This window comes from Crocodylus siamensis, chromosome 3, assembly GCF_052110815.1.
Source record: "Crocodylus siamensis isolate JL-2025a chromosome 3, ASM5211081v1, whole genome shotgun sequence".
Lineage (NCBI taxonomy): Eukaryota > Metazoa > Chordata > Crocodylia > Crocodylidae > Crocodylus > Crocodylus siamensis.
In genome coordinates, this window is record NC_143397.1 from 100,868,931 (window position 1) to 100,941,019 (window position 72,089).

Sequence of the window (72,089 nt, forward strand, 5' to 3'; positions counted from 1 at the left end):
GGATGAGGTGCTGTTACCCAGTGGCACTCTGTCTGCTGGTGCTGGGATGTCTGCTGTGGATGCTCCAGGTCCTGCCATGATCAGATGATGCCCAACTGCCAGCACCAGGTAGCCCAATGCCAGCAGGCAGAGCATGTGCTGCTGCTCCAGCTCCCTCTGGCTCTGGGCTGCCTGCTGCTTGTGCTCAGGTGGCCTCTGGCTGCTGGGGAAGCTGGAGCAGGACAGTGGGGAGGAGAAGGAAGAGCAGCAGCAGCAGCAATGGTAGTGCTTCTCCTTCAGACAGGGCTGCCATCTTTACAGCCACCTTTTGTGGACCCCCTAGACATGCTCCATGGGTTGAAAACCCCTGTTCTGGACTGTTTGTCTCCTGCCTTCTCTTTGCTGCCAACTGCATTTATCATCTAGTAGCTGTGTCTATTGTGAAAACTGAAGTGAAAGAAAGTATTACATAATGCAGCCTTTTCTGTGTCATCTGTAACTTGATTTCCCTCTGCATTCCTTAAGGGATCTATAATTTCTTTCATCTTCCTCTTATTACTGTTATTTATTACTGCCCTCAGATAGCATATAACATAAGCTGGCTTGATTTCTCCTTTAAACTGAAAGGCCTTTTTATGCTAAGCAGGGACCTTACTCCACATGTAATGGGGAAGGGCAGCCCATGTAGAAATAACCAAGTTACTTTTAATTTAGCTCACATGGATATGAAAAGCAAAGCAAAACTACAGCAGCATATGCTTTAATCTGAGCTACATAAACCCACCTGGGACTCTGGAAACTTACTCAGCAACTGAGCCCTTGTAGCTGAAGCTGCATTTTTGATGTATCCAAGCTACCTACAGAAAGTTAGCTTGCATGTGCATGTATCTGGACATGCTGCAATCACACCTATGACTGCAACCAAAGATGAGAAACATGCACATAAAGTCTCCAAAAAAAATGAATTGCATACTACAACATCAGACCTGGGGTCCAGCAAGCTCTTGGTTGTTTTTTTTTCCCACCATTAGCCAAAGTCACATATTTCAGACAAAAGGATGAGAACTCTGCAATAGACAGATGTAGGATTATCTCCTCCTCATTAGTTCTCATCTTGAACCTTAACCCTCAGACATTCTTGAACCTTAACCCTCAGGCATAAGACTTGAAACAGCAGGTTTAATATTTCTTCCAGCAGGTTCCCTAAAATTAGATACTCTACCTTTAGATTTTGTTTTCACATGTGTGGCCAGTCCCTTTTTAAGTCTTGTTAAGTTTTGGTTTCAGTGGCTTCCTTTGCCTATGAGTTTTAGTAAAATAATCTAAGGCAGGGGTGGCCTATCCACAGCACACATGCCATAAGGGGCATAGGCTGCTACTGCTTCATGTTACGTGTGAGCCCGAGGTACTCAGTAAAGAAGAGGCAAGGATGGAGGTCAAGCCCCCAGTCACAGTGGAGAAGAGGGGGGAGGACAGGATACCATGCTGGAGGTCGTGTTAGGTGTCATAGCCAAGAGCCCGATTAACCCTTCCCTGGACCTGCAGCTGCCATTAAACTCAGGGCTTTATATCCTCATTTACTATGTGAAATTGGGGCTGCTGGGAGGCCAGGTAATAGTTAACCTGGCTTTTGGTAGTGGCGCCTCTTTTTGCAGTAGCATCCAGCCCCTACTCTACTCTGCACAGCCAAAAGATCAAGTCATCCTCCCCTCCCCCCACAACTCACCAGTTTCCATTCCAGAACCCCAGGATGTGCCTGCTATCAGGTATGCTCCTGGGGGTGGGATCAGAGTGGTACTTGGGGAAGGATTTGGTCTTGATTTGGGCATACCTGCCAAAGATGATTGACCACCATTGATCTAAATTCTACAATATAAATAGTTTTTTAGGGATTATGAAGAGCCATGTTGATCTCTGATAGAATTCCAATACAATCAGTGGAATTCTACCATGTTCAAGATTCCTCTTTGAAGGTCATGGTAATTAGAATTAATAGACTGATAGCAACAGAATGAAGTGTCAGATATACCTCATTCACACTGTCTTAAAATATTATGCTAGTGTAAGTGTGGTGGTGTACCATGATGGTCCAGCCCACTGCATGTGACAGAGTTTGCTATCTTCCATGCTATGGTAGACCATTTTATGTCAATATTTGTTTCTTTTACCCTAAGGGTTCTTCATATAACATCCAGGAAAAAAAGATAATGGCTAAAATTTCCAAAAATGGCCCTTAAGTTATTTAGAAACATGGAGCATTTCTACACATGCCCCAGGAGTGGGGCTTTAAGTAGTGCGGCTCTGAAAGCTGCTCTAATTAAAGTGCCTGGAGCATCTCTTGTCTCAGTGTCCCTGTGCTTCGAAATGGCAGCTGTCAAATGAGCTTTAGATATAGTCCTCCTCCCCTCCCCCGCCCCATTTTGAAGTGCAGGGACATCAATTCCCAAGATGCGGGAGGCTGCTGGAATGCAGTAATAGTCACGCTGAAGCAGATTCAAGTAGTCAAGTCTGCTCTGGCAAGCTGGAATTACAGCACATCAGAGCAGCCTCCCTGCTCGTGTATAGGTACCCTTAGGTACCTAAACAACTGTTCTAATTTTCAAAAGCGTGGAGTTCTCCTTCATTTCAATAGACTCAAACTGCCTTAAGTAAAAAGTGATTTCAATGCAAAGAATAAAATGTCCATTCCCAGTAAAGTCAGTGGGAGTATAACCATTTATTTCAGCATGGCTAGGCTCTTGCTCCATTGGATTCACTGTTAAATATTGAAAGGAAAGAAATCAATCACTCTGCCATGACCCCATTCATCTATATACGGTGCTATTTTTTGTTTTTGAAATGTTATCATGTGCAGAAGAGACTAAAAATAAACTCATCAGAAATTGAAGCGTTTCCAATGCTGTTGAACATCCTAAATTGAACACTTAAGCCAGTAGGATTTGTTATTATTGTTTACTGAGTTATATTTTGAAACTATTGAGATATCTAAAACTTTTCTTGCTCTAGAACTAATGCTACTAATTTTTTTGAGTTTCTTGCTGGGATGAAACAGTCTCATTTTGTGAAGCCCAAGTTGCATCACCATGGTTTCCTCCTTTCAAACATTTAATTTCCTTTCCTTCATCTGATTAAATAAGCAAATACCAAAGTGGATTCATATCTGACTTTCCCAGGGTATTAGCAGAGCAGAGACCATAGAATTACCTGACTTGCTGGAAGAAACCCAATGGAAAGTGTAGCAAATTGTACACTTACAGCAACCAAGGTGTGTATTGTTTTCCCATAAGTTCTTGTTCCTTAGAAAGTAAATTTTCTTATGTTCTGAATATTTTGTGGCCCCTGATCAAATTCCCACTCTGTGCACAGATTTTCATGTTTTTAACACTATTTAGAAATAACCTCCCTGATATAAGCATTGCCATTTTTGTCTTCCAATCATTATGTGACATTCATTTCCAAACAGGAAAACCCCCCAAATTGTGTGAGTTCTTCTGTAAGGATGTTAGCATTTAATTCCAAAACTAGCTGTAAAATGCAACTTACATTCCATTGTTTTTCTTGAAAGTTTTCCATTTGAGAAAAAAAAATAAACTGTCCTTTTCTCTCTTTTGTCTTTTTGGTTTCTGAAATGATTTGTGATTAAAAACTCTAAAGTTTTAATCAAGCTCTCATTTTTTTTCCACTAAGAAATCAGTGGTTTGATTTTTTTCTTTGAAAAACCAGACAAATTTCAATCAAAATGATTTTCTCTCTAAAAACTGTCATTTTACTTTTAAATTTGATTTTTTGTCAAGCAAATGATACAATGACCATCTGTAATTAATTCATCAAAATTAACATGCCACCTCTAGGAATTTCTGTCATAAATACAAGGATTCAAAATAGCAATAACGTATTTACTCTAATACAGAGGAAGTCCCCCCCCATTAGCATGGGGGGAAAAGCCCCTATTTTATTTTTGTATACTAGAAAACCATATTACGTACACTGCCTATCTTTTTCTTTTAACTGCTGCTACAGCAACTGTATGAAATTGATTAAATGGAGCCAACACTGAGCATGACTATAAAGTACATGGCCCATATTGGGCAAGCATGCTTATGGGAGCCTACCACAAGAATAGGTTAGTGAAAACCAGTTGGACTTCCTTTTCACTCCCACTGTTGAGCTGCACATTCTTTCCCATTTCCAATGATTCTTGTTTCTTCATCAGCCTTAAATGTCTGGCAAACATCACAAAGCTGGACCCAAGCAGTTCACCCAGAATCCCTCTGTTGGCCCCTCTCTCAGCTGCTCACGTATTAGTGTGGCCCTGCCCTCCATGAGATGAAGGTGGACCAGGTTGCCTCATCTGCAATACATTTTTGAGGATCCCAGGGCTTATGACAAGAATACCCGGGTCCAGTCATGAGTTGCATCCACTAGCACGTGGATCCTATGTAGGGTATATCTGGAGTACAAATATACTGAGCAGTGCTGAGCTGTGGGGTCACCATGACTTAAAATGCTGTTGACGATTGGGGCTCAGCTCAGTGAGCTATATGGTATATTATGGGCCCTTAGGCTTTGGACTAATGTTATGCAGTTTGTACTTTATAGAAGTAGGTTATCTGGCAGAGGTTCCACTGGCACAAACTATTCAAAGGCTTCCCCCCCGCCATTCAAGAAAGAAGGGGAGGACAGTGAAGAATAAACCAGGTTGAGCAACAACAACAGCAGCAACATGAATTAAAGACAAGACTAGAGGAAACAAAGAGAGGAACAGCATATTTCTAATGGTAAGTGAATACGATTGGGCTTGAAGACTGGGAAGGTTGTAGTGTATATCTTTACTATCTATTGATCTAGTAATATACTTCGGCAAAAGATAAAAATAAAAATATAGTAGCATGTATCCATCTAGCTATATAGAAATAATAGATTTTTTTTGCCAAAGTATGTGTGCGTGCATCTACACATACACATACGCAGACACACATTTTTTGCCAAAGTATATTTCCATATAGACAGCCTTACCAGTCTTCAGGCATGTAGTTACAGACTCACATATCCATGACAGTAAATGCTCGCATGCACCTGTTCCAAATCTCACAACTGTGCACCTGATTTCATTCAGTTTACTGCTACTAATATCCTACTCCTCTGTTCATTTCCTTAGTCTCTAGCCTGGTCTTTGCTTCATATTGTTGTCACTGTCCCTGCATAAATATACAAGTAGTTACAAAAGTACTACTTAAAAGTTTGTTTATGAAGTACCGGTACTAAAAGTTGTAGTAGTTTCAAATAGGTAAAATGTATCAATTTATGTTGAACCAAGTATAAAGGTACTATATGCAAATTGCTACACTGATGTTAATTTCAAGGTCAGGTTTTTTTTCAGATTTGCTCCTCACTTCCATGTGCTGACAGTAAGGAGGGCTGGAGAATGGCTGCAGGGAAAAAAAAGTTGGAGGTGGGGGATGGCAGAGAGCAAAGGGGTTACCCGACCCCCCAGATTTTCGCTCCCTCCCCTACTGTAGCAGTGGGAGGGGGATAAATTCAAGCCACACCTCCAATAATTAGACTGTATACCTGGAAAATTATACAAGATAATTGCCTCTATCACACTGACTGTTTTTACTTTTAGACCAACATGGCTACAGCCTTTATCCCTGGAAAATTATATCAAATTTATAAATTTTCCATCTATGGCATTCTAATTATTGGGGCGGGGGGTGATTTATAATCAGGGTAATCGTGTATTTAAGTAAATATGCTATAATTTTGGGCTTGATCTTACATTCCTTAGAGTTTTCCCATTGACATAACTGAGAACAGATTCAGTTTTTGTTTTATAATGCAATATATGTTTAAGCTGGGTTTCAGTATCATCAACCTTAAGCATTCAAAATCATAAGCCAAGTTCTTAAAAATCATGATATTTAAACCCAAACAAACCACCTCAAAATAGTAAGGTTTCCACTAAGCCATATTTACTACCCACCTGGGGCTTCTTATTCTACATATATTCATTAAAAAGTGAACAAAGGTCCCACTGATTTTAATGATTCAGGATTCACAATGCTGGAAGGCATTCAGTAAAAGCTACATATTTTAAAACCTATGTACTTTTCTAGGATCTTTACAAACAAAATAGTTTACATCATAAGCTCAGCCTAAAGGATTTTCACACTATTATACGTTCCAAAGCTTCCATTATTACCATATCCAAATAGGCAATAACAAGTTTTAAATGCAATACCTTAAAAAATCATTCTAGATGAATATTTTAAAGCAGTCAGAAGGTACTGAGTAGTTTATGGCAAACTGGTGACAGTCCACTTCAGTGAGTTCATCTCTTCACACAACTTAATTTATGTTTAAACAAGTTTGGGTTTTTGCTATTTTTTCCCCTTCTGTTACATTTAAGTTAATTTGTCAAGGGCAGATAGTACACTGAGTTTAATGATAAGAAGTCAAGTAATTAGAACTTTCTAAAGGATTTATTAGTAGTTTTACTATGTTTAAAAATATCTATTTACTTCAAGGGGAATCTGCTAGTTTGATAGCAACTAGGGCTGTGCAAAACACCATCATTTCATTTCCACGTCCGTTTTGAAGGGACAAGTGTTTCATTTCATCATTTAGTTTTGAAGCACTGTCCCATTTTGTTTCACCAAAACTGTTTCACTGTTTTGACGTTTTGCCCATAGGCTATAATGGGGAATCATGAAAATGCCTAAAACATGGTAATTTCTTGCCTGATTTGGATTAAAACAACAGGGATGCTAGCCCCTTCGGAAGGCATGAAGCCTGCCAGGTTTCAAGAAGATAGGTGCAGGTTTTTCTCAGAAACTGCACCTCAAATGCTTCAAAACACAACTCCTGACACCTGCTGGCAGCGGCAGTGGCAGCAGCCTCTTATCCAGCATGCAGATCTGGGGGCCTGCACTCTCGAGAGGGCTGACGGGCTGTGCCGGACTCCTTCCAGGGGTGCGAGCCCCCAGATCTGTGCACCAGATGAGAGGAAGCTGCTGCTGGTGCCTGGGACCAGTGCTGGGTGCAGCCTGCACCTAGTGTCGGGGAAGATTACTGATGCCACTGATCCCAGGTGGCAACGGCAGCCTCCTCTTATCTGACGCACAAATCCAGGGACTCACACCCTGGGAGGAGTCTAGCACAGCCCCAGAGCCCTCCCATGGGTGCAGGACCCCAGATCTGCATGCCGGATGAGAGGCTGCTGCTGCTGCCACTGAAGACAAGTAAGCCTGGCTTCAAAACCTGAAAAGTTTTGAGTGCCCTTGTTTCATTTCAAAGCTATTGCAAAGCCTTTTGTTTCATTTTGATTCTGCTGTTTTGAGCTTGAAACACGTCGAAACAGCTATAAAAACCAAAAACACCTAGTGAAATTTTGCACAGCCCTAACAGCAACCAGATACTAAACCCTGTATCTTCCCATTTACATGAGTACCAAATGGATATAAAATGCTACTGTTCTATTTGGTAGCATTTTAAAATTTCATTGCGGTGATGAAAGTAGCACACAACATGCACAGTTAATAGGAACAGTTAACTGAATCCATTTTACCCAGTTCTGAAGCATATGGGATTCTTTTAATGAGGGAAGACTACAAGATCAAGCCAATACAAATTAAAACAATTCACAAACAAAACTAAACCTCTAGTTTAAAATATAGTTAAGGCTGAGAGTACATCTTCATGGAATCCAGCTCATATGCCAAAAGGTTGATTTCTTGTAAAAGTATTATTTAAACCAGAGCCAGCCTCAGAGAAAATTGCGCATTGGGCGTATGGGGGAGGTGTGTGTAGTGTGTGTACGTGTGTGTGTGCATGTACGAAGGGCACACATGCCCCAGTGGCTGCAGGTAGCAAAGGAACCCATGGGCTATAACAAGGCAGCACGTGTGTCTGCTTACCCAAGATGCTGGCCTGGTGTCAGGTGGTGGAGGCTCAGCAGGGGATGGCAGGAGGGTAAGTAGGTAGGCAGCAGGCAGGACTGCCCACATAGGAAGCCTTGCCTTCTATGATGAAATGACTGGCTCTGTGGATGTGGGGTGACCAGTGGATGTGCGATACCTCAATTTTTAGCAAGGATTTTGATACAGTCTCCCACAGCATTCTTACAGGCAAACTAAGGATGTATTGCCTGGATGAATGGATTGTAAGGTGGAGATAAAACTGACTGGAGCTTCAGGTTCAGAGGGTAGTAATCAATGGCTCAATGTCTAGTTGGCAGCCGGTATCAAGTGGAGCACCCCAGGGGTCAGTCATCGGGCTGGTTTTATTCAATGTTTTTGTCAATGACCTGGAAGATGGGATGGAGTGCATCTGCAAGCTTGCTGAGGGTGACATCAAGCTGCGGGGGAGTAGTAGATATGCTGGCGGGTGGAGCTAGGATTCAGAGTGACCTAGACATATTGGAGGATTGGGCCAACAGAAATCTCATAAGGTTCAACAAGGACAAGTGCAAAGTCCTGTGTGTAGAACGGTACAATCCCATGTACCAATATAGTCTGGGGGCTGAGTGGCTGGGCAGTAGCTCTGCAGAAAAAGGACCTGGGGGGATATAGTGGACAATATACTGAGTATGAGCCAGCAGTGTGCCCTTGTTGCCAAGAAGGCTAATGGCATACTGGGCTGCATTGGTAGATAGCCAGTAGGTAAAGGGAAGCGATTATTACCCTCTATTCAGCACTGGTGAGGCCACATCTGGAGTACTGTGTCCAGTTTTGGGCCCCCCACTAAGGAAAGGATGTGGACAAATTAGAGAGAGTCCAATGGAGGACAACAAAAATGGTGAGTCGCCTGGGGGACATGACTTATGAGGAGACAGTGAGGGAACTGAGCTTATTTAGTCTAAAGAAGGGAAGACAGAGAGGGGATTTAATAGCAGCCTTCAACTCCCTGAAGCGGGGGTTCAAAAGAGGATGGAGCTAGACTGTTCTCAGTGGTGGCAGGTGACAGAAGGAACAGTGGTCTCAAGTTGCAGCAAGGGAAGTTTAGGTTAGATATTAGGAAGAATTTTCTAACTAGGAGGGTAGTAAAACACTGCAACAGGTTACCCAGAGATGTGGTGGAATCTCCCATCCTTGGAGGTTTTTAAGACCCCATTAGACAAAGCTTTTGCTGGGATGATCTAGCTGGGGGTGGCCCTCTTTGGGCAGAAAAATGGAATAGATGACCTTCTGAGGTTCCAACCCTCATTTTCTATGTCTCTATGATCCTAATGCTCCTGGAGCAGGAGGCAGAAAATGCCAGGGTGGTGGGAAAACGGAAGGCTTCCTGACTGCAAAAGCAATGAAGCTGTTTGCAAAGGCAATTGGCATACAAGTGGTGGAGGGGGTGGAGTCAACTATGGTGAGCAACAGCACTGAACAGCTTTAAAGGGCCAGGTGCACTCAGTGAAAGCAAGCACAAGAGCACTGATAATAGCATCAATTAATGTCAGGAATCTCTTTAACAAGGAAAAGATGGGAAAAGAGTGCACCAGTGTTAAAACATGTAGGGGCAGACAATCTGCCTACAAGAGTGGGGTAATACTGGAGGAAAGGGAGTATAAATGCCTCGAGAAAAGGTGGAGATAGGGATTGTCTTAGTGGTCAGGGATAAATAACAACAAACCAGCAGGTACAGCAATATTTTTCAAAAATCCAGAGTTGAGCGCAAAGCAGGTAGATATTATCAGGCAGACTACAGTGAAAGATACTGTCAGTCAGGGGAACATAATTAGACATTTTAAATGTATATGCACCACCAGAGCAGGAGATGAAGGCTATACAGTTTGAAGGGAGACTCTGGATAATAGCAGGGGACTTCAATTGTATAACAGAAATGGGTGACATGGCAGGGGAAGGAGCAGACAGAACATTAGACAGTACATCCAGCTTGTTAAAACACAAATAATAAAATAAAAGTCACTAATAGATATGTGGGCAGAGGAGAAAGCCTTCACTAGAGCAGACCCCAGTGGAAAGAAGCAAAGAACAACTGACTTCCTGTTTGTACCCAAAGAAAGAAATAAGGAAAAAACACCCCTAATATGCATGGCATTTAGTGATCATCATATGCTGAAGGCAGGAATGAGTCTTGGTAAGAGTTCCATAAAAGGAAATGGAGTATGAAAATTCAATGTACAACCATTATGAAATTCAGAGTTGCGTCCAGCGTACACAAAACAGTATGAGGGCTGGAAAACACTGAAGAAATATTTTAAAAGTACAAAAGATAAGACAAGGGTGCCCATTGTCACCAATATTGTTCATATGTGTAATGGGACTGCTCGTGCAAAGAATAAGGAAAGTTAAAATCGTAAGTGGGATAACAATAGTGGGAGATGGAAAGGTAAAGGTAAAGTGAGTACTCTATATGGACAACATCGATGTAATGGCAAGAGACAAATTATTGATAGAAAGGGTACTAAAACATACAACGGAATATGGTGAATCAACTGAGGCTAAATTAAACTAATGAAAAGCACTATACATAGATTGGAAGACTGGAGGGACCTAGAGAAGCTAGGACTACAAGAACTGGAAGGAGAGATCAAAGTTTTAGGGATCCTAACAGAAGGGAAAGGAAATAAGTGTGGGAAAAGGTGACAGGGAAGGCACTACAAGTATTTTGGTCATGGATGGGAAAGACACCATCTTTTGCTGGAAAAGTGGCAGCAGTTGACGTGGTGCTACTACTACTAATTTTGTACACCAGAATTGTGTTTCCATCATCATGGTGGCAGTTAATGAAAATGCAGAGGGAAATTTGAGTGTTCTTTTGGAAAGCAAAAGGAGAAAGTCTTGCCAGAATGGAACTGTATAAGGCAAAAGAGATGGAGGAGTGGGCGATGTTGGGCACCGAGTTGTTCATTTACACAAACTACATAAGTGCACTGCATAAAGCAGTGGCAGAGGGTAAAGGGAAAGCAGCATGTGTTGGATGATTTTTGGCAGGTACTGTCTTGCGAAGATGAGGAACGTATGGAGGTCCTGGAAGAAGCTATGGGTGTGGCAACCTCCCATTCATTACATCAGAATGGAAAGTTTTATTAAGACATACAAAATAGGGGAAGTGGGGTGAGACAGAGAATAGCATCAATGGGGGATCTTATAGAAGGGCAAGTGAAAAAGGTGTGGAGGGAGGTGGCTGATGAATGACAGAAAGGGGACCATGCTGATCTATCATGGCTAATCATATGAAATATTTTGCCAGTGAGGAAGGTATACATAGATGGAGCTTGGCGAGAGCAACAAAGTATCCCCGGGAGAGGTGTAGGGATGAAGAAATGGTAGGACATGCATTTTGGGAGTGTACATGTGCAAGGGTTGTGCGAGAAAGGATACATCAGTTTTTGAGTGTCCCAAAAATATACCAGTCCTTAATATAAGAGATGGCATTGTATGGACTCATACCAAAGGGGACTGAGGAAACAATATTAAGGGTATTGTTAACAAGTGTTAAAACCAGTACCTGGAAAGTAAGAAATCTCTGGGTTTAAGGGGTTGGCTTTCACTGAAAGACTGCCTGAAGCTGGGGTTGCGTGAATGGAAATATTATATTGATTGGGACCAGGAAGAGATCGGAGAAGAGGGCAGAGAACAAGTGGAGGAAAAAGACTGGACACACTTGTTTTACTGAAACAACAGTGAGGACTGATGGAAGGGGTGGAGAGTTTCAGGTGGTTACAAAAGTAATAGGTTGGTTGTTTTTAAGAGGGATGTTAATCGATATTCATGAGGTTTTGTATGAAAAAACAAACAGAGTTCTGTAAGGAGTGTGTGTGGGAAGTTGATGCATGTTGTTTAAAGGTTTAATATAAGTAGTTTATGTTTTTGCTATGCAGTTGTTTTGCAATATGAAGCCTTGGTAAAACAAAGATACTTAGTGTGTGAAGCTTTGTAAGTGAAAAGTGTGTTTTTAATAAAATTTGTAATAAAAAAAAGTTTTCCATCAGCATGTTTATCCATTATGGGCTGTGTGTTTTCATGCTCAGTGTTGCCTGCATTTAATTGACTTCAAAGTTGGTTTGCATTACTGAGCACATGCTGCTTTTAGCAGGAGCTTAATGATGGACAGTATATTTAATGAGGTTTCCTTTTATGTGAATGTAAGTTGAGGGGCTTTCCCCCCCACACACATATTGTGGGAAACACCTTGTCTTGTATTTAAATAAATATGTTAATTTGTATTATTGAAGAACGTATGAGCCCCAGTCCTGGGTCAGGATTCTGCTGTGCTCAGTGCTGGACAAACCCAAAGCAAAAACAGTTTCTGCACCAGCTACCTTACAATACAAGTACCTTTCAGGTGGTTACAAACAGATGAAGCAGCACAACAAAAAGAAGATGCAACACTGGTCAGTTTGATAGGCAATAGTCATAACCATCCACAGACTAATTTGTCAAGTTTTTTATATGCATCGTAGCAAAAGAGAGTTTGAAAGAACTTGGCTTATTTCTAAGGTTTCAACTGCTAGGGCCTTTGTACACACCACAAAATTGGCTTTTAAAGCAGCTTAAATGCCCTTTTGCGCTGCTCTAATGGTTTTCCTTTTTGCACTTTTGGCAGCATATTCCATTTTAATGGCATTGCTGTTTGCACACTTGGTGGGATATTCTGCTTTAAATGACCTCAGTATGTAGCAAGATAAAACACCTCCGAGGTGTTTTTGTTTGCTACCTAACGAAGTGCAACAATGCACAGGGTGCTGGAAGCTGACATGCTCAGGGCTTGGTGGGCCCTGCACAGCTCAGGGTCTGTGGGACGCAGCGGTAGTCTGTGCAGCCAGGCGAATGTGATCTTTTTCCCCCCCACACTTTCCCAGAGCCTACCTGCCTGCCTGAGCCATGCAGGGGCCTGGTGCTTCCCTCCGTGGCTGGAGGTGGGTGGGCAGGGCTTCCCTCCATGGCTGCAGTGCCCCCTGGGACTGCCCAACTGAGTGCCAGTGGGCAGGTACCACCTAGGTGGCCCCAGGGCAGCTCGGGCACCACTTGGCCTGGTGGCAGCTTGCCCCCTTTGCCACTGAAGAGGCAGATAAGGATTGGACCCCCACCCTCGCATACACACCACAGGGGTTTAATTCACTTTAATTTTCCCTAAAATGAAGCAGTGTTTTTAAAAACCCACTGTTTTGATTTAGAGAGAACTAAACCAAATTAAACCCATGGCGTGTACAAGCAGCTTTAGTCCCTGTCCCTAGAGAGATCCTCAACACCTCTATTTACTGAGATGGAGTTAGTAAGATCCACCTGTCTTCTTGATTGTACATGGGAAAACTGACTGTTAATATTCAGCCATAATAGTGCTGCACCAGTGTAAAGCCTTAATATAGATAAAGTGTTTTTTTTTTTTTACCAGTAAGTTGGGAAAACAAATCACTTTCCAGGCCACAGTTGTAAAATTATCTCATGTCTGTTTATGCTTGCCTTCAAACTGCTGCTGCCACTGGAACAGCTGCAGCACGGCTGGCCACTGCTAGAATAAAGGTCTGAGAATCTGGAGTTACCTTTACCTTCATGCTAGGTTCTAGCACCTGATGTGTGATAATGAAAAATACTACATATCCCCATGCAAGGTCCTCGATCCAACCTCTTCACTGTAAATACATACAGAAACAGGTCAGCAGTCCTTTCCCCTCATCACTGCAAAGATCATAGTAAAAGTCATCATATAGATACATGTCCTGTTCTGCTGGAACTTAAGGAAAGAATAATGTACTCCAAAACTGAGCAGGATGGGGCATTTATTGGTGTTTAATAATTCTGGGACCCATTACAGTAAAGGACTTGGGTGCCTGGGGGAAATGCGTAGGCTCCTTATACCATGTCATGGGAGACTTTAACTACCCAGATATCTCATGGGAGGAGCGCTTGGCCAAATCCGAGTGGTCGCAAAGCTCTCTCTCATGTGTGGACAACCTCTATCTGATGCAGGAAGTCTACGGGCCGACAACAGGTAAAGCACTGCTTGACCTCGTACTGGCAACCGGGGGTGAGAATTCCTCTCAGGTGGAGGTAGGAAATTAACATCCCACTTCCTTCAGAAGTGCTCTAACCATTAGCTTATTAGCAAAGATGGGGACATCTCCACACCTACTGCTTTAAGAGAAAGCAGCAGCCAATGCTGCACTGTGAGAAGACCACGTTCATTGTGCTCTGAAACTAGAAATACATGTCACCAAATCAAGTGAATCAGCTGTTTTGTTTTGGGTTGTCACAGATGATCTGCTTGCTGGTGTGGGACAAGGGGCAACGCAATCCCCCTGCTTTACCCGCTCAGTTAGGCTCATTCCTATGACACAGGGGATGGGTCTGGTTAAGCAGGGAAACCCAACTTCCTCACTTATGGAGAGGCATCCCATGATTCCCTGGGATACCTTTGTAAGTGGGGAAAGCAGACAGGAGCTCTGAGGACTTGCAGGGCCCTCAAGCTCCCAGAGCACTTCCCTGGGGTGACTGGAGAGTAGGAGCACCTCAGGCTGCCTGTATTCTCTTGGCACAGAGCTAACAGATGTCTGTCACAACTGGCATCTATATACATGCTCCAGGGTGGAGCTTTAATTAGAACATTTCTGAGAGCCTCCCCAATTAAAGCACCTGCAGTGTCACATGTATTCAGCATCCTGCACTTCAAAATGGCAGCAGGGGCACTTTAACTAAAGTTCATTCGACAAGCTTTATTGACAGTGCCCCCACTGCCATTTTGAAATGCAGGGACGCTGAATACATGCAATGCAGTGGCTGCTGGAGTGCACTAATTAGCATGCTCCTGCAGACTCAGTTGATCAAGTTTGCTCTTATTAGCTATGATGCTAACCAGCTCCCTGAGTACCCTGGGGTGTAAACTGTCATGGCTGGCTGACTTGAAGGATCCAGCTTCTCAAGGTGTTCCTTCACAAGGTCAGCATTGATGAAGGAGAAGGGATCTCCCTCACCCAGACTTCCCTGTCCTGTAGTGGGCAGGGACATCCCATGGGACTGGTGAAAAACTGATGCAAAGTACCCATTTAGCAAGTTTGCTTTTTCCTGGGCATCGCTTGTCAGTTGTCCCATCTGGTTTAGAAGAGGTCCAGTGTTGCCCTTGCTTTTCCTCTGGCTCCCCCCATATCTAAAAAAGTTATTGTCCTTGATATTTGTAGCCAGCTGGAGTTCCATCGCAGCCTTGGCTTTCCTGATTTGCTCTCTGCAAGTCTGGACTAATGCGGAGTATTCTTCCTTGGTGGCAGTTCCAGTCCTCCATCCTTTATAGGTCCTCCTTTTAAGACGCAGGAGGTTCGCCAGTTCCCTGGAGAGCCAAGGGGGCTGCTGTGCCTTCCTGCTGCCTTTCCTCCGAGACGGGATGGACTTTGCTTGCGCATCCAGGATTGCTCCCTTGAGGAGCATCCACGCATCCTGAACTCCCCTCTCCATTGGGTTATGGCCTTTTAGGGCCTCTCTGACAAGCCTTCTTAGGTTGTCAAAGTCAGCTTTCCTGAAGTCAAGGACTTCTGTACAACTGATGGACTTGCCAGCCTGTGGGCCATATTTTGCCTGCCTCTGCCTTAGACACATGCAAGATACATCAGAGTGGGTGAGGCTTTTTATCCCAGTAGCAGTCCCTGGCTCAGGAGGGAGACGGCACAGACATCTTTTTAAGAGTTCAGGCATCTTCAGGGTTAAGCATCACCCAAGCTTTCAAGATCTGCACTTCAGACATGGGTATATAAATTTCACTTCATTTCCACTCCATTTAGGTAAAACAGGCCAGAGATTGGATCCCACTGTTGCATTTGCCCTTAACTATGCATTTTCTCATGTGTATGAGCAGGGGTGGATCCAAGATTTTGTAAAAGGGAGGTGTGGGAGCAGTGATTGGCACTGCAGAGGTGGCTACATCCCTGCTTCCAGCCTCCCACACTGGGACAGACAGACTGCACTGGGGGAACAGTAGCTGGGGATGTTTTTAAAATCCCTCAATCAGGTAACAATCTTCCCTCCCCTCTCCTTTGCCCTGCATGCACACAGGAACATCCCCTCCGCTCCCCTCCCATTCTCCCCCTCCCCTCCCCACTGCTGCTTCTATCACTGCAGTCCCCAGCTGAGGCTGCGGTGGTGGGGGGGTTGGTTTGCAGGGCTCCAGAGCTGTTCCTGCCTGGCTGCATGTGGAGCCAAGCTTGGCCAGAGGCATCCGCAGTGGCAGTGGCAGCAGTTGTGTACACACACTTATGTTAGTTGCAGTTTTGTTCCTGATTATTTTTTTAAGGAGGGGATAAGTGATTTGCACAGAGTTTGGGTTTAATTAATCACCCTTTTTTTTTTTTTTGCAGCTGTAAAATGTGTAATGCTCACAAAAGCACCTTGCTAAATACATACTGTATTCCAAGGATAGTTCAATTTAAAAAACAGATTTTTCTTCCTACTTAAATAAAAACCTGTGTTATGCATTAGAGATTTAAAAAAAAAACCCTTTCCCTATCTGCATATTCTTGCCAAATCCAGACTGGTACAAGCAGTTAGTTTTTGTAGACTCAAGGCAAATATTGAGTTATTTTTTATGCACTGGGCTATTTCTCACTGCCTGAGTCAGTAAATCACTTAGGCTTGCTCTTGTACACCATATTGGAGTGACTGCCGGCTTGGCAGAGGAGGTGCAGTTATAGTTAGAGTAGTTTTAGATACATTTTCCTCTTACCTTAGAATGAGGATAGATGAGAGAGAAAGCACACATAAGCACATGCACACAGACACATGTGTGAGCACACACATCTGGAATATTGATGCAGCTTATACCTTTAGGTTACCTTGTTTCAAAGTTATAATAGACCATTGAGAATAAAAACCCCACCAACTTGTGCATGGTCTGACAACTGAAGTGTGGAGCCAGGAACCAGAAATCCTAAGCTTTTATCTAGCTCGGACATTGACTTTCCCTGACAGCTTACGGTATATCATACCTTTTACTGTCATCCACAGTTTATCCATCTGTGATGCTGGGATGACAATACTGAACTACCTCAATATCTGTAATATGTATTGATAAATATTTGCAATATTTTCAAATATTTTTGTAACCAGTAGGACCCTGTGGGAAAGTTCATATTAAATGAAATATTTTGAAGATTAAAGCACTTTGAAAGGTTAAAAAAAATCAAATAAACCCTAGCTACAGTTACTGAGCCAGCTTCCTCTACAGATATTTTCCTTCATTTTAAGATGATTGTATACCAGTGAGTATTGACAAACAGCTGCTTTAAATACACTTTCCACTTCTCAAGCACACCCATAGAAGAATGAACATTAGTGTTAAATGTGGTTCGTCTAGGCAAATGTGTACAAAACATGCAGATTCATTAGGTGTTACAACATGGTCAACATGCAAAAAAACAAACAAACCCCAAAACAGCAGACAGACAAACACCAGCTGTAGATTCCAATTTTACTTCTTACTGTACTGCTACTTTTTGTAGCAAAAACCAGAGGCTTTGTTGTGCTGTTTTTATCAATCAACATCAGTCTCACTTCACTGCATGAAGGGGATTCATATGCAATAGGCTCACTGTTGTTAATTAATAAGAATTACATGATTCATGTTTTTATAGATGGATAGCCCTTCAGTTCTAGAAATTCAACACTGGAAATCCTGCAGCTTAAGTAATATCAAAGCAGACTGGGCAATATATTCAGGAACACTTTGTTGTTCTGAAGGTGCTGTTCTGCATCCAAGGACCTAATAAATCTTTACACTTCTGATTTCCATTAAAATGTTTCATTATTCCATTAGATGAAATTACTTCAAGAAAAAACAACATCATCATCACCACCACCACTACCACCACCTAGTTAGAACCTAAAATCTGCATGTCAAAATTAACTTGACAAAGTTTTGTCTTCAAACTCTGGAGATTCCTCTTGTATATTTAAAGATTTTGTTTATCAGCTAAACAAATCTCTTTTCTGCTTACAGAAGAGAGACATGATAAAGAATGTCTTGCATTAAAAAGCTTGTCTAACTTTATCTCAACTACACAGTTAATCCAATAAAAGATATCACCCTACAGACTACTTGCCTGTCACTGGAAAATAGAAAGTACCCTCATATTTAGAAGAATAAGTGTGCAGTACACAGAAAAACAGAAACCTATACATAATCATAAATCCATTATGACTATGTTCTCAATGGACTGAATATTCTTGAAGTATCTGTGGCTTACACTTTTAAATGCTTTTTAAATTAAATAAAACAACCTCAAAAGGATTTTTAAAGAGAATTTGAGCCATTCCCCCTAGCCTTCTTTATAGACCTGAAAGGTTTTTCTTAGGGTTTTAATTTTTGTTCCACCCTTAATGAAGAATATCAGTTCTGAGCTTTCCTGATTTTGCTGGAGACCTTTTTAAGTCTCAGACATATTTGTTACGAGTCTTACAGCTTAATGGAAGAGGTGGAAATGTAAATGTTTAACAAATTCTTCCTTCACTCAAATGATTGCTAGACACCAGAAGCAAATAAACATAAAACAACAAACTTGAAATGGTTTGACCAAAAAAGAAGAAAAACAAAAAAACAAAACAACCCCCCCAGCTTCTACTGTCTTGAGCTTTATGTTATCATGTTTTCAATAATTTTCCATTTATGATAGAAGCTTTTATGATAAATAGGACCAGATTTTCTAATATGAAAATAAAAACGCAAAAAAAACCCCAACCCTTACATTTTTTCCAAGGTCTTACTGGCTCCATGTATAAATCATAAAGAAACATAAAAAGCAAACAATCTCAAGAATTCCTTCTCTTTGAAATTCCCCTTCAAAGTCTGCTCTAGAAGGTAAAGCAATTTCCATAATGGACTGGGAGCTCAGAAACATTTTTTTGTCTTTAGCAATCTACGTACTTTCAAACATCTCTGGTCTGTGATTTTTGTGGGGGTGTGATATTCATTCAGATGTGTGCAGAAGAAAACATTACAGAACTTCAGAGTACTCACCAACTGGAAGAGAATGAAATACAAAAAGTTGCAACCATGTATATAATGGCTACTTTAGGGCTGCTGCTGTGTTTCTCTGCCTAATTTAAAGGGGCAGCCTTGGAAAGGTATGCTGCAGAACAGAACAACCTTAAATCAGGTTGTATCAATTCCACACAGTTGCTAAGGCCATGATTCATATTGATTTCATTGGGACTTTATATAGCCACAAGTATCACCTACAAGACAGGCAGGTGGGCTGCATCAAGAGAAGCATTAGGTACAAGACAGGAGCTGATAGTGCCTCTTTACTTAGCACTTGTTAGGTTTTGTCTAGAATATTTATTGAATGCAGCTTGGAGCTCACCATTCAAAAAGTGGAGCCCCAACATAGGGAAGATCTAGAGATAGATGACAAAAAACAATAAAGGTTGCTTGGAAGGCAATCTGAGGAAATACTGAAGGAAACAGGCATGCTCAGCATGTGAAAGTAGCAACTAAGAGGGGACATGACATCAGTCTTTAAATACTTGAAAGGGCTGCCGTAAGAAAAGGGAGAATAGCATTTTTTCCATTTATGCAAAGAGCAGGATGGTATCAATTTCTTTAAGCTGAAGCAAAGCAAGTTAGACTGGATATCAGGAAAAACTTCTTCACTGTTAGAAGAGTGAGCCAGTGGAATAGACTACTTAGGGAAGTTCCAAACCTCTATCACCAATGTTTTTCAAGAAGAGGTTGGAGAAGCATTAGTCAGGGAAGATATAGGAGTAGCTATGCCTGCAAGCGAATGGTAAAGAGCTGTAACCTGGGGGAAGCTGAGGAGCACCCCAACCCCTTGCCATATATAGGTCTTTGAGAGATAACAAGAAGAGCTCTAAAGCCTAGAGCAGGTGGATATTGTAATGAGAAGAGCTCTGTAGAGGTATGTAGGTATTGAAGAGGACCACATTCAGCAAAAGAATGAACCAGAACTCTACAACTGACATAGTTATGAAACATACAGCATCTAGGGTAAGATTCTAGGGGGTATACAGAAAGGTGATTTCTGGTTGTCCAGCAGGAGGCTGTGATCTGTGGAGTTACACTTGATATGCCCAGGTTGCAAAGCAAAATATAGGGTGTTTGGCTTCCCCATGCATCTGGGAATTGCCTATTGCCACATGGGGCTGGGAAGGATTTTTCTCCCTCTCTTGTTGCCACAGGTGTCAAGGGTTTTCAAACCTTTTTTTGAAGCATTGGGTGTTGGTTGCAGCCAATGGTGGGGACTTTGAGTGAAGTGTTCCATTGCTCCTCCTGGGACTAAACCCCAGAGGTGCCTGGCTAGAAAATCTTCCTCCTCTGTTCAAGGTCAGATTAATTGCCATATTTGAGGTCAGGAAGGACTTGGTACTGACTGTGGGGGTTTTTGCTTTCCTCTATAGAAGAAGTTCCCTCGAGTGCATTTTACCAAGCCATGCAACAGTGAGACACTGCCTGTCTTCCTCCCCCTGCTTTACTTGTGGTATCAGCACCTAAACAGTCAAATGGGTCACTAACTGGCTGGAGGGCCGCACCCAGAGTGGTGGTGGATGGGTCACTTTCAACCTGGAGGGATGTGGACAGTGGGATCCCCCAGGTCTCGGTCCTTGGGCCTGCACTATTCAACATCTTCATCAGTGACTTGGATGAGGGGGTAAAAAGCATCCTGTTCAAATTTGCTGACAACACTAAGATGTGGGGGAATGTGGGCAGAAGAACAGAATAGGTCAGAAGGGAAGAAAAGGCTGCAATCGGACCTAGACAGGTTACAGGGGTGGGCAAATGAGAACAGGATGGTTTTCAACACTGACAAGTGCAAGGTGCTGCACCTGGGGAGGATGAACCAGCACCATACCTACAGCCTGGGGAACTCCCTTCTTGTCAGTGCTGAGGCAGAAAAGGATCTTGGAGTCATCACTGATGCCAAAATGAACATGGGCCGGCAACGTGGGAATGCAGTCAGGAAGGCCAACTGTACCTTCTCGTGCATCCACAGATGCATCTCAAGCAGGTCCAAGGAGATGATCCTCCCCCACTACGCAACAATGGTCAGGCTGCAGCTGGAGTACTGCATCCAGTTCTGGGCGCCGCACTTCAGGAGGGAAGTGGACAAGATGGAGAGGGTCCAGAGGAGGGCCACTCACATGATCGGGGGGCAGCAGGGCAGGCCCTACGAGGAGAGGCTAAGGGACCGGAACCTGTTCAGCCTCCACAAGAGAAGGCTCAGGGAGGGATTTAGTGGCCTGTTACAAACTAGTCAAAGGGGACCAGCAGGCACTGGGGGAGTCCCTGTTCCCCTGAGCACTACCAGGAGTGACAAGAAATAATGGTCACAAGCTGGCAGAGGGTAAATTCAGGCTAGACATCAGGAGGCGCTACTTCACTGTCAGGGTGGCTAGGGTCTGGAACCAACTTCCAAGAGAGGTGGTGGAGGCTCCTACCCTGGGGGTCTTTAAGAGGAGGCTAGATGAACACCATTCTGGGGTTGTTTGACCCCAGTACTTTTTCCTGTCATGGCAGGGGATCAGGCTTGATGATTTGCTCAGGTCCCTTCTGACTCTACCAACTATGAAACTATGAAACCTGTGCTAGAATAGTGTGCTTTGGCTGTCTTTAGGCAATATGCCTTATAGCTGTGCAGCAGATTTAATTGTGTAACTTTAGAAATCTGTTAGACAAGGAGTTATATGAGATGGTTTGGAAGGGATGACACTGTCTCAGGTAGCAGGTTGAGATAGATGACATTCAGAGGTCCTTTCTAATGCTTTTCTATAATTCAAAAAAATGAAAACAAAGTGGATTGCCTAGGGAAGTTATGGAATTTATGTGGTTAAAGGGCAAGCTTAGCCTGAATAATTATTTGTGACTTGAGTATCTATGTTTCACCTAAATTCAATTTTAGGCCACTAATTACTGACCTAGAGATCACCTTTAGCCTCTGTAGCTTGGGACAAAAATTACACACTGGTATACGTGACTGGAAACTGGGCCAAATCTGTAACACAACAGAAGTTCAGTTCACATAAACCATTTTCAAAATGGCCAGAACCAGTTTAAGATTAACCTGGATGGATGTAGTATCTGACTTAACCGATTTAGGTCACTGAACCTAATTAGTTTATTGAACTTCTGTCCCAGATCCCCTCCAGATTCAAGTTAACTCACAGTCTACTGGCATCCCAGGATGTTTGAACCTTCTCCACAAGCCCCTTCACGCCCTTGCAGGGTGGGCAAGCTAGTCTTGTCCCAAGCTGTCTGCTGTCATTCAGCAAGAAGGCATGCCCTAGTGCCGTTTGGCTTCTGGCCTGGGCCACTGCAGGATGTGGCTGCATTTCCAGTATCAAAAGAGAATGTCTGTTCACTTGCTTATTGGTTCAGTCTATGCAGCTTAGATTAATTTACGAAGATTGAATTGATTCAACCTTGGGCTTTTGACTGTCTTTACCTAGCCTGTGTGCCTTGCTTCCCCACCCATACAATAGAAAAAGACAACAATTACCTGACAAGGGTATTGAGAGGATAAGCACATTGAAGATGGTAAGATGTTAAAATACTGTAGTAACTGGAGCAATAGAAGCATCTGAGATTGACAGAAATCAAGTCAGCAGAGATGCTGAAGAATACTTCTTATGTTTTAAAGTGACACCACCAATTTAAAAATCACCATACATTTTCAATGTTGTGCCTGTTATGATTATGAGGAAATCTGGGATTACTATTTTCCTTCATTTTAGTGGACAAAATCTCCCCCCTCCCCCTTCTTTATTTTCACTGAGTTAATATAACAAAATACCCCTCTATAATAGACTCTTGTCTGAGGGTGTCTTTTGCACAAAAAATGTGTAAGAAAAACATTGGGAAAAAAAACAAGGGAGTATGTGGCAGAAAAACATGCATGAAAAATTAAGGACAAAGAGGTAGGTGTAAGAGCTACTGCTGCCTTTAAATTATATTGATTTTCTATTTAATCTACATAGTTAAATGGAAAAAATCCTATCGAAGGTGGCTTAACACATCATTGTTAATATAAGAAAAATCCAAGCAGCATTAAAATGAACCTTCCAAAAGGAACTGGACCAACCATTATAACAAAACTCCATTTTATCCCTTTGCTATTTATGGAATCAAAGTCTCAGCCCTCTCTAAAACCTTTCCATCACAAATAGACATAGCGTGTTACCAAATTCAGACACACTGAAGACCTTTGCACCAAGTTCCAGAATATCAGAACCTTCCCAGAGAAAGCCCTGCCAGTTATGCCCTCTTTTTTCATAATCAGAGGTTCCAGAGCCAGCTCCTCTATCAGCTGCCAATCTGTAGTTACTGCACTGGGAGAGAAACGCTTCTTTCAGTAGGCTCGTCCTGGAGCATTTGTCTGAATGGATGCAATCCTGCAAACACCTACAGAAAGGTCCCTTCCAGCCCCTAACAACTATCAAACTATGTGAGCTGTCCCACTGATTTCACAGGACAATATGCATTTTGAAATGTAAAAGTTAGTATCAGCAAGTGAAAGATCAAAGCTCAGATTTCAAGTGGGCAGTAGAGCTGTGCAAAATATTCCCAGCAGTTTTGTTTCAACTCATTTTGAGCTTGAAACACTGAAATCGAAATGAAACAGAGAGCTTTGAAACAGCCTCAAAACGAAACAAGGCAAGTCAAAACGTTTCAAAATTTTCAAAATGTTTTCAGTTTCAAAGCTCAAGCTGCAGGGAAACAGAAACTAAAGTAAGGAGAGGGAGGGGGAAGGAGTGCTCTCATTATTGACCATGTAGCTGGCCAGTGACTGTCATCCTTCCCTGAGGTCTCTTCCAATCCCAGTGCTGTAGGGGAGGGATGGAAAAACTGCATAAAAGGCAGCATTGTTTGAACTGCCCTGCATTCTGCCTTGGTGTCACTTGAGTGAGGGCGCACCTTAACACACACATGGTGTCACTTACCCATGTCGTGAGTTTTGCCTGTCAGCAGCCAGAGGTGCAGGGCCCCAGAACCCAGACTCCCCCATCACCGATCTCCTTGACAGCTGGCAGGCTTCGTGGCCCCAGCAGGGGCTAGCATACCTGCCATTTTCCCCCTGCTGCACCTTAACACACACACACAGTGTCACCCACGTCACGAATTTTGCTTGTCAGAAGCTTGCGGTGCAGTTTCCCTGAAAACCCTGTACCTGTTGTCTTGAAAGCTGGCAGGCTTTGTGGCCTCAGAAGGGGCTAGCATGCCTGCAGTTTTGACCCTACTGTGGCTTAACACATACGTGTGACATGAGTTTTTTGCTGCCAAGATTGTGAGGTGCAGTTTCCCTGAAAACCATGCACCTATCTCCTTGAAACTTGGCAGACTTCATGCCCTCAAAAGGGGCTATCATTCCTGCAAGTTTCAGCCAAATCAGGCAGAAATGGCAAAGTTATAGGCTGTTTCAAGCTTCCCCATTATAGCCTATGGGCGAAACGTCGAAACAGCGAAACTATCTTGACGAAACAAAGCAGAACAACGGTTTCAAGTTGAAACAAAATTCAAAATGAAACACTGTCCCATCAAAATGTGAAAATCCAAGTCGAAATGGAACGGTGCCATTTCGCACAGCCCTAGTTGGCAGTGTCGATTCAAAAGTTGTTGGGAACACAGGGCATGTAGATGAAATGGGGGCCCTAAATTGAAGCAGTGGATTTTTAAAAGCTCCACTTTAATTTAGGGCTCTTTAAACCCCCATGTCATGCACACACCCAAACTTACCTGCCTCTCTGGCGGTGGGGAGGGGAGGGAAAGCTGCCAGTGGGTGGAGTGGTCCGTGGCCTGCAGGGGGGAGGCTGGTGCTTCCCTTCACAGCAAGTGCTGCCCCTCCAGGCTGCATTCACCTGGCTTGGGTGGTCCCTGGGGGGCACCACAGCCACAGAGGGAAGCACCAGGTCTCCATGCAGCTCAGGCAGGCAGGCAGGCTCCAGGGGAAAAAAAAAAAGATAATCTTGGGTGGAGCCTGCCTTCCCAGGCTGCTGCCAGGCTTCCTGCAGAGCCCATAGCTGTAGGGCAGCAAACTAAAGTTCCTCCTCGGTGTTTTAGTTTGCTGAGCCCAAAGTCATTTAAGGTGAATTATGCTGCCGAATTTGCTACAGTGGCTGGAATTACTGCGCAATACGCCACCAACACGTGGAAACACCAGCACCATTAAAGCGGTGCAATTCATTTAACCCGCTTTAAAGTGTCATGCACACCTGCCCCTCATTTTGTCTACATGCAGCCACAGTTCCTCCTTAAAGTATCTTTTTCCACCTTCCCAGGACCCTTTATCAGTAAACAATAATGATTAAAGTTAGAAACTTTCCTCAGCACACCAGGCCCTAAAATGTGTGTCTGCATATCATGGCAAATAGCTTACCAACTCTCGGGAAAGGCACATGCAACTTCAGGTATTTCTTTTATGGTCATGTACATACACCAAAAAAGGTTAATGGATCCTTTTAAAATGCCCCTGCATTATCATGTAGCACTGCCTTTATCTTATGTCAGTCTCTACATACACACTCACACCCTCTAGTAATAGTTAGGCATATGTGCTTCTGCCTGTGACAAAGTCCAAGGTCAAAATAAATACGGAGATAATAGACCATGCCCTGTAGGGAAAATAAAGTCAGAATTTGTCAAGTCAGATTTAAATCAAAACTGCTGCTTGTCAAAGAAAAGGGACCTACATTAAAATCAAATGTAACACCAACAAAATATTTTCTATGTGACACTCCCTCAAACCAGGGACAAAAATTATAAACACTGTTGGAATTTGTGAAGAAAATTATATCTAGTGGAAGAATGCCTAAGAAAAGAATTCTCCACTGAGGCCTTAATGACTCAAGAGTGTTCTGACCCCCCAGCCATGAAAAGCCCCATTTGATTTCTTCAGTAGGATTAAGACCTAATCACCCACTCCTGAAACTACCAGAAACAAATGCTAATGACGAAGGCTCATCTCTGTCTGAACCCAAAATACCTGCTTTTAGCACCAGTCACTGGTTCTTCCATTAGGTTTATTTTATTTTTATCTTATTAAAACTTCTTTCTTGCTTGTTAGTTATAAGGTGGTTTTCAGAAATCACTAATTTAATTTTCAACAGTAAAGATTATTATCCAGCTATTCAGGCCTCAATCTTGCAACTAGAATCATGTATGAGCAATTCCATGAACTCTTAAAAGCCTCATCTTGCATGGGTCCTGCAGGAGAATTGGGGTTTAAAATACTTTTCAAAGTGGATGTGTATGAGGAACTCCTGCTTTCATTGTAGAAGTCAGCAGCATTCCTGTTGGTGGATTTCTCATTCTAGCAAAACTTTTTCAAATGGGAAGTGTTTTTAATGAAGAATGATCTTTCAAAGATTTTTAAGGAAAAAACAATCAAAAGTTTTCACTAAAAATGTGCTGACTAATTATTTTATGTGTTTTTAAACAAAAACTTTTCAGTTATCTTGACAAAAAAATTGACCTTTTCCACTGATTTTTATTGCCGTTTATGTCTTCCTCAGACGTACCTGTAACGTGAATAAAGAGATGTTTCTTGAAGTTCCATTTTAAGAGCGTGAAATGCATTAAACAATAAAGCAAGCAGAAAGAAAAGGAACTTGCTCTCATTTCTAATACAAGACTCAAGTAAGGGAATCTTGTCAGGAATAGAAGCTTAAGTTAAGGGTTAAAGTACGTGTATCTCTCCCCCGTTTTCTAAAACATGCAGTAAACTCTTATGTCAGTGGTCAGTGGTTGTCAACTGGGGTATGTGTACCCCTAGGGGTACTTAATAAGGTCATACAGGGTACGAGGTGGAGGCTCCTGCCACTGCGTGCACCCTGGCAGAGGCCCAGGGGGCACATGCTTCCCCTACCTGTGCATGGGGTGGAGACAACTGCCACTGTGCACTGGGCTTTGCACACTACTGCAGCTGCCCCAGGAGCAGCGTGATGCTATGTGCCTGCCACAAGGCTGCAACGCGCCCCCTACCCACCCAGCAGTGGGACACATGGTGTCACACTGCTCCCAGGGCACCTGCAGCAGCACACAAAACCCAGCGTGTAGTTGCAGCCACCTCTGCCCCACATACCAATCAGGGGGACACATTCCCCAGGGTGCATGGAGTGGTGGGAGCACCCCCCCCCCCCCCCCGCAGCCCTTTACAATCCACCTGGGCTCTGATTGTCCCATGTTCCGGTCCAGCTAGGGTCCCATTCACCTCAGCCTCTGCCCCTACCTGTGCCCCACTCCCCCCCTCACCACAGGGGCCGCAATCTGCCTCCCCCCCATGGCCCTTTCTCCTCCCCCACAGATTTACCTGCTGGGGGGGCAGAGAGGGGCGCACGTGAACTTAGCCCCCCAATTATTTTAATATAAAGGGGTACATGAGATGAAACTTTGAGACAGAAGGGGGTACACTTGTTAGAAAAGGTTGAAAACACTTGTCTTATGTTGTAGAAATCAGCCTCCCTAGCAGCACTATTAAACAAAAGCCACAATAAGAAAGGCTTTCAAATCACCACAAAATTGTCATTATTTTGACAAATATGTGAGATTATGTGGAGTAATACAGCATTAAGATATTTAACAAAACAATGATGTTGCCAGACAGGAGTGCAATGAGATTGGCAGGCAATTAGTTGTTAATAGGAATTCATGCCGTTTGACCAACTAAGAGAAATACATTGCATCCATTTCATTCTACTCTACCTCTAACCTATTTTAAAAACTTAAAAGGCTGCTGTAAAGAACCACAGATCTCAAAAGGGAAATATTCCAAACCCACCTCTATGCACACAAAATATAAGAGAAAAAGCCTGAACGATCTATTCATTTTTCAGACAGAATCTGCCTGTAACCTAATATTGCTACCAGGAAAGAAAGAGAATACAAATACATTGACATACATCTTGGAGCCATAATGGAAAAACCACATGTTCCTCCCCAGTTGCATACTAAAACAATATTAAAAAAAAAAGTCACATTCAGGCCCGTGCTGTTTACAACACTTAGTGCTTAGATAGCATTGTACTCATGGAAGGGCCCACATGTCATTAACTAATTCTTTTTCACAACTTGCCTCTTTGCTAGAGAGATGCAAAGTATCTTTGTCCTAGGCTACCCAGCAAGTCACAGGAAAGCCCTGAGTTAGAACTCTCACTACAGAATTTTTTACCTTGTTTTGACCTAATCTCGTGTTTATTTGTAGGAGCATGGAAACAATGGGGCCTCTAATTTGTTTCTGTTACCGTCTCTGATAGCAACCTCATGATTTTTGGAATCAAAAGCTGTAGTCTGAGGTAAGAGAATCAGTTTGGACAGCTAATCTTATTCAGTGCCAGTTGGAGCTTAACTAGGAATTAATACACTCTCCTTACCATTTCAGGCTTAAAGTCCAACTAGAAGTCAAATCACAGCCTTCCTAATCAAGTTACTCAATGCAGGAAGGTTTGAAACATGGTAATTAAGAGCATCCTCACTGCTTACTTATGGGAAAATTGGCATCCTACCCCCAGACAAGAAGGTTTTCATAATTAACAGCAGTTGGCAATGTAATCCTAGCACCCTACTCCCATCCCAGTAGCCTTCAGAGCCAGGAAGAATACTACATACTACCAGCTGTCACTCTCTTAACATCTAGTACAAAATCTCCTTAAGCTACACTGGCTGAAATGCAGGAGTGCACTTGTACTTGCTCAGTACTGTCCGGTGTTCACAGAACTAGCTTATCTGGTCCAAATATGATGGGTTATCATCAGCAAAGTAGACATAAACATTTCTACAAGGAGGTAATGGATGTCTCTGTATTCAAGGGAAGGCAGCCCAGTTAAGCAGTCATACAAACCAATCAACTGGGGGTCTGCAGCCCCCTGGGGGCCATGAACAAATTTTAGGGGGTCTACCCAGCCCAGCCCAGTACAGGGAAGAGTCACCTTGGCCCTCCAGGGCTGAGGCGAGACCTGAGAAGGGGTGGGGCAGACCCACCCTGCCCAGTCCTACAGCTTCCATCTGGTGGGCAACGCTGTGGGTGGGTGAGGGAGACTCCATGCTGCTGATGCTCAGGTGAGTGGGGCTTGGGGGCACAGGTGGGCCGTGGAGTTTTTATAGCATGTTAGGGGGGAATCTCAGGGGGGAAAAAAGGTTGAGAACCCCTGATACAAACAATTCTGCAGAGAAAACTGAGTAAAAGGAAACTCTTAATTTCCACTACAGCCATTGTACAGGACTAAGAAGTCTTATTATACCACAGCCTATCATATTAAGGGCATTGCTCTGCACACACAAATATTTTAAAGAAAACTTATGCACACAGGAGTCCAAAAAACCCTGGTGGCCCAATATACACAACAGGGAAAACCTAGCTGCATATTCACATGCTACTCTGGATATTTCCTAAAATAGAAAACACAATGGCATTCAGACAGATACTATGTAAAGGGGTAGACTTCTGACATATTACTGGAAACATGGTTCTTTGCCATAACTTTGGCTCCTCCCAATACTTTAGCAGGCTGCTTCTCACAGGGCATTTCTATGGCATGGGGAGATAGAAGTAGGCGTGAGACTATGTATACCTCTTACAAGACAAGAAATCCTAGGTTGATCCAATGGCTGGACAATATTTTCAGCATTAGTAAACTCTGAAGTGGCACCAAATCTATCAGTAGAAGTATAAATTTGAAGGCCAGAAGGAACAGATGGGTATCTATACCCTTGCTCAGGGATGAGGGGAGGAGGGTACTTTAATTAGAGTGGTTCCTGGAGCCACTATAATTAAAGCACTTATGGTGTCACATGTACTCAGTGTCCCATGCTTCAAAATGGCAGTGGGGATACTTGAATTAAACCTCGTTTGATCCTGAGCAAGGCTGGATTAACCATTTAGTGGGTACTCGGTAAACAAACTCGTGGGCCCCCACTTAATACTGTATATTTATATCATTTTTTTCACTTAATAATTATAATATGTAAAATAAACACAACTGGGCTTCTTCTTCACTTAGGGCCCTAGGCATGTGCTTAGTTTAATCCAGCCCTGATGCTGAATACACAATGCAGAGACTGCTGGGGCACTCTAATCAACACACTCCAGGAGACTCAATTAATCTGCTAATTAGCACATGGAGCAGACATCCTGCATGTGTATAGGTGCCCATTATGATGATTCAATCTGCCTCTTACTTAGCACACCACCGAGATCTTGGATTCTTGCACCAAACTGTTTAGTTGTGGTTGATTTAGAGGAGGGTTTACCATAAATCAAATACTCCATGGCTAATCCTACCCTGTGGTAAGTAGAAGCTTGACTGTAGTAGCTTGCCCTGTTCATAAGAGGAAAGTTGCCCTTGTTTAGTTTTCACTTATGGCAAGGTAGGAGCAGAAACATGAAATAGTTACTGAAGGTAGGTGATACACCATAAATCCCCTCTCTTAATTCATTATAAGTTCATCTGTCCATACTATAAGATATCACTCCCAGTATTTTCAGTCCAAGATCAAGAATAAGTTCCCAAATACCCACAGAAATGTCATCTCGATTGCCTTAGAGAGGTTTGGAATAGCTGTGGCTAGATCTGTCTGGAATTTTTTTCTCACTGGTCCATTCAAAAATACCACTTCAGCAAACCTGAAATCTGCCACAAAATTTTGATAAAATTTCATTTTGAGAAATGTTGGGGGACACATTATATGCATGTCAAGACACCTTATACCAACATTTAACAAAAACTTAAAAGTTCAATTTTTAAATTTTGAAATGAAGTTTAAATTATACATTTATTTTATTTTACATAAGAATTAATAAAACTGATATGAAATACTTTAACTGATCCAAAATGACATTTTCTCAAAATGTAATTTCAAGAAGACTACTGCTGCAAACTTCAAGAACACTTCTACTTCAGAGCCCTGACTTTTGCTCCTGCTTTGGGATAAGAAAAAAACAAAAGCTTGTGATTTTTTTGCAGTGTAGAAAATCTGCTTTCTGACCGGCTCTCTGTGAAGTATCTTGAGCAGTTCTAAGTTCTGTTCACACTTGGCAGAACAAGAGTCCTTCCAGCATGACAAATACCATGAGGATTGGAACGGGAAGGCTGGGGTGCACTGGGATTGGCAACACAGCATCAAATTTCCATTTGCATCTATCCCAGGGGCTGCGTGCCAGATTCAAACAAATTCATTTTGGGGTTTCACTTGGCCCAATAATTAACTGATTGAATCTTTCCCAAACCTCTCTTTTACGACACAGGCTGTATACTTCTGTCTTACTGTTGTTATTTGGGGGTGGGGGGTCCCATTCCAAATAATGATGCTGAAACTCATTACTCTTTGACAGAAGAATCTAAAGAGCGCTTTGGAATTCATTCACCTCATGTCTCCTACAAGTCAAAAACAGGAAATGTCTGAACAAACGTAACCGTGAGCGATTTGTCAGCAAGCAAAGGGGTGATGAGTGAAAATAGGGAAATATGAATTTATGAGGTTAATTAATTCCACAGTACTTTCATGTGGTTTATGCTCAAGAAAGGATTTACAACTTACTCAGCAGACTATTCTGCCCATTTTTCCATTACTGAGGTAGAGACCATGAAAATAAATAATACATTCATTTACTAGAGTGTTTGTATTCTTTCTTTTTCTTCCCACATTATTTTTAAACCATTGCATTCCTTTTCAAAACCTTTGCCACAATTTTCATTGCTGGTTGATAGGAAAGTAGTGAGAAATGGTTAAATAATCTTCTTGGCCTCAGGATGCTCCCCCTTCCTGGTGAGCTTGGCTTCTGGAACAGGTTGCTATCTACACTACTTCTATATCATCGGCTACTGTTGCTAGATATAGCGGGACAGAGACCTTGATTCTAGGTCTATTGAAGTCTCTGGGTGTCACACTGTTAACACGGCAGGCTTTGAACATGGCCAGAAAGTGAAGGACAGTTTTGCCATGGCATTCTTGCTCTGACAGCCAGATTAAAACAGTGATTTAGGAGGTAGATTAAAAATAACGAGAAAAAGAGAAGGCAAAATGAAGAGAGAAACAGGCTTGTATTACTTGGGCAAATCACTTAATTTCTCTGTGTCCCTCTCACTCTGTCTGTTTTATCTGCTGCTGTTCCCAGGCAATATGCACTTGCAAAAGTACATGTGAGAGGCATAGATTTTTTGGGATGATATTTTTTATTGGACCAACTGCATGGTTGGAATAAAGGTAGATAAGTTTTTAAATGGACAACATTCTTCATCGGGTCATGTCCTGCATTTGAACGTGTGAAGTATTTTGGCCAAGTAATACAATAGACCACTTGCCATCTAGGAAACAGAACCCAGATCTTTTGACTAACAGCTCAGCGTCCTACCTTGTAAGCCTGTTTCTCTCTTTATTTGCCTTCTCTTTTTCTCTTGTTCATTTTAATTCTTGGATCATCATAGCTACAATGTCACTCTAACACAGGTGTGGGCAATTATTTGGGCCTGTGGACCACATAGGAAGTTTTGGTGAGATGTTGCAGGCCAGGTCAGCATCCTCCCCACCCATGCAATTGCTAACCAAAACTCCCTAAGTGGCTCTGCTCCATGCTCGGCTAGGCAGCTTGGTTGGGGCCGCAGGTGGGTGGTGAGTGGCATCTGGGTGCGGGACAGGCAGGTGGAGCTGGGGCTGAGATCATGGGGTGTTGGCAATACAGGTCCAGGGCCAGGGCCCAGGGCAGAGCTGTGATTCGTTGCCCATGCATGCCTGCAATGGGCACTGGTTTGGAGGTGGGGGCATGTGGGGAGCTCTGCCCTAGACCCCGGCCACAGATTGTCAATGCCCAGTGATCCCAAGGTCTTCAGGCAGAGACCAGGAAAAAACAATGGGGCTGTAGGTGGGCAGGAAGCTGCATCCGGGGCTGGGATCTGGGATCTTGGGGCGGTGACAATGAGGGGCTGGGGCCCAGGACAGAGCTGTGATCCACTCTCTTCATGCCCCTGCCCGCAGAACCCATGCCCACTGCAGGGCTGTGTGGGCAGCAGATCACAGCTCTGCCCTGGCCCCGGCCCTAAGCTATCACCACCCTGTGATCTCACCTTGTGATCCCAGCCTCACCCACCTCTCTTGCTTCCAAACACTGCTCCCCACCTGCCTGAGGCCCCATCCCATTTGCCCTGCCAGGCGCGCTGCCTGTGCAGATTCCACCCCCAGCAGTGGGTGCAGGGTGAACAGGCTGGAGTGCCCAGCCAGAAAAGCCAGATTCAGTGGTGGTGGCAGCCAGAAGGAGCCACTGCTGCCACCGGGGCTGCCAGGAAGAAAGTCCAGCCATTGCACTGCCCCAGTCCTCCTGCAGGGGCAATGGGACCTGCAGCACACACCACGGCCCAGCCTGTTCACCACACCTGGGCTGGGTGGGACAGAGGGACCTGCTGCAGGCTGGACAAAATCCCTTGGCAGACTGTATTTTGCTCACCCCTGCTCTAACAGAAATCCGTGAAAAGTTTGTTGTAAGTTCAGTCTCAGAAATTTCCTAATCAATTAATGAGTCAGATTGATTTGTGTTTGTGGGCACATCAGAAATACAACAAAAGACCTTGCTGAAGTGCTTTGATATTCCTGCTGCTAGCCCCAGCAGGAAATCAAAACAAGCCAAACCCTGTGAAATGAAAAAGAATGTGAAGATACATGGCAACTTGAATATTTTTGTTAGTTTTCTGGGTGAAAAGTACTGCTCTGTTAATATTTCAACTTTTTGAAAGTTAATGTAGAAAAAAACCCATAGAAACATTATTTTAATATATTATTTTTTCATTTTATATTTACATTTATGTTTTTCATTTTGTATTACTTTTTACTTTCTTTTATGCTTACTTTCTTTTCATTTCATATTTAACATCATGAAAGGCAGTGACCAGTTAGTACTGAATGAGACATCTAATTTTTTTTGAGCAAAATATTAATAATGTTTTCATTACCACACAAACAGGAAATAATTGGACACATAAACCAACAGGTCTTATAACAACAAGGAGGAGACAATTTGATCTAGAAAAAAAGTCAGGAATTTAAGTACTATGTAGCAAAGCTCTCAGTGATTTTAAAAATAAATGAAAAATAACAGACTATTTCAACTATAGTGTCATATTATGATATGTTCATACTTGTAATAATTAACATAATATGCCATGAAATAACCTAAAGATAATAAAACATAAAGCTAAAAAATTAAATAAAATTTGAGATGAATTTCTGGAATTCAAAATTAACTTTTCACACTAAGATTTAGAAAAGAACATTTTACAAAACAAAAACCTGAAACAAATGATAAAATGTTAAATTCAGAAAAAATATTACTCTGAACTGGAAAAAAAGTGGTGGAATTTCCCGTGAAAAGGAGATTCTAACTTTTGCTAATCTCTAAATAGAATTTAGAAAAACTATTCACATTCTCCAAGTAGCTGTGACTTAAATTTTAAATAAAGAGTCATTTATTTTATCAAACCAACACTACTTATTCAGAATGTCAAAAGAGACATTTTCAGAGATGGCCTCAAGCAGTAATATGTGGACGTTAATTTCAGTCTTCCCAAAAATCCAGAGCTTTTGTTTGGCACTTGCTAATATTTAGACAATTCAGATTCTGGCTCTGCTCTCAATCACTGTAAATGTCATGTGTCTAAAGACCCATCTCTTAAATTGGTATCCTCGTGGCTTCAAAGGAAATATGACATTTGATACCACATGGAGCTTTGGAATGGAAAATCTTCTTTTCACTATAAGCCTGTGTTACAGCAGAGAACTAGAGTGTATTTCAGGAATAGAAAATGCCTATGCTAGCACATCAAGGGTACTTTGACATAAATTCCACTGCAGAGAATTACATTACTGTATAAGAAAGCCTGTTGAAACACATCCTGTACAGAGAAGAAGAAGAGAAAAAAAAAAATTGGGGCTGGACTTGATGATCTTCCGAGGTCCCTTCCAGCCCTAATGTCTATGAAAATGTCTATGAAATACACTAGTGGGGAACACTCTTTTTTGGCAGGTTTGCCACAATCCAAGCCCCACACCCTCCTAAACTGATCCTCTATTCCTGCTAGATCTGCTGCTCTGCTTTCTGCACTCTGTACTGTACTTTCTTCTTGATCTGCTGCTTAGTTTCCTGCTCCTTGCCCTATCTGCCAGTGTTCTCCCTGTCCCCCCCACCCCCAATGTACCACATGCCACACACAGGGTGCAGACAGAAGTGCAGCTCCCAGCTGTAACTAGAGATTTTTGCAAAGTGTTCTGATTTACAACATTACCTCAGACCAAACAGAAGTTCACTGTCAGTGCTCGCTGTTTTCAGAATGGCAGGGGGGGAAAGGCAGCAGAGGGAGCTCATTCTTGGGGCTTCCTACCTGGTGCTGAAGGGTGGGGTTGGTGAATTTGAGCCCTTCCCTCCTCGGGGGGGCTCCAAAACACCTGCCCCACACTCCGGGGGTGGGGGTAGGGTGGGGAGGCTGAACCCCTCCAACTGAACTCCCTGTACTCCCTTTCCCCCCTCCCATTCTAAAAACAGTGACAGGCTGGGAGCCTGTTTTTGCTTATTCCTGTGTTTGAGTTTAATACTAGAGGTTTGGAAGTGGCTGGGGGTGGGAACATGCACTTGGAGGCCATAGACTGTGCCGGGGAGCTGCAACGTTACCAGAGGATCAGGATGCAACTGAGGGTCCAAGCCTTTAACAAAATAAGCTGTGGGTATGGGCCCAGACCCCAAGGGGGCAGAGGATGAGGGAGGGCCTGAAGCCTCAGAGACCAGGAAGGCATAAGCCCAGCACCTAGGAGAGTGAGACTGGGGCTGAGGGGCCCAGGGCCTGGGAGGACAAGACCGGAGTTGGGGGTCCAGGAGTTCAGGGTTCCTGGCAGTGGACCTGGGGGCTGAGGGGCCCAGCTAGAGCAAGATGGCCAAGGCCAGAGGGCTGAAGCCCAGACAAAGGTTTGAGGCCCAAGGAGCCAAGTGGTTGCTTGGGGCTTCCTTTTAATCTGTATCGAATGACACCTGCAAGACATGGGCATGGCTACACAGGAGGATAAAAGCCATGATTCTAGTCCTTAAAGTAATTAGGGCAGTGGGTCCCTGGTGAAAGAGCACCCTGAGCTCACTGGCCTCTGATGGCAGCCTCCCAATGTTACATTAATATCAAGCCATGGCAGGTGAGACAGTAGGATGGAACCCTGAGATGCCAGAGTAAAGCAGGATCAAGAAGACAATTAGGGGCATGCCCTCAAAGCCTGACTTGTTACACCTACATAAAACAAAACAGCCACTAAGGTGGCTTAAAAACACCAATATTATTGATGCAATTAATAATGTAAATGTAGCCTTTTTAGAGTGTATCTGTTCTAGCCTGTTTCCATTTTGCCAGGAATTGTCATATAAGTCCCCTGGTTTTGCTTATATGTCAGGCCAGGCTTCTCTTGGTCTGCTATCTGGAACCCTATAAATCAGTAAAGCCTGCTCCATGGTTGGGTTGTTAGCAACTAAACCAGAACCCGCACCTGGGTTAGCTTAGGTGAGGAGGGTGGGTAGACACCTATGCTAAAAACAGGACCTGTCAAAGGGCAAATGAGCTCCCTGAAAGCCAGCAGCCATTCATACCTGAAGAGGAGATGGGGGCCACCAGGTCACTCTGCCTGAAGAATTACCAATGATGCAAAGGAACTCAACTAACCCTGGATCAATCAAGGCCTGGGTCTACAATGAACACGTCCTCCATTGGCGCTCAGCAGGATGAACTCGAAAAGTCTGCTACTGTTGAGCTGACCTCCTCTGCTGAACACACCCAGCATAGAGAAGGCAACAATGCTACTGGGTAAAAATCAAACTCACCAAACAAGAAATTTCAATCACAACCTGAAATATGAAAATGCTATATGCAACAGGTAAACTTGAAGAACTTGGTGTTGTGGTGAGCCATTACAAATTTAACTTCCTTGGGCTTACAGAAGTTCAGTGGGAGAACTCAGGAGAAGGTAGACACTAATAGAAGACAGACATAAGTTTTGGTACAGTGGAATGGTCACAAGAGAAGAGTTATATTTCTGGTACAGAAAGACTTACAGTGCAAGCCAATTAGAAGCCAAATAATTTCTATCCAAATATCATCAAACATCACTGTCATCCAATTATATGCACCAAACAGCAATTACACCGATGAAGAAATTGAAGAAATGTACAGTAAACTCAAAGAAACAAGAGCTCAGAAGTAAAAGAAAAACATTCTTGTCATACAAGGTAACTGGAATGCGAAAGTTGGTACTGATGCACATAGAAAATGGCACAATATAGCTGGGAAACAGACTGGGGGAAACTGATGACAGAGGCCTGAGACTACTAGAATTCACACAACTGCATAACCTTGTACTTGCCAACACACTTTACCTGCACAAATCATCAAGAAGAGTGACATAGATGTCTCCTGATGGTACCTGCAAGAATTAATTAGACTATATTCTCATGTCTAATTGATTCTGATCAAGCATTAACCTGAATAAGACCATTAAGATCATTTCCTGGAGCTGATGTTGGCAGTGACCACAACTTAGTAATGATGACAAAGCTGAAATTGAAGATGATTGCAAACAAAACTACATCAAGAGTCAAATATGACCTAGAAAAGCTCAGGGATCCCACTATAAAGGCTGACTTCAACATAAAAAATTGGTGAAAAATTTGAACCACTCCTAATGCTAACTGACTTACAAAACATTACAGACAGGTTTACTCAAGCAATCAAAGAAACAGCAGAAGATTTGCTCAGAAGAGCTAAGAAATAGAATGAATGATGGATGAACAACAAAATCATAGAAATGCGTGATGTACGATGAGCACTGAAAACTAAACATTTTGTTTCAGAATCTGGCAGTCTCAATTACAGAGAAGCAAACAGGAATGTAAGAAATAAAATAAGAAAGGTGAAAGAAGATTGGATTCTAAATGGGTGTGAAAAATTCATAGTAGTTTTGAGAACAACAACAGCAAAAAAGCATTTGAGAGCCTGAAGATAATCAAAACACATCAAGCAAGAACAATGGCAGTAGAAGATGAGAATGAAAAATGCTTACTGAAAGCAACACAATACACAAGAGATGAGCAAAATATGCAAAGAAACTGTACAGCTACAACGTACAAATGGAACCCAAAGTACTTGACCAACTAGAGAAAGGATGACTTGGAAGTACTAAAGAGGAAGATCCAGACATCTCAAGAGAAGAAGCAGAAGAAGCCATTAGAAGCCTGAAGAATGGGAAAGCACCTGGGGTAGACAACATATCTGCAGAACTCTTGAAGACAGGTGACAACATAGCAAGCATGCTTCACAAAATTTGAAACGTGATATGGAGGGAAAAAACTTGGCCAACCCAGTGGATGAAGTCAGTCACCATTCCCCTTCCTAAAAAGCAGAACCTCCACCAATGCACAAACTAACACACGATCAGTTTCATCAGCCACCCAAGCAAAGTACTTCTAAGAATAATACTGAACAAACTCAAGCTTCAAGTAGAGACCATGCTGGCAGAAGTGTAGGCTGGGTTCAGGGCAGGGAGAAGTACCACAGAGCAAATCTTCAACATGCAAGTACTGTGTGAAAAGTACCTGATCACCAAAAAGAACTTCACCGTAACTTCATAGACTTACAAAAAAAAAGCTTTTGAAAGGGTGTGGCACAAAGCACTTGGGCTCATTTTGGTAGCATAATATCAGCAGATCCCTGATAACACTAATAGAAGAACTGGACAACAATGCAAGTAGTGAAGCGTTAGTGAATAGCAACATCATCAAATGGTTTGCAACTTCAGTAGGAGTGTGTCACGGTTGCCTGCTCTCACCATGCCCTTTCAACCTCTTCTTCAAGCAAAACATGTCAGATGCCTTAGAAAATTTCACAGGGACTGTATCAGTTGGAAGGTGGAAGATCAACAACCTGTGCTTTGCTGATATCAACCTGATAGGAGGGACAACTGAAGATCTTCAAGAACTTACAGAACTGCTAGACAAAACTGCAAAGAGCTATGGAATGGAAATAAGCATGGAGAAAAGCAAATGATGACAACTTCCAAGATCACTGACAGCACTGTTGATGTGAAGATCGGCAATGCAAACCAAGAAAGAGTAACAAGTTTTAAGTATCAGAGAAGACTTAACACCTGAAAAAGAAGTCAAGACCAGAATAGCCACTGCCATCAGCCAACTAACAAAGCTAAAGAAAATTTGGAGAAGCAGCAATATTACACTGAAGGGTAAAGTCACATCTGCAGCATGCTGTGGTCATCTCTGAGATGCCTTATGGTTGTGAGGGATGGATGCTTAACAAGAAATTAGAGAACAGAATTAAGGCATTTGAAATGCACTGCTTTAGGAGACTGCTGCATGTCTCATATACTGAGCACCAGACCAAAGAGTCTATCAAGCAACAAATCAGTCAAGAAGTTGGAAACTATGAACTATTGTTGGATGAAGGAAGTTGCAATGGTTTGGACAAATGATGAGAAGGTCAAATACCCTTGCCAACATCATAATGCAGGGTGCTGTGGAGGGAAAGAAAAAGAGGCAGACCCACAAAGTGCTGAGCAACCAATATTAAGGACTGGATGGGGCTTCAACTGACAGAGTGCATAAAGCTAGGCAAATGCAGAGCAGAGTAAAGGAGGGTTGTTACAGCATCTAAGGTCACAGTGACCTCAGGACTAACTTGACTTTAGTTTGTTGGTTACTCTTTTTTCCCCTTTCTTTTTTCTAACCAACATACTACTTTTTCATTTCAGTGGCATAAGAAAGTTTAATTTTTATATTATTTCTGAATATAGTGATAGAAGTTATAATTTAAAGATTCTTCCTAACAGAAGACTGAGGGAGATATTAATTGGTAGATGCTCCTTCAGTGTGAGAACAGCAGACCTAGCCAGGATCAGGGGACATGGCTAGGGGAATCACTTCTGGCTCTGGGCAGGAACAGGGAGCACAGCCCCCACTTCAGTCTTTCCCCCTTCCCTCCACCCCCCACGTGCACCAGGCAGCACTCAGTTGGGGGTCCAGTGGTCAGGGTTTCCCTTCACCCTAAAGCCTAATATTAAGTCTTGTAACAAGGAAGGGGGGAGGAAATCTCTAGGAATCTCGATACCAGAGCCAGGGCTGGAGGTGGGGAAGGGAGAAGGTGCTGTCAAGGGCAGGGAATGCTGTCTGGGGCTGCAGGACCCAGCCAGCCATGGGCAAGAAGGACTGTTCTCCCCTGGGGGTGGTGCAAGATTTGGGGAAGGGGAGTGCTGGACAGCCAATCAAGGATAAGACCTGCTTGACTGCACTTGGGTACCTTTGGCAGTGGCTAACAGGCTGGGGCTGTGGGCCGTGTTGGTGGGAGGGTGTGCGCCCTGGGGGGACATGTGTGCCATGGGGGGGCATGTGCCCTGTGGGAGGGGCAGTGTACCATGTGCAGTGCAGGGGGAGCTGTCAGTGAGCTGGGGGGGGGCTGTGCCTTTGGGGGGCAGAGGACCCACCACTCCTGAGCAGCTGCCCCACCCCAACACAGCCCTCCACACTCAGTCCCCTCCCAACCCCCCCAATCCACTCACAAACCCCACACTGCCAAACTATCCCCACAAACCCCTCACCCACATATCCAGCCACAAACCCCAACCCCCTGCTTAGGCCCATACCCCACAAACTTCACCCCCACAAACCCTACACCTACCCACAAATCCCTATAAACCCCCCACATCCCTTCTACTCCCCAATCCCCACATCCCCCCCTACAAATCTCATACTCTGCATGCCCAGCTGGCCACATGGGATAGGACTGGACCTGTGGGAGCTACAGCTGCAGGGGCTACTGCCAAACTGCAGCCCTGCCCTGGGCCCACACCAGTGCTGGGACATGTGGCCCCAGGCTTGGGGGAGAGGGGTGCTTCTGGTCCCAGGAACCACTTGTGGGGTGTGATGGGCTGTGGGGAGGGGTGGAGGTGGCAGCTGGGGTGTGAGAGAAGGAGATGGGGGTCAGGAGTAGGGGAGCACTCTGGGTAGGAAAGGCCTTCAGAGCCAGGCTTAGAACAGCCTGTGCAGGGGGAGGCCAGCCTGGGAGGAAAGGGCCCAGCTCAGTCCCTGATCTCCAGTCGAGAGCTTCCCAGGGACAGCATGGGGCAGGGAGCATAACAGCAAGGGCTGGCACTGCTCAGAGCCACAAAGCAGCAGGTGGGACAGCTGCAGCTTGACCCATGTCCTGGTGGGACACAGCTGCAGCTGGAAGGGAGGGAGTGGGGGCAAGCAAGGGCTGTGGGTCAGAAGTGAGGGGATGGGGGATGGGGGAGCTATGAGTTGATTGTGAGGGGGAAGGGCAGGGGCAGGGCACTGTCATATTGGTGCTCCTCAGTGCTGCACATCCGTGTGAGCAAAGGGGGTAGGGGCAGCTCTGATTTTTTTATGACAGAAAAACCAAAAGTAAATGCCAAAATGTAGAGATATTTAGAATCCATTTTATTATGATGATAGAGGCACTGGTAGGCTTTCAAATTGCTTTAAACATGTAAATATATCAATAAAACATTGCTCAACTGATTTCTCTAGATATAGTTGCATTTCATTTTAATAGTGAAAGAACACTATTTTGGGCATTTTAATGAGATAATTTGGGTTTCTTATCAAAGATTTTGCAATTTTAAATGGAACACCAGGATCTCTGTTGGTGAGACAAGTGGTGAGACTCAGACAGAGGAGCCTGTCTAAGGCCAGCACTGGGGACCCAGCTGGAGGGCAGACGAGGGCCCAAGAGGGCACACTTTGACAGTTCAAAGTGGGCCACGGCAAGGAGCACATCTTTTGGGCAATAGCTGCCCAGATGGGGTGCCCCCGCTCTGCCATTTGGATCTGGCAGGTGCACAGCCATAGGGCCACAGGTCTAAGAGGGCGGATGCTGTCACAGGTGGCAGCAGGCTATAGCCAGGCAGCAGTCCCCACTGCCAGACTGCTGCAGTGGTTAGAGGGTGCAGGGGCCACTCCAGGTTAGGGCTGCTTCAGTAGTCCAGCTGGCACAAGAGGTAGTGCCCCCAGATACCAAGTGGCTGAGCCTTAGAATCTCCTGAGGGCAAGCAGACCTGAGCTGCTCACTCATGCATGTTTTTAATAAATTGCTGAGGCCAGCACATAGTAGGTTTTTATTAGGCCTGTGTGAAGCGGCTAGTATTTGCTTTGGATCGTATTCAGTCGATTTGGGGGGCAGTGATTCGATTCAGTGATTTGAATCACTGTCCTGAATTGATTTGGCTGAATCTCATTCGGAGATTCAGCTGCTGCCAAAGCCCTGAATCACCCTGTCCTGTCCCCTGCCCCTCTCCCAGCCCTGCCTGTCCTAGCTTCTAGTACTTGGGGGAAAAAAAGCCCTGGCTCACCAGGTGTTGCTGGGCTGGGGGTGATCCCCACTGCCCTCTACTACCCCATGCTGCATGGGGGGCTCTGTATGAGCCCCCTGACTCCCCCACCATCCCAGGCCCCTCCCCCACCATGACTGCTCCATCTGCCGTGGCTCTGGCCCTTTAAGAAAAAAAAAAAACGAGAAAAACCTCAAACTCATGGGTTCCTGCCTGGTGGGGGGTGATCCCTGCTGCCCCCTGCTGCCTCATGCCATGTGGGGGGTTCTGCATGAGCCCCCTGAAGCCGCAGTGCTGCTGCAGGGGCAGTGAGTCCCGGGGTTTTTCTCAGTGGCCGGCAGGGCAGCCATGGGAGGGGAGCACTGGGGGAGTGAGGGAGGGGTTGGTGGGTTGTGGCAGAGCCTCCCATGTACAGTGGGGTAGTGGGGGGAAGCGGGGATCACCCCCCTGCCTGGCAGCACCCAGTGAGTTTGGGGCTTTTTTTATTAAAGCACCAGGAGCTGAGGTGGGCAGGGCAGCCATGGTGGGGGCTGGGGGAATGAGTGGTGGTCAGAGGGGGCTGGGGGAGTCGGCAGCAGATGGGGCCTGGCAGGGGTCGCCCATGGTCCCTTCTCCACTCCCCCAGCACTGTTGCCCCCGCTCCTACTTACATTTTGGCATGACTTGCCCCACACCAAAGTGCATGTCCAGGTATATGTGCTGAGGCAAAAATCTCCACCACAAATTTGTGTTGCTCCTATTTGAGCTGCTGCAAACACACATGCCCAAATGTGTGGATGTGCCCTTAAAGACTAACAGGTGTGAGCTTTTGTAGGCAATGACCTATGTCATTTGACAGCATCTGACAAAGTAGGTTGTTGCCCATGGAAGTTCATGCCTCTCTGAATTGTCTCCTTCTGCCAGATTTGACACTAACACAGCTGTCCACCTCTTTACATATGGATAAGAATCTGTGTTCACTCCTGTCAATGTGCTGTCCTGGGAACAGGTAATTTTGAGGTCAAGAATCAGCATGTCTACTGGCTCAAAATGCATGAGTGTTTCGCTTAAAGTCATTGGGTAAAGGTCTTGGTCTCAAACTGCATCTCTAGTGCTTGGTGCTAGCACCACCACAGGGATAATCCACCTCATGGGACTTAATCCCAAACAGGTAACATTAGCACCGTTGTCCGTTCTTACTAAAACAGCCGCCAGAACTGAAAAAAACCCGCAGTATTAAATCCTCAGATTTGGCAGCCCTTCCGGTGCATTAACCAAAGCTGAAACAGTGGAGCATCAAGCCACCTATGTTACTCTCAAGGCAGTGTCACTAGAGAACTGAGCTTCTAAAGAACATCTTATTATGAAGAGCAGCAACTGTCAATTGTTTGCTGCCAGCTTGCAAGAATCATTCATACAGACAAACAATGAAAGGGTCTCACTGATTGTCTACATGAACAAAGAGTTAACACACACACACACACATACACGTGCACACACGCGTGCGCGCGCACACACACACATACATATCTGAGAGCTCTGATATCACCTGTTCCCATCTAACTGAAAGAAACCTCATTCTCAGTTATAGGGATATCAGTCAAGATTTCCTTTGTGAGCTGGAGCAAGAACAAAAAGGAATGTGTTCTTGACATCCTGGCATTTGCTCTAAACTGTTTAGTGTGTGTTGTCTAGAGCTGCCAGGGAATATGAAGGACTGAATCAGACCATCTCAGGCCAGTGCCCTGGCTCTGACAGCAGCTAATAGCTGACGCTTTAGAGGAAGGGATAAGAGCCCTCATCAGCCAGATGTGGGATAATCTGGCCACGTTTTATATCTTATACTGATCTGTAATAAATACAGATTGGCTCTATAGCTCTCAAAGTATGATTGTAATACCCCTTCTAAAATGATATGCTAGCATTAATTATTTATAACTCTCAATATTTTCTTTTTCCATTAAATATATGATTCCTTTTTTCCATCTTGCTAAGTTCTTGGCCTCAAGAACTTCCTGTGGCAAGGAGTTTCACTGTCTAATTATGCATTATGTGATAAAGCCCCTTTCATTCCTCTAAGACCTTCCCTAGCTGGGCTACAGTTCCTATGGACACTTTGTCAGCCAACAACAGACAGAGGGCAGTAAGGCCTAAACAACCCCTCCTCCCCACCTTTCTCATTGAGAGGATTAGGCATTGCTGGTATGGGGGGAGGGGAGGGGAAATATGGCAAGCAGCTGGACATAAAGCTCACAGCAGCAGGGTGTGGGGGGTGGCAAGTGGCTGGACGCAGGGGGTCCTTAGCTGTAGGGCCCCTTGTGGCTGCAGGTTTCACAGTATAGGATGGGCCGGCCCTTGGTAAGGAAGTGCTACTATCCCTATTTTACAAGTGGGGATTGAGCAACCAAGAGACTGACTTCCCAAAGGTTATGTAGGAAGTCTGTGGCAGAGCAACACCCATCCCCTAAGCCTCCACCTAGTGCCCTAACTACCACACCATCTTTGCTTTCTAGATTGCCCATAATGGGGTCAAAATCAAGAGCCTGGTTGCTCAAGGGAAGGCTACGCAGGACCCTGTTACAGAACCTGTGCACCATGCTCTTTTGATGTGCAACAATTGTGAATGGCAAGGGCGGGGCTGCAGAAGTGAAAGAAATCACTACCCATTCAGAAACATAATTTTCCATTTTCCTTGTCTCCTAATAACTCCTGTGCTGCCCACACGTCTGTGTTCCTAACTCCCTACTCCATTCTATAGCAGAAGTGCTTGCAAAATTTTTGCTCCATTTTTTTGCGCTGTTTCTTACTATGCAACCCCTGTCCCCTCCCTTTACTAGGTATCAGCGTGGCCCAGACCTTAATTGCATCTATGGTTGCCAGAGTGAGTCAGGTATTTTATTCTTTTATCCTCCCATCAGGTTACTGCCTGTGTTATCATTTTGTAATAGCTTATCTTTGTCCCTGATTGTTTTAATTGGCTTTTTGAATCTCAGGCAAATTATGCTGATGCAGTTATGAAATAATGGCTGTTTGCAGCTAACCGGCAAAGAAAGAGCAGGCTGGTGATACAGTGCTGAGATGCAGGAGTCAGCCAGGAGGAGCTGACTCCTGCATCAGGAATCTGTAAAATAACCTCCAGGAGGAACCAAACTACCTGTTTATTATCATATTAAAATTACACCACTGCATTCCCACCCACCCCACCCACCTCCTGCGAGAGATGCACAGAATGTGAGCAGGAAAGATGAAATGAAACCAAACAAATCAAGACAGTTACTGGTGTTACTAGATCAACCCAGATGAATTGGTCACCATGGAAACATGCTCAGGGAAAAGGGGTAGTAGCCGTAGGAATAGAGAGCATTAATACTCACTCCATCGCTGGGGTGTGGATTTCCTCCTTAGCTGTGTGTGTGTTCAGGCTGCAGCCCTAGCTGACACTTAGTGATTTTTGTGTCGGTTTTATCCGAGCCTTTTTTTGTTGTTTGTGAGGAGGAGCTTTGAACTCTTTTTTTTTTTTTTAGCTCCTTTTCCCTTCCTGATTTCTACCTCCTCTCTGGAGAGCGTGAAGGGCACACACTAAGGATGTCTCAGCACAGCCTGCAAACAAAAAGGGAAGCAATTGGATAATGCACTTTCTTAGAAACTATAACAACATCTCCAACCCTGGCTTTTTCCATGTTGGTACCTACCTTAGATTATTAGGCTCCCCCCCACACGGCACCAGTAGTAAGAAAGACAGCCGTTATAAGCAGATATAAACACACAGATGCACTACCTGTATGTAATTGCTTACATACAGGTGAGGTACAGACATTCAAGAAGCCCAAGGCGGACTCAAGTTATGCAGTTTTCTGTAAGCAGTGTAGTTTAGATTGGTAGAAAACACAACACACATTTGCCCTTTGGTGGGAGGAGAAATCTTAGACCAGGTTCCACCATTTTAAAACAGTCCATATGTGGTGAACTGCTGTTCTGTTACAGGTATAGACCAATTTCCAATCACTTATACTGGTAAAAGTATAATGTCTATGTCTGGCCAAAAAGCCTAAACACTGGGTGCACCTACACATGCAGTTTAATGTGCAGTAGCCTATTTTATTGCACATTAAGATGTCATGTAAAAAACCTTGCAGTTATGCTAAGGCACAGTAAAATAGGCTACTGTGCATTAAGTGTCACTTAAAAACCGTGCACATTTGCTACAGCACATTAAGGCAGCCTAATGCACATTTCTTTAGTACCTGACACTGGCGGGCATTTGCACATATGTTTGTGCTGCAGTGCTGGGTGCTTTTATTTCATAGATTTCATAGACATTAGGGCTCAGAAGATCATTGAGTCCAGCCCCCTGCCCGAAGGGCAGGAAGTCTGCTGGGGTCATAGGATCCCAGCAAGATAAGCATCCAACTTACTCTTGAAGGTGTTCAATGTAGATGCTTGAACCACCTCCAATGACAGGCTATTCCAGACCTTGGGGGCTCAGACAGTAAAGAAATTCTTCCTTATGTCCCGCCTGAAATGGTCTTGTAGTAGTTTATGACTGTTCAACCTTGTCATTTCTTGGGAACAATCGTTCCCCAGATACTGGTGGTCACCCCGATAAACTTATAGGTGGCCATCAGGTCACCCCGAGCCTGCACTTTTCCAGGCTAAAGAGCCCCATGGCTCTTAGCCTGTTGTCATAAGGTCTGTTTTCCTGACTTCTGATCATGCACATCGCGTGGCTCCTCTCTGGACTCTCTCAATTTTCTCCACATCCTTTTTGAATTGCAGAGCCCAAAACTGGACGCAGTACTCCAGATGTGGCCTCACCAAGGCCGAGGACAAGGGGAGAATGATGTCCCGGGATTTGCTTGAGAAGTATCTATGGATGCAAGCCAGCATTTTGGTGGCTTTACTAGCCACAGCATAAAATTGAAGGCTCATGTTCATCTTGCGGTCAATGATGACCCCCAAGTCTATTTCTTCTGTAGTGCTAGCCAGCGTAGCACTGCCGAGCCTATAAGGATGCTGCAGGCTTTTCTTCCCAAGGTGGAGAACCTTGCATTTTTTGGTGTTAAACACCATCAGGTTCTCATCCACCCATTTGCTGAGCCTGTCCGGGTTGGCCTGGATCATCAACCTGTCTTCTGGTGTGGATGCTTTGCCCCAAAGCTTGGTGTCATAAGCAAACTTGGCCAGTCCGCTTCTGACTCCAATGTCCACATCATTAATGAAGATGTTGAACAATATGGTCCAAGGAAAGAGCCTTGGGGGACCCCACTGGTCACAGGGCACCATAATGATTGACTTCCATCAATTACTACCCTCTGGGTCCGACCACGGAGCCAATTTCCCAGCCAGCGGATCATGGTGGAGCCAAGGCCACAACTGGTCAGTTTGGCCAAGAGGTGATCGTGGGATACCAGATCGAAGGCTTTTTTGAAGTCAAGATATACAACATCAATCTCTTCTCTCTTGTCCAGGTGATGGGTCACCTGGCTGTAGAAGGAAATGAGATTGGTCAAACAAGACCTACCCACAACAAGCCCGTGCTGGCTATCCCTTAGGATGTTGGTGTCGGCCAGTCCATTAAGGATGGCCTCTTTAATAAACTTTTCTAAGATCCTCCCCCAGATAGAAGTCAGGCTGATGGGCCTATAGTTAGCTGGATCCACTCTCCTCCCTTTCTTGAAGATCGGCACCACATTGGCCTTCTTCCAGGCTTCGGGCACTTCACCAGAGCGCCAGGAGTTTTCAAAGATCCGTGCCAGGGGCTGAGCTATTATGGTCGCCAGCTCCTTGAGTACCCTGGGGTGTAGATTGTCAGGGCCGGCTGACTTGAAGGTATCCAGCCTCTCAAGGTGTTCTTTCACGAGGTCAGCATTTATGGAGGGCAGGGAATCTCCCTTGACCAGACCTCCCTGTCCCGTAGCAGGCATGGGCATCCCATGGGGCTGATGAAAGACTGATGCAAAGTACCCATTTCATAGGTTGGCTTTTTCCTGGGCGTCAGTTGTCAGTTGCTCCATCTGGTTCAGCAGGGGTCCAATGCTGCCTTTCCTCCAGCTCCCCACATATCTGAAAAAGGACTTTTTATTGTCCTTGATGCTTGAAGCTAGTTGGAGTTCAGTTGCAGCCTTGGCTTTCCTGGTTTGCTCCCTGCAGGACCAGACCAGTGCAGAATAATCCTCCTTGGGGGTGAATCCCATCCTCCGTCCTTTGTAGGCCTTTCTTTTTATCCTTAAGAGGTCTGCTAGATCCCTGGAGAGCCAGGGAGGATGCTGTGTCCTCTTGCTGCCTTTCCTCCGAAGCATATGGTGCTGCAACACATGTGTTTGTATTAAATGGCGAAATGCACGTCAGCACTGAGAAAATGGTGGTGGCATGCTTTTGAACTAAAACACATTGAAGGTGTTTTATTTCAAAAGTGCACCACCACCATTTTCTCAGTACTGGTACATTTCGCCGGTTATACAAATGCATGTGACACTTTGCCAGGTGCATCAGCTGGCGTGCGGAGCAGACTTGATTAATCAAGTCTGTTCCAACGTGCCAATCTCTGGCACATCAGAGCAGACAAATGTATATGTATAAATGCCTGGAGGTACTAAATTTAATACACAGTAGAAAAATTGCATTAATGCATGTGTTGACATGCCTTGTCTTCTCTACATTTTGGATAATACTGATATGGTATAAATGCTCATTTATCATGTAAACACTTCTTTCTTTTGTATTTTTGCATCATGTGAATAACATCACAGTGCATCTGTTTTCTGTCAATCGATGGTACTTCTTATGTGATCATCCTCCTCACCCTGGTATTTAAGCACCTCATATTGTCTCATGTAATTATTCTCCCACCACCCCTGAAGCAGCAGTGTAATTATCCCCATCTCATAGGCAGGAATATGAGACTCAGAGAGACTGAGGCCATATCTATGCTGCTTCCATGCCAGGACTGCCATTAAAAAACAAGCCTCACTCACTTTTTTCTGTTCCACATCTACACCCACTCCTTCCTGAAACCAAAGTAATGGAGGTGCCTGAGAGGGGTCCTGATTGCATGTCCCAGTGATGCTGTCAGGATCTCCAGAACCAGAGAGCACTGACAGGGAATAAACTGAAGATTCCTCTAAATCATATGAACCACCTAACTGCCAGGCAGCAGACCAGGAGGAAGTAGACAGAATTTGTTTTCCTGGACACTCTATTCCTGACCTGAAGATGGCTGACAGCAAACTTTAAAAAACCTATTTAAACAGGAAATTGCAGTACAAGAAATCATCCATGGACTTGAGAAAGTTTTCAGATTACACAAAACCTGGGAAGGACTGCAAACATGTTGGAGGATGTGAGTGCAATTTAGAAGGATCTTGACAGATATGAAAGTTGGGCTAACAGGATGAAGTTCCATGTGGACAAATACAAGGTGCTACACCTCAGGAGAAATAATCAAAAGCACAAATATAAAGTGGGTGATATCTGGCTAAATGGCAACACTATGGAAACAGACTTGGGATTCTTGGTAGATCACAGGCTCAGTATGAGTCTGCAGTATGATGCAGCCACAAAAATGGTGAATGCAGTTTTGAGGTGCATCAACAGAGGGAGGGGATAGTGCCTCTCTACTTGGTACTGGTTAGGCCTCCTCTATGAAGTGCAGGTCTGAACTCCACATTTTACAAGGACATGGAGAAGTTAGAGAGGGCCCAGAGGCAGGCAACAAAGATGATAAAGGGCTTGGAAGGTAAGTCATATGAGGAGAGGCTGAAGGAGCTACCCACGTTCAGTTTGTGGAAAAGGCAATTAAGAAGGGACATGATAGCAGTCTTCAAATACTTGAAGACCTGCCATAAAGAAGAGGAGAAGCACCCTTTCTCTCTTGCTGTAGAGAACATGGACCAGTGGCTTGAAGTTGCAGCAAAGTTTAGACTGGATATCTGGAAAAACTACTTCACTGTTAGAATAGTGAGGCAGTGGAACAGACTGTCTCAGGAAGTTGTGAACTCTCCATCACTGGAGGTATTCAGGAAGAGGCTGGACAGCCAGTGATTGGGGATGATCTAGCTGTAGCTATGCCAATGTTCTATAATGGATATTTCCCATGCTTCTGGGCCTTGCTAGTTGGCCCCTGCTGCCCTTTCTCCTACATGTGTTTTTAAGTCTTCCTCAGAAGTCTGTCCAAATCAACTAGTATTCACTTTGAATTCGGATTCAGCCAATTCAGGGGACAGTGATTCGATCTGGTGATTCGAATCACTCCCAATTCGATTCGGCTGAATCTGAGTTGGAGATTCGTCTGTTGCCGAATCTCCAAATCTCTGAATCAGGCAGGCCCATCCTCTACTCTCTCCCAGCCTGACAATGGCTGCCCCACCTGCCCCAGCTCCCAGCACTTGTTAAAAAAAAAGCCCCAGCTCACCGGGTGCTGCCAGGTGTGGGGGGGAGGGGGGCGGGATTCCTGCTGCCCCCCACTGCCCCATGCTGCATGGGGGGGCTCTGCAAGTGCCCCCCCAACCTCCCCCTCATTCCCCAGTCCCGCCATGGGAGCCCCATCCAGGCCAGCTCCAGCCCTTTAAGAAAAAGAAAAAAACCAAGTAAACCCCCAAACTCACCACTCCTGCCGGCAGGGGTGATTCCCACTGCCCCATGCCATGTCAGGGGCTCTGCATGAGCCCCTGAAGCCCTGAGGCCGCTGCAGAAGTAGTGAGTCCCAGGGCTTTTCTTGGCTTTTTTTTTCTTAAAGGACTGGAGCTGGCCGGGGGTGGGGCGGGGGGTGCACCTGTGCTCTATGCTGTGGACAGAGCACAGACACAAAGTAACTTGCTGGAGCCCCTGTATGTGGTGGAGATAATGTCCCCTGGTTCAGCAGAGTACCTGTTTCCATCACCATCTGTGAGTGAATCAGCAGGGTACAAATGCTCCCATCCATGAGAAAAGGAGAGTGGGAGAGTAGTTGCCTACTTAGCACTCCACCTGAACCAGTATCTACTGGTACTTACAACATGGCTATCACAGGTAAAGAAGCAAGGCAGAAGCTATCACCTCCTTACTCTTTCATAGATTTCATAGACATTAGGGCTGGAAGGGACCTCGGGAGATCATCGAGTCCAGCCCCCTGCCCAAAGAGCAGGAAGTCAGCTGGGGTCATAGGATCCCAGCAAGATAAGCATCCAATTTACTCTTGAAGGTGTTCAATGTAGGTGCTTGAACCACCTCCGCTGGCAGACTGTTCCAGACCTTGGGGGCTCGGACAGTAAAGAAATTCTTCCTTATGTCCAGCCTGAAACGGTCTTGCAGGAGTTTGTGACCATTCGACCTCGTCATCCCTTGGGGTGCTCTGGTGAACAAATGTTCCCCCAGATCCTGGTGGTCACCCCTGATAAACTTATAGGTGGCCATCAGATCACCCCTCAGCCTACGCTTTTCCAGGCTAAAGAGTCCCATGGCTCTCAGCCTGTCATCGTAAGATCTGTTTTCCTGACCTCTGATCATGTGCGTGGCTCTCCTCTGGACTCTCTCAAGCTTCTCCACATCCTTTTTGAATTGTGGAGCCCAAAACTGGACGCAGTACTCCAGCTGCGGCCTCACCAAGGCCGAGTACAAGGGGAGAATGACGTCCCGGGATTTGCTCGAGAAGCATCTATGGATGCAAGCCAGCGTTTTGGTCACTTTACTAGCTGCATCATCGCATTGGAGGGTCATGTTCATCTTGTGGTCAATGATGAGCCCCAAGTCTCTTTCTTCTGTAGTGCTAACCAATGTAGCACTGCCGAGCCTATAAGGATGCTGCAGGTTTTTCCTCCCAAAGTGGAGAACCTTGCATTTTTCTGTGTTAAACACCATGAGGTTCTCGTCCACCCATTTGCTGAGCTTGTCCAGGTCAGCCTGGATCACCCGCCTATCTTCTGGCGTGGATGCTTTGCCCCAAAGTTTGGTGTCATCGGCGAACTTGGCCAGTCCACTCCTGACTCCAATGTCCACATCATTAATGAAGATGTTGAACAGGATGGGTCCCAGGACAGAGCCTTGAGGGACCCCACTGGTCACAGGGCACCACGATGAGTGACTGCCATCGATTACAACCCTCTGAGTCCAACCACGGAGCCAGTTTCCCAGCCAGCGGATCATGGTGGAGCCAAGGTCACAACCGGCCAGTTTGGCCAAGAGGTGATCATGGGATACCAGATCAAAGGCTTTTTTGAAGTCAAGATATATGACATCAATTACTTCTCCCTTGTCCAGGTGATAGGTCACCTGGTCATAGAAGGAAATGAGATTGGTCAAGCAAGACCTACCCGCAACAAACCCATGCTGGCTATCCCTTAGGATGTTAACCTGGGCCAGTCCCTCAAGGATGGCCTCCTTAATAAACTTTTCTAAGATATTCCCCAGGATAGAAGTCAGGCTAACTGGCCTGTAGTTAGCCGGATCCACTCTCCTCCCTTTCTTGAAGATCAGCACCACATTGGCCTTCTTCCAGTCTTCAGGCACTACACCAGAGCGCCAGGAGTTTTCAAAGATCCATGCCAGGGGCTGGGCTATGACGCTCACCAGCTCCTTGAGTACCCTGGGGTGCAGATTGTCAGGGCCGGCTGACTTGAAGGTGTCCAGCTTCTCAAGGTGTTTCTTCACGATGTCAGCATGTAGGGAGGGTAGGGGATCCCCATCACCCAGATCTCCCTGTCCCATGGGACTGACGAAATGTATGTATGTGTGGAAGGTGACTCACAAGTCATTATAGTAAAGTTATAGTTCTTAGTGCTTCTTTATCTTGACTTTTGCAATGCTCACTCCTGCATATGTTGCACTGGGAGGCAGTGATAATGTGTCCACATAATAGAAATGTTCTGCTGTATCCCTTCTTCTGTAGTTTGATATCAGGCATAGATATCATGGTATCATCACTTAAGATGGAGAGCACACTGTTCAGATGCTCCAAGGCTTTCACAATGATGTCTGACTGAAGTGTGTTGATTTCTTTCACAGAGTATAGGTGCAGATTGTTATGTACTTGAAGGGTGGGGGAGAGGGGAAGAGAATGAACTGATATTTGCCTTGGCAAGAAAGGGAAGGAGGTGATTGAGACATCTAGAGAATATTTGGACAATCATTGGTACACTAACACCATCTCACTGGGTTGTAGTCCTCATTCCAAACAAATACAAGTAGACTTTTTTTTGATCCATGATCTTTCTACATCTCATATGCAGTTTTTTGTACTTATGCAACCCTCCCATTGATTTCCAAGAGAGTTTTGCCCACATACAATTGCAAGGTTGTGTCAAAAATGATCAGGTTACAAGACAGTGCTTCTATTTAATTTAGTCACTGAATAAATAATTCAATCTCAGCCTCAGGTAGGAAATCAATTGTATTTAAAAATAACACAACTTATTCCCTTGGTTCCAATCATTTTCAATTGCTTCTGGCAGGTTTGATTGATGATTTGAATATTGCCCATAGAAAACTACCATTTAATCAAAAAGTAATTGGTCAGCTCCTTCCACCTTTTCTGTCATTTCAAAGACAAACTCAGCACTAGCTGGCAGCAAAGAGATTGATTGACATCTCAAGCATTTTGGTCAGCCATGAAATTTATATGGGACAATAAAAGCTCATTTGATATGAAGGTAGATAGAACAATTTGATATAACAAAATTATTATGAAAATAAATTGACATAGCTAATAAGGGAAACCTAAATGCAGGGAGCTGATTCAATTGTATCAGTGGTTACTACATTTGTAAACAAAATGTATAGTTGCTGGGATTTTCATTCAGTAGCTTCTATATAGATATAGTTCTTATGTATATATACTGGGTAGGAAATGGAGAATGGAGGACAAAGACAATACAAATGATATACAAATGATAACCAGTTTTTTGGTTAAGCATTTTTGAAAGCTTTAATAAAATAATTTAAAAAAGGATGAGACATTTGACATAAGAATACTGAGAGAACTCAAGTAAAGGCTTGTCCTTCAATAAAGGACTAGAATGTGATATATCATGGTTGCATTTGCAGTTCTGCTATGCCTTCTTGTACAACCTTTGCCAAGTTATGTGGTGCCAGACTGTTAAAAGTATTTAGGCACCTATATTCCACTGAAATATCTTTAAAATTTGGTCCTTCGTCTCTCTATTTGCTTCAGGTTACAACCTGTGAAGGAAACCTGCTGCTTTTCTGTCTTACAGGAGGTGTTTTGAGGTGCTCAGCAATTACAGCTTTAGGAGCACTGTAGAAAAGCCCACAAGTAAAAGGAACAGGCTTTCAGTTTACCACAATAATAGAGGACCCATAAGAATGCAGACACACAACTTTCTAGTCTTATAAGGTAGCCATCATGATGTCTTTAGAGCACTGGTTCAAATCCAATCAAGGGCAGTAGTAAGAGGATGTCTTTGTTGTCTGAAAACTGTTTTTTCGCATAGAGGGAGAGAGAAATTTTCACTAAACCTCTGTGACTGTTCAAGGCAGCGAGAGGGCTCAGACCTCTCTCACCTGTGAGCTGTTCCATGTGTTACAGCATGGGAGAGAAAGTAGGCTCTGCAGAACCATGACTTCCTTGATACCCAGCTGTGTAGGAAAAAGCAAGGGATGGGTGGAGACCTGGCTCTGCCTTTCCAAAGTACCAGCCAATGTCCCTACAGCAGGTGGCAGGCACTGTCCTTGGCACATGCCTTTCATTCTGCATTTCCACCAGGAGTGCAGTGGAGAAGAAGGAGAAGACTAAAAGGCAGATTGTGCCTTTGATTCTCAAATGAGTCCCTTAGGTATACCTGGAACAACACATCTATGTGCTTTGATGGAGGCATATTGCAAAGCACTGATTTAATCCAAACAGAGCTGATACTAATTTCCAGCATATAAACATTTGCAATACATTCATTATGGCAACACAGTTGTTGTGCTGGCTGACTGAGAGCCCCAAAAGAGCATGAGGAAAACATTAAAATATCTCTAATTTTAGGTGACTCCACATACCCACGCAGTGATGGAGATATCAGCATTTTTGCTCAGGGGATAACTACCTGCAGCTCCCACTGACTGCAGTTGGGTGTGAGAGTTTCCCTATTCACATCTTTGGTACTACAAGTTGAGGACCAAAGAAAAAGATACCTGGGATTATTGGGCACTTTTGAATATTTGATCCAAATCTCCTGGTTTCAGTTTGAAAGATGGTATGCTGGTTATACAGCTCTTAGCCCAGCAGGGACCAGGCTTGGAAGCAGGTTGACCTCTAGGGTTTACTGTGATAAGAATATTTTAAAAATTAAAATAATAGTGATGATGATAACAACCAATCACCACCACTTCCTTAGTAACGGAGTCGCTATAAAGACTAATGAATGAATGACTGTGAAATGTTATATACTAAATGCTACTAATTGGTAACTTTATTATGGGTGCTGTGTTCAATCGTGAAAGCTTTTCCATTTAATCCTATTCTGCATATGTTTTCAATTTCATTTGAGGAGAGCTTGTGAAGTATTACATTTTTAAAACAGGAGATAGCAGGTTTTGCACAAAAGTATTTGCATAGTTTTAATTCCAAATTACTTGGCACTCAAAAAATGGACCTAATTTGGCTTATTCATCATTGAGCAAAGTTTTGCCTTCTTCTATTCATAATGATATAAATGTTATAAGAATTTGTATCTCAGGGATTCTCCTGGAAAGCCACCTTGGCACAACTGACCTACCTGATCAATAGCTCATAAATTACCATCCAAAATTGGCCTTGGTCCAACAAATATATAATACTATAGGACTTAGACATTACAGTCTATTATGTTAAGAGTTCATGTTTTAATGATGTGCTAACACTAGAATTAATAGGAAAAGCTATTGTTTCATTGCATTTCAGTACAGAACACTTATGCAAGGCCCTGTCATAGGAGCTGAATTGAATGCCATAGAACATAGGCCCAAATCAAACCCTGGGTAGAGGAATACAGGAGACCCTCGCCATTCGCGGAGGATACATTCTCGTATCCCCCGCAAATGGTGAAATCATGAATAAGGCACTGTGTTTATTAACGCCATCTGCATTCATGAACACAGTGCCCTGGTGGCTGGAAGCGGGGAGGGGGGCCACAGCTGTGCCAGCAGCAGTGGGAACATGGCGGCAGCCCGGTGGTGGCAAATGTGGAGCTCCTGAGGAGCTCCTTTAAACACTTAAACATTTAAAATGCGGGTTCAGCATTCACGAATATTTGAAACCAGGAATGCCGAACCCACGAATAGCAAGGGTTTCCTGTACAAACACATAAAGGGTGTGTTTTGTTTTTTCATTGGGAGTGTGGAGTTTGCCTTCTCTTATGTCAAACTCAAACTCATCTGTCCCCAAGGGTCTGTGGACTGCATCATGCACCAGGACCAGTGAACAAGGCCAGTCCAGTATGGGTACCTCATGCAGTGCACACCACCAACCAGCCCAACTTTGGCATGGTCTATGGGCCCGATCTGGACCGGCCCCAGAGCCAGCATACAGTGGTGAAGGCAGCACATGCAGCATGAACCCTGTGCTGGCTATCTGAGCAGCATCCATACTGCCAGATCCAGACCCACATGCCACATGCAGCGTGTGCTAGACTAGCTCCGCACAGCATGCAAGGCTGAGGCCAACCTGAAGCACATGGGGTCAGTCTGAGGCCCATGGGCCAAATCACAGGCAGCTCATCCAGGGGTCAGTGGGGAGACTGGTTCCCTACCACTATGTGCACTCCTGGAAGGAGGCATGAGGGGGCATATGCCCCCCAGATTTGTGTGCCAGGTGGGGGCAGAGGCAGGCTGTCTGCTGCAGCTGATATAAGTCACCATATTTACTGTGCAGTATGTGTGTACACCTGTAGATGTGCTTATGTACTGCATAGTAATTTCAGTTACTGTACAGTAAATGCGCACATGTAGACATGCCCATTCTGTACTTAATTATGAAACCAACTCAGGAATACACAGATGCATTGGTTTAACTTTAAAATTAAATATGTGCATAAGTGCTTTGCTGAAAATGCCTTACAATAACAATCATGGAGAAACTCATTACAGTTTTTTGGTTTTCTAGTCACTACTCCAAAAATCTTTTAAAGACAACAGTATGAAATCTGTGAAACCTCACCTGAACTAACTCCTGTGAGTAAAACAGCTCATACATAAAAGGATCAGGGAGTTGCTGAAGTCTCCAAATTGATTTGGAGATTTGGCCATAGACTAAACAGGCAGCAGTCCTCAACCATGCTGGACACATCTGCCTCCAGCTGGTAAGTCTGTTGTGGTGGGCGGAGCGGGGAGGGAAGGAGCATGGGGGGTGGGGGGTAGATCAACAGCCCTACAGCGACCATTATTCTGTATTTTCCTTTTCAGTTTTACCATGTACGACATCAAGCTTTTACTTACTTCTGGTCTGTTGAGCAAACAACATTATTTGTAAAGGAACTTAACAAAACTAAGTCTATGCATTTAACACAGACATTTGCCTTCACAATGGGTGATGGGCAGGATGTACGTTCTGTCTGCAATGGACACTCAAGTACATCTGCGCCATCCAGCCGGAAGAGAAGCAAGGCGGTTTTGTTTCACTTCAGTTATGTTTCATAAAGGAATAATAGGAGAGCTTGGTACCAATGACTGTGAGCTACTGGAATGGCTTTATTTTCTGTATGCTTGAGAAGCTGAGTGGGGTAGATTCCAGCTTATATTTCTGCACCTGGACTATTATGTATTTACTTTGTCATATCACTCTGGATTTCTATTAAGAGCTTATTTTTTCTTAATAATATTTATAAAATTAAGATTTTATTAATACCTTATTAAGCTTGTCTGCTGTATTTATTAAAAGCTTATCTAAAAAAACTGGCCTGACTCAGAAATCCCCCCTTTACCCTCCCTGACACACAGACATGTTGAGATCCACATCCAAAAGCCACATTCAAGGCACATCTCCCATTTTATAAGAATATTATGTATTGCTTGTGTTAGAGCAATATCCAAAAGCACCACCCAGGCTTAGAGGCTCTTTGAGCTCAACTTAGCGTATATCTAGAGGAAGAGACATCCTGCCCAAAAGACGGTGCAGCCTGATTTAACATAATTAGCATGAATATGGAAGCCTTCAGACATTAACTACCAGAGAACTGGGATCCTCACCCTTGCTCTGACTCCTATAGATGGGTAGAAGGACTAGATTAGAACAGTAGCAAAGGCAGGATAGAAGTATGTGATGATGTGGGGTTACAACTGCAACTGATGTCTGGAGCTGCACTTTGAACACATAAAAGTGCTACAGCAATGCTAAATATATGGGAAAAAATTGGAACACGCTGGAGAAACCCCTGTGCTCCTCTGAGATGCTCCATGTGCCCCAACGCTGCAGCAGTCACGAGCAGCACTTGTTACTTCAAGGTATGTAAAAAACCCCTTTTAATGCTGTGCCTGTGTCTGAATCCCTGATTCACGGAATCAGTATCGAATCTTTAGATATGGATTCAGCTGAATCGAATCAGAGACAGTGATCCAAATCAACGGACTGAATCACTGTCCCCGATTTGGGCCAAATCCAAAACCAAATTGAATAGGGCCCGTTTCACACAGTCCTACTATAAACAAGACCTGTAGATACATCTGGAACACATGATGTGATTTTGGTATAAAATATATTACATGTTCCTAAATTAAATAATAAATTCTGACTTTGAAAGAAGAAAATAACTAAAATCAATCATCTGTCTCCCACAAAATTAAAAATATGAGAAAAATTTTTAAAAAGTACTGCACATTTTGTAATGAAACATTTTTAGCTAAACATTTTCAAGCAGAGAATATGCATTTCCTAACTATATGTAGCAAAGGCGATGCATACATGCATTAATATGCAGCTTACTGCTACACTAGGGGAATACATCAAAGATTTTTGCATCTGTGCAACTGTTCACCAGGGCACCTGAGGGGAAAACTAGGAGTAATGGCCACCAACTCCTGGAAGAATCAACATTAGAAAAGACTTCTTCACAGTTAGGGTGTCCAGACTGTGGAATAAGGTCCCTCCAGAGGTGGTGCAATCACCTACCCTGGAAATCTTCAAGAGGAGACTGGACAGTCACCTTGCTGGGGTCACCTGACCCCCAGTTGTCTTCCTTGCTTGGTGCAGGAGGCTGGACCCGATGATCTTCCAAGGTCCCTTCTGGCCTTACAATCTATGAATCTATTAATATATATCATTAAAAAAATGTCAGTCTCCAAAAGGTTACAAAAATGCAGGTTCTCTTTTGTGCACCTGCCAGCAGTAGCAGGTAATACATATACTGGCCTGTAGTATGGAATTTAGAGGAATGGGGAAAATGGGACTATAACTTGAACATAGTTGTATTTTATTTTTACACTTCTGTCTTGCTCTGCACTAACTACCCCCAAGTCCTTTCAAACCTTTCATGCTTAAAAACATGACGAGCACCACAGTTCTGTTTCTGTTATACATCGGGCACAGTAAGAAGACCATACCTTTAGTAAGAAAGGATGGTTCTTGGCATATAATCCTACTGAAGTGGGAAATGATGCATAATCTACACTAGGAAGTCCAGGAAGTGTTCTAGATTTGCCTACCTCTTAACTGAGGTGGTTATTCCTCACAATCCCCTTAGATTTTACAAAAAACTGTCTAAAATCTTCAAAGGATCACACTTCCTGTAGAGCAGAGGAAATCAAACTCACCTTGGGCCACAGGCACTCCTTCTGTGTCAGTCAGTTAAAAAAGGAAATAAAGAGCTGGAATTTCATATCCCTGCTTTTACTTTTTCCTAGTGGCAAAAAAGAAAAATGTCTTAAGAAGGAAGGGAATCCAAAACCTCATTTTTTGTTTTTTACAAAAGAAAGCGAAGTAAAAATTGCGAGTTGAAATTAAATTAAACCAAATATTTTGCTAGATTTAGAATTTCTGGTTAAAGAAATATATCCAGGGGTCTAAAAAAACCAGGGTTTAAAAAAGGAGGGCGGGGCACAGTCCCAGACCATGCCCTGAGGCAACCAGAGGCTGGGTCATCCACAGAGATGTTCTGGCTGCCAGAGTGTCTCTGTGGTTGGCCCCTCACCCTGGTGCTGAAGCACACAGCTTGCCAGGTGGCATGCTGCAGCACCAGGGCTCCAGTGCTGGTAAGTAAGGGGTCAGGGGGGCTAGAGGAATGGGGAGGGGACTATGGGGGGGACCCCTGCTGGCCCCGCCCACTCCCCACCCCACATCTGCCCTCCAAGCCCTGCCGATCCCTGCCCTGCACAGGTGCTGGCCCCAGGCTCTAGTTCCCCCTAACTGCAGACCCAGGGGGAGCCAGGCAGGGTTATTTTGCCCTAAGTGGCACAAGTTGCTCCACAACAAAGTGCATGTCTGAGCACATGCACTGAGGCAAAAAGCCCCAGCTCAGATTTGCACTGCTTCTATTTGACCTGCTGCAAGCGAACATGCGTGCATGTGTGGACATGCTCTTTGTCTCCAGCTGATTTAACACATATGACTAAATCAAAGCCGCAACAAGGGGAGGTCTCTTGCACATATATTTAAATCATTCTGTTTCCTTTTTACACCTGCTTGAGGGCTTGCCTTATGAACCTGTCATGCAGCCCTATCATCACTGGCAGAAATGTAAGACCACTTCCAGGTAATTTCCTATCCTTTCCAGCATCCCACTGCAAAAACTCTAACCAATCCTCAGTGAGATAAAGTTCTGCTCATGAAAATGATCATGATTTGAACTGAAAAGTAATCCACTTTGGGCAAATGGAAATGCCAAGACTGTTTATTTGTTTATATCCATCCAGCAAATTAATAAATCGCCAGAGAGAAAGAACAAGAACCTTGGCTTCACTTACATTTCAGTTCTTTTACTCTAAGCCATTCTGATGTGAGTTGGGAAATTAACATTTAGAGGATGGCACATGCAGGTCTCTTGACTGGACACAAGCGCATGACTGGAATGTTATGTTGTTGCTGCTGCTCATTGAACAGGTCCAAATATTTTCCTGGAAAGTTCTACTGAGTCCTGAGGCATGACTTGTTCTCAGTCACAAAATGACTGATTCCCCTTATGCATAAGAGATATTTTTAAATTGCAACTGAAATTGTTTCCTCTTGATTTTCTAATTTCACAGGAATATGATCGTTCCGTAACTAAAATTTATCTTTTGCTTCTATATTCAGTTCTTTCCTATAGTTGTAGCCATTTTCTACTAATAATTCCATAATGATATCTATTTTCTCATGCCAATTCCACATACACTATCTGTGATTAAATCCTTTATAATATTCTGCTTCATGGACCATATAGCCAGAAAGAGCTGTTATGGTACCATTATCTCACCTGTTGTATAATGTAGGCAACAGGACTCTGAATTAATTCCTCTTTGGATTAGAGTATATTTTTCATAAAAACAGTCAGTCTTAATTTAAAACACATGCACGTATACAAACAAGGAACTCATCACAATCTGTGATAATTCATTTCAAAGATTAATTATCATCACACTTAAAAATGTACACTTATTTCTAAATCAGTGGTCTCCAACCTTTTTAAGTAGGAGATCTCCTTTGGCACTTAAAAGCACCCCAAGATCTACCATGCGCCACTCCCCACTACCCAGCAGGTAAGTCTGTGGGGAGAGAAGCGGGGGCAGATTGAGGCAGAAAAAATTATTTGGGGGCACGCCTCCCAAGCAGGTAAGTCCCACCCGGCCCCACTCAATTTACTGTTGCTCCTGCCTCTGCAGTGCTGTCCCTCACCACAGGGGCCTCAATCTAGCCCCCACCCTTTCCCTGCCCCACGGACTGACCTGCTGGGCTGAGGCACATGCGTTGCATGCATGCAGGCCCTCAGCCCCCTACCCCAGCCTTGGAACAACTCCAAGAGGCTCCAGGATCTACTGCAAGAGGCTCCAAGATCTACCAATGGATTGAGATCCAATTCTAGGTGACCACTGTTCTAAATTAAATGCATGTCGCTTCTGAGCTTTTAGCCATTGAGCCGTATTATCCCTTTGCCGGTCAGGCTAAAAAGCTTTCAATTATCAATTTTCTCTTCCCATGTGTGGACAGGATCTTTTGATAATCGGGCTTACACAGATCACGCTCGCTTTAAAGGTCAGGCTTAATTTTATTAATAAGGGTTAAACAAAACAAAATCAACTATGCTGGGTGCACCAGTGAGCACCCACTCACACTGGTGTTGTATCTCTGAGAAGGGTCACCGGGATCAGGCGGGTCTGGCGTCCTCCCCTCCGGCTGGCCAAGCCGAAGGTCGCTCCGAGTCGATTCAGTCCATACGTTCCGTCGGGCGCGCAAAGACCCCAAAGTTCACAGCGCGATGTTTTTTATACTCTTTGTGATGCAGGGCGGTCTAATTACATGTGGCGCTTTCTCATTGGCCGGAAGCGGCGACTGTCACATTATTGACAGGCCCTGGACTTCCCCTTGAGAGACCCCGTGCGGAAAATTCCAGCTGCATGGTGCTTCCACGTTGCAGCCCCAGAGTCTCCCATCCACCCAGCACTTGTTACATAAACGCTAAACACATGCAAACATGGCCACCTATAGCACTTAGCAAGTGCAAAATAATTATAACACCATGCAGATACTTATACACTGGCTGCATCTACACAGGATGCTGATTGCGCAGTCATTACTGCACTGTCATTTAGCATTTGTATAACCAAGTCCTAAATGACTGTGCAGTAACCAAATTTACTGCACAGTTGTGCCAAGGAATGCCTTTTTTGTGACACTGACTGCGCAATAGCTTGTGACTACTGTACTGTAGTGTCACGTGATGCTTCTTGCCATGCGACGCTACTGTGCAGTAGTCATGGGTTAACTGTGCAAGTCAAATTGGTGATCTGAGAGACAATATAACCCCTCCCCATCCTAATCCAAGGATTGTATTAGTCCTTTTAGGCACAGCCTTATTCTGAATTTATGTTCTATTGACTATTCACCATGACTCTCAGCTCATATTCCTACATGTATAACTTTACATTTTGCTAGCTTGCAGCACATGTTGTTTTGCTTGTATTCAATTTACTGCGTAATATTTCACATTACAGGTTTTTTTGGGTTTTGTGTGTATGCGGTTTTTAACTGTATAATATTGCAACTGAAACATGGCATTGGGAGTGAGAAAAGTCCTTTCATTAGATGTTGCTTTTCGTCCTTTTTTTCCATGCGTGTCAGCAGCCTCTTTCCTCTGCTGACCTCCATAACAGGCTTGAAAACTGAACTGTCCTGACACTTAATTGTTTGAAGATGAAACTTACTGGCCACGGACATTTTAAAAGATGGGAAGCCCACTGTCCTGTATGAGTATTTACTGCTTGTGTTCACTGGTTGTGAGTCATCAGATTCACAGCTTTTAACACTAGAAAGGATCCTTCTAATCTGTCTTCCTGCTTGATAACAGACACAACTTCATGTACTGATTCCTGCATCAGGCTCAGTAGCTTGTGGTTGAACCAAAGCACAACTCTTAGACATCTAAGTTTGATGTAAACACCTCACAGACTTTAAGGGACCTTCATGATCTGCCCACCTGCATAACACAGGTCATAAAACCTCTCCCACAAATTCCTGTATCAAGCCCATAACTTCTGTTTCAGATAGACCATATTTTTTTATAAGTTTATTCAGATTTGAATCAGAGATTGCAAGTGATAGACTGATAGTGGAACATTTCTTACCATATTCTTTAAAATATGAAAAATGGTCCGCTTGTTCATTATTCCTCAGCTCATAATGTTTAGATTCATTTGCAGTTTTAAATTTTGCTGTATTCAGCTTCCAGCCAGTGGCTCTTGCTTGGCTTTTGTCACTTGGAACTATTGTCTGATCTCTGCTGAAACAAGTGCATACATATGTGCAGTACATTAGCTTCATGTGATCATGTCTCCCTCTACAGACATTTATCAGTGGCTAACCAGCTAGTAGCCACTGGTGTAAACCTGCTGTTAGCCTTAGTCTTTGGGAAACTGCTATAGTAGGTATTGCTGTAAAAGTCATGTTGCATAGTACAATGCTTGAGTAAATGGGGGCTTCCTAGAGATCAGAGGGACAGTCAGTCACCATTGTCATAGGCCTCAAGATGCCAAAGCTTCACCTGTGGCTTCTATATCCATAGTCCCTCTCCTATATAATGGCTGTTTTTTTCAACTTCTCTGTTGTAGTCCACGCCCAGGACTCCAGCTCACTCCTTCCATATCTCTTGGCTGCCTCAATTTGGTGATATAACTTGATTATAATAATGTCACTACTTATGCATATTTTCTAGGCCTAACTACTCCTGAAAAGTGGATCCATCCCAGTTCTGCGGTATTTGGGGCCCAATGCTTAGACTGAAAGATTGGAACAGGACAGGAAGTGGACATTATCAGCCACAAATGTGCATTCCATTGGAAGCATTTATCATATTTACTCAAATCTAAGACAAGGTTTTTTTCCCCAATCAGCATAGGTGGGGGAGGAAGCTCCTCATCTTAGATTTTCATATAAAGTAGAGCACGGGGCAGGCAACTGCTGAGTCTTTGACTGGCCCTCACCCCAGGTCAGGGCCTAAGTCAGAGCAAGAGCAGTCTCCTGCACTGCCCCCCCACCCACATTTGTCCTCTGCAGTTTCTCCCCAAGCCTCCTCTCCTTTCTTTTCTGTCAGGCACAGCTCCGCACTGGCTGGGTTCTGTCCCAGGCATGGAGCACATGGAAACTTTGTGCCCTACCCAGCCAATCAGCAGAGCCAACACTGCTGCATGATAAAGCAAGGACTGAGCTTCTACATGCTGCCCAAGCAGCATCTGACAGTACAGGCATGGGAGAAGAGGCAGAGACTTCAGGGAGCATGGGAGAAAGGGGAAGAGATTGTAGGGAATGGGGAGGGGGGCAGAGGCTGTGGGAAGCTGGGGTTGGGCAGGTACCAGGGGGGATCAGGAAGACTGTAGAGCAGGACTGGTCAATTATTTTGGGCAGAGGGCCGCTTACTGAGTTTTTGCAGGCCATCAAGGGCCACATGATGGGCAGCCCAGGGCAGATAAATATTAATTTTCTAAATTTTTTAGGGGCCCCATGGGCTGGATAGAATGGCCTGGTGGGCCACATCCAGACCCCAGGCCACATTTTGCCCACCCCTGATGTAGGGGAAAGAAGCATAGGGATGGTAGAGGAAAAGGCAGGACCCCCCCACCCACCAGCAACCTGACCCCCTTAGCCACTGCTTTCCCTGCAACAAGTTTAAGACAACCATCTGATAATCAAATTCCATACCTGGAAAATTATAACAAATGTACAAATTTTCTATATATGGAATTTAATTATTGGGGGAGTTGTCTTAAATTCAGAGTTGACTTAGATTTGAGTTAATACAGCATAGTCTTAGTAGGAATTAATAACCATGCATTTGAAGCATGCTTACCCATCCCAGGGCAATTGGAGGGCTTTTGCAATACTGGCCCAGGTAGAAACTTGGACTGTGTAGATATAGAACCAAACCTCTTCATGCAGGGGTGGGTAAGGCAAGAGGAGAGGTTTGATAAGCTGTTGTGCATACAGTGATAAAATCCCCATTTGTGTTACCATAGCTTTCGTACCGTCATGGGTATATATGGTGACCCCAAATTAATATTCTTTTTTAGTTGTCCTTTTAACGGACAGGATTTTATATGTAGTTCTTACTCAAGCAGTGACCTTTTTAGTAAAAGAATATTCTTTGAGTAAATATTTGTAGTTGTGATCTTAGTTTCATAGTTGGTAGGGTCAGAAGGGACCTGAGCAGATCATCAAGTTGACCCCCTGCCATGGCAGGAAAAAGTACTGGGGTCAAACAACCCCGGCAAAGTATTCATCTAGCCTCCTCCTAAAGGTCCCCAGGGTAGGAGCCAGCACCGCTTCGCTTGGAAGTTTGTTTCAGATCCTAGCCACCCTGACAGTGAAGTAGCACCTCCTGATGTCTAGTCTGAATCTACCCTCTTCCAGCTTGTGACCATTATTTCTTGTCACTCTTGAGAGTGATCAGGGGAACAGGGACTCACCCAATGCCTGCTGGTCCCCTCTGACTATTTTGTAACAGGCCACTAGATCCCCCCTCAGCCTTCTCTGAGGCTTGCAGCAATGGAGCTGTCAAATTTGTTTGGGTTGAAAATGAACACTATTAGATTGCTTTGCAAGTGGCACCATCTGGGACAAAAAAACATTATTCTAAGAAGAGTTATAGCAATTATGGAATAAGAACTATGAGAATGTGCCATTGTCCTTCACAGTTCAATATGTATTATGACATTTTGCAGTCAGTGAACAAGATCTACTGCTACTATAATTCTACTCACATTATATAAAGTTATACTGATAACTAATTTGGTCTTTAATGTTGCTTAAAGCAGATGGGTTAGAAAACATTTCAATTCTCCTTTCTTCTCTCCTTCATCTCTGATGTTCCAAAATTACATTATGAATAAAATGATAGCATTGGAATGATGTAGCTGTGATGATCCAACAAATCCCTTTATGGCCTCACTATCTTTATGCTCAAAGGAAATCTACCAAATACTTTTAAAAGGTAAGCAGTCTGAACACTAGGAACCAAGGACAACACAGATATTAATTTTATGACACATTGAGTGTGTCTACATGTGCATTTTAATGTACTGTAGGTTATTCTACTGCACACGAAAGTGTGCATAAAAACCTGTGCTAATACACTAATGTGCAGTAGAATAGGCTACTGTGCATTTAGTATCACTAAGAAAAGCATTCTCTTTTGCTACTGAGTATTAGTGCAGCCTAAGGTGCCTTTATGTAGTACCTCAAATTAGAGGTACTAAACTTAAAGCACAGTATCAAAAGCACATTAATGAACATGTAGATGCACTCACTATCATCTACTTGATTCCTGAAATTCTTTCTATACACTACAGGTGATAATGATCCTTCTGCCTTTTGGTAGGTTTTGATCTCCTTGTAATCAAGCTTCTTTTCTTCCGCTAATTGCTTGTCTGATACCCCTGAGAATTTCTCCCCACCTCCAATTTCACAGCTCTAGAGCCCACTTGTTCTTAACAATCCCTTTGCTTGCTTCCCGCCTCAGACCTGAGGAAGAATGCATTGCATTCAAAAGCTTGTCTTAAGTTTATCCCAGCCGTGCAGTTGTTCCAATAAAAGGTACCACCCAAAAAAATCCTTGCCTTTTGCATTAGTAACAGGAGAATTCTGCATCGCTCTATGTTCTTTACTAAATCTAAACTTGATACGCAATCTATTATACAAGAATCACAGTGCTCTAGAATTGAAAACAGAACCTTACCCCACCCAGTTATAAGAATAAAATGAAAGGAGGAGGAAGCTAGCTGATCTGTCATAATAAATACTCTATTCTTGTTGTAGAAGTTCGCGTACAAATAAGTTGACTGCTGTTTTCAAGTAACATGATGCTGCATGTATATTATTTCAAAATTATAACTACCAAACATCCCATTTTACTCGAGACAGTGCCAGCTTAAAAACAGATGTTCCAGCATACTGAAGTAATTTTAGAAAACCCTCCTTGTTTAAAATATTTGTTCCCTAAAAATGCATGTAATTTACCACTGCTGAGCCTAAACCATCCTAAGACTCAGACCCACTGTGCCTATTCTGTGTATATTACCTACCAATACAGAATTAGTGTAGCTGCTTTAGTAAGGTCCTGCATGTGTGAAGCTTCGGTATCCAATTCAATTCGGAGGAGATTTGGCCCGATTCAGTGGCTGAATCTCCAAATCCAAATCAAATTGGGAGACCAGTTAATCTCTACAAATCAAATTGGAAGCCTCCGACTTGATTCAGAGAGATTAGGAGAAATTCAGACATTCGGCCATAGACTGTACAGGTAGGCACTAGGAAGTGCTGGTGGTAGCAGGGGAGGAGCTGGATGGCAGCCCCAGGAGAAGCCATGGCTCCCCTGGCTGCTCCCTTGCCAGGGCAAGGCAGGCATTGCTGGCAGCCTGGGGAGAAGCTGCAGGGCTGTGTGGAATGATTGGGGAGCTGGGGGAATGATTGAGAGCTGGAGGATTGAACTGGGAAATCAAATTGGGAGCTGGGGAGAATGATCGGGGCTGACGGAACAAACAGGGGCTTCCCCCCAACTCCCAGTTTGATTCACCAGCTCCAGGTTTGATTCCCCAGTTCCTGGTTTGATCCCCCAGCTCCCAATCATTCCCCCAGCTCCCTGATCATTCCCCGCAGCCCCCGCAGCTTCTCCCCAAGCTGCAAGCACTGCCTGCCTTGCCCCAGTGTGGGGGGGCAGCAGGGGGAGCAGCTGGATGACCCGCAACTTGAGCCAGCAGCCCCAGGAGAAGCTGCAGGGGCTGGGGGGAATGATCAGGGAGCTGGGGAATTGAATTTGGAACTGAGGATTTGAACTGGGAGCTGGGGGAAGCCCCCCCGTTCATTACCCCCAGCTCCCTGATCATTTCCCCCAACCCTCCATGGCTTCTCCCAGGGCTGCCAGCACTGCCTGTCTTGCCCTGGGGTGGCGGGAGGGGGCAGCTGGGGGAGCAGCTGGATGAGCCACAGCTTCTCCCAGGGCTGGTGGTTCAAGCCAGGGCTTGTTCAGCTGCTCCCACTGGCACTGCCTGCCTGTATAATAATCCCTCATTATTGATTCCAAGATGAACATGGACCGACAATGCGAGGTCACAGTTGGCAGGGTGTCGCAGTACACTCAGGTGCTCTGCACCTGAGAGCTGAGACTGCTCTGGGGAGACCCAGTGGCAGAAAGGGGGAGGCTCAGCTGCCAGTCACCAGGGCTGCACAGGTGCTGGTTGCCGGGGCAACTGGTAAAACCAGCTGACCAGGAAGGGGCAGGGCTTATCCCTTCTTAAGCCCAGGTAGGAGGCCAGGAGGGCAGTCCCTCTCCAGCAGCTGTGGGAGTAAGGACTCAGCATGGACAGACAGAGGGGAGGACTCTGGCCATGAGAACATCCCCTGGTCACTGCTGAGGTTGGTGGAGCCCTTCTTCCCTTGCTCTCTAGTAGGGAGTAGACTTTTGTTCGACTGGACGGTCTAGTTTTTATGTTGTAGCCCAGGGGCTTTATGTTTACTGTTTTGACCGGAGGACCAGGCGAGGCTATTAGGGGTGGAGGAGGCCTCATAGGAGCTCCACGGTAGTGTGGGGCCTCCTGGTGCCAGAGAGGGTGCAGCTTTGTTAGGGGGCAGCGAGAAGCCCCGGAGCTGGGGGGCGGCGAGTAGCCTCAGAGCGAGAGAGAGAAGGGGGTGGCAAGGAGCCCCGGGAGTAAAGAGGAGGACCAGAAAACAACAAGGCCTAGGTCAAACCACGTCAACTCCATCTGCGAGGCTTGGGCTGCGGTGTAGGGGAGGAAAAGGAGCTGCAGGTAGCACCCCCTGTCACTGGGGCGCAGGAAAATGGGCAGCCTCCCGCTAATTACAACCGTCTTCTAATCAAGTAAGATCAAGGTGTGGCAGGAGAGTAAGCAGGTGGTTGGCCCATCACAAGAGGGCGGAGCCACTCCCAGAAAGGCTCCAATATTGATACTCCTGTCACACAGAGCTAACCGCACCTTATCGTGCATCCACAGGTGCATCTCAAGTAGGGCCAAGGAGGTGATCCTCCCCCTCTACGCAACAATGGTCAGGCCACAGCTGGAGTACTGTGTCCAGTTCTGTGCACCCCACTTCAGGAGGGATGTGGACAACATTGAGAGGGTCCAGAGGAGGGCCACCCGCATGATCTGGGGACTACAGGGCAGACCCTACAATGAGAGACTGCAGGACCTGGACCTGTTCAGCCTTCACAAGAGAAGGCTGAGGGGGGACCTGGTGACAGTCTATAAACTCACTAGGGGGGACCAGAAGGGTTTGGCAGAGACCTTGTTTCCCCTAGCACCCCCTGGCATAACAAGGAATAATGGCCGTAAGTTGTTGGAGAGTAGGTTTAGATTAGACATCCGTAAGAACTACTTCACCGTTAGGGTGGCTAGGATCTGGAACCAACTTCCAAGGGAAGTGGTGCTGGCTCCTACCCTGGGGGTCTTTAAGAGGAGGCTTGATGCCTACCTAGCTGGGATCATTTGAGCCCAGTTTTTTCTCCTGCCCAGGCAGGGGGTCGGACTTGAAGATCTATAAGGTCCCTTCTGACCCTACTTCTATGAGTCTATAGTCTATGGCTGAATAAGATTCGGTGCTGAATATCTTTGGATTCAGCTGAATCATATTGGGACAGTGATTCGAATCACCAAATTGAATCACTGTGACTCTAAATCACTGAATCCAAAATGAATACTTTCCCCTTTGCACAGGCCTAATGCAGGAATAGGATCTACTACTTGGTACTCTATGCATGTCCTGGTTGAGGCTCCCATACTTTTTGTAGCTATGTTTACACAGTATCTTTAACCAATGAGTGCTATTACTGGGACATCTAGCCACCTCACAGTCTTTGATATATCTACCCTTAAAATTGCCTTGTGAGGTTGGGAAGTGCTATTATCCCCCTTTTTACAAACATGGGAAGTGAGAGACAGAGGGCAAATTCTTGCCTAAAGCCACACAGAAAATCTGATGGAGAAGGAAATTAAACTACGGTCTCCCAAGACCGTGCCCCAGTAAAGAGATATACCTCTACATTTAAGGAGAGATGGATTTTCAGAGGACTGGCTACACTGCAATACAAACATCAATATTATGAATGTAAGCGTGATGCCAAGAGAAATCCTTCCTGAAATTTGATCTGTCTTGAATTCCTTTTGAATGCATCTTACACACATGTGAAGGAATTTCACAGGGAGTATGTGAACACAAGTACAGCATATGTTCTAGGAAGGCAGAGTAGTTGCTACCACTTTTTTAAAGAATTTTGCACTTAGAGATTGTCTATAGAATGCTACTGATGAATAAACTAGGGCTTGAACTTAATGCCCAGTAGGTATTGTGCCATGATTCCTGGTGTGGAAATTCTTATCCTGCACTGAGTGACTTTTATGGTTTAGATTAATCCAATTAATATATTGATTAAACTAAAATACAAAGAAGAACAAGGGTCCACACAGAAAGTCAGCAAGGGATAACTGAAAGGGGCACTGACATGATAGCTGGAGAGAAAAAGAGATAAAAACACCCAGATAAATATAAAAACAATAGCCGCCTTGTCATTTTTTAAACAATCTCATGATTTTGGAAGGCTCAGCACTGACAATACTGATCTGAGACATGGCCAAATTTCTGATGCTCTGAAGTGTTATTCTGAGACTCTGCTAATTCAAATTGAGATTCCATATAGACTCATATTAGGATCAAAGTAAGCTTCTGCTGAAAAAAATGTCATTATTTGGATTGGGCTGATGCATAACTCTAGAGTTCACTTTAAGCCACTCAGCGCAGTGTATGCATTAAAGATCATTAAGGGCCTTTTGAAGACATAGGCAAAGAAAATGCATTTAGCTTTCCCGTGGAGTTACATTGAGTTCTGATCCAATCTGTGCTAATGCATCCCATTTTCTTACCTGTCTGGGTCAGTTTATAATGTAACTATATGGGATGCCCACTCTGATTCTATATTTAAGCACGAAGCCTAAATTTCAGACTTCCTACACAGAACTGCATGTAGGCTGTTTTTAAAATCCTGTGATGGCTGTAAGTAAAGAAGTTTAAACTGTTCATTGTGGAAAAACTTATATGAGGAATCTAATAATTTTCCTGTTTCTTAATTGTCTTGTGAATAACTCTGACTTGTGTTTATCTACTATTTGCAGTTGTTCAATATACAGTTTGTGAGCAAATTTTAGCATGTGGTAAGCTTACTCATGCTGACTGTTCTATTAGGACCTAATTC